This window comes from Chenopodium quinoa, unplaced genomic scaffold (assembly GCF_001683475.1).
Source record: "Chenopodium quinoa cultivar QQ74 unplaced genomic scaffold, ASM168347v1, whole genome shotgun sequence".
NCBI lineage: Eukaryota > Viridiplantae > Streptophyta > Magnoliopsida > Caryophyllales > Amaranthaceae > Chenopodium > Chenopodium quinoa.
Window position 1 is genome coordinate 1,112,481 of NW_018743863.1, and position 72,089 is coordinate 1,184,569.

The window sequence follows — 72,089 nt, forward strand, 5'->3', positions numbered from 1 at the left end:
TGAGGTGGATGATAATGAGGTGGAAGAGTTCCCTCCATTTCAGCAGCAACAACAGCAGCAACAACAACAACAAATCAACATGGAAGACAAAGACAACAACAACAACAATAAAAATGAAATCAACAACAATTTGACTACCATCAAGATGTGGCGGCGATGCGGGCCCAAATGGAGAGCATGCAACTCGGCATGCTATGTATGATGGCCTCCCAACAACACCATTTTTTCCAAACCAATGCCCTATATGATGCTAGCGTACGTAGAGGGGATGTCACTCCCCCGGTTAACTACCCTTATGTGCCGCCCTAACAAGGGCCCGTGCCATCTTGGGGGGGTGACAACCAACCTACGTACCCTTACTGGCAGAGTCCCTTGGACCCCAATGTGCCAAGGCTTGACTTTCTCGATGAGTCCGGTCATTATGACTACCGGGTTTTGGGTGGGAGTGATTACCGGGGTGACCCTAACTCATCCTTCGTTGATCCCTCTTACCCCTCGCCTCTAGCTCAACCCGAGCCATTTGACCAGTTATCCGCATCCTAACTAGACCTTTTCAAGGGTCATTATGGGTGGCCTCCCGGTTACACCGAAGGTTGGGATCCCCATGGCCCCCCCGGGCTTTTCATACAATAGTTGGAATGCGGATGACGGTGGTGCCGGCTCTAGTGGCTAATAGTCTCTCCCTTTGGTCTGTTTGTTTCTCCCTCCTTTTTTGGTCCCGCTTTTTCGTTCCATTTGCATGTGAAGCATCGGGGACGATGCTCTTATCTAGTCTTGGGGGGTGTTTGAGTCAAAAGGGAGTGTTTTTGGGTAAGTGTGGGGGAAGGCACCAAGGACTCATGGAAATGATGAGGGGAATTTGGGTTTGGGTCTTGTTGTTGGGTGTTGTTGATAAGCTTTTTGGTAGCATTGTTTTCGCTTGTTGTTGGTAAATGATGTCTTGATGATGATGATTCGAGAATAAGTTGGGTTTGGGTAGTTGGTTATGCCTAAGAATTTGAGTTGATAGATCTTTCTCTCTTTTTTCTTTCTAACTTTTTTTCTTTGTATAGTGTTTGCTTTGCCTCTATCTCTCTCTTTTGTAGCTTTAAAGAAAATTGGAAGCAACTTTTGGAGCCATGTAAATCGTAAGGTTGCTTTGTTATTATTCAAGAGACAAATGGGTGAGATCCTTCCTTTACTCTCTCCTTTCTTTATTTTGCCGTGATTAGTTTTGGACTAGTATAGGAAGAAGTTGAATGGTTCGAGGTTGTTTGCATTTGGTTCTAAGTGGGATCGTTGGTGTTGATAGCGAACAACCATTGTATGTCGATTGGGATCGATTTGGATTTATATGCCTCATTTGCGAACCTTTATGATTTCTTCCTCCTTCTCTTGTTTAGTTTTCATTTTTGTGTGACAAACATAATTATGGCAAGATGATATGAATGTGTTTTGGAATTTACCTGTACATTTGGACTCTATTTCCTTACTGATGGGCCTTAGAATGCTTGTTTCTTCTTACCTTTATGATGAGATGCACGGTTTGAGATTGCCTTTAGTTGAATTAGAAGAATCTTAGCTAAGGTAGCAAGGCTAAGAACTTGTGAGGACTTTTGAACCCTTATTTCATGGGAAGTGGTAAGATGGAGTTGCTCCTTGTAGTGGATTTGAAACCCTTTAGTTGGCATTTGCTTACCTTTTTCATCCCTTGTGAGGTTTATTTTTTTCAAGCCTTCATCAATTTGTTGTGCGGCATTTTAGGATCCTCTGCTAAGCGTGTCTTAATACTTGTGTTGATTTCTAGCTCCCGAGATCGTGACCTAGAACTTTTAGGGGAGGAAAAGGGCACCTTTTCTCATTTTCATTTATATTTTCTTTTGTTTAATTATAAATTTTATTTTCTATTTTGCATTAACCTACTTGCTAGCCAATTTGAGCCTAATATTTCCCATTCTTGACATAACCACATTACAAGCCTAACGACCTATGTTTTCCCAACCCTTTTAGTTAGTGAAGAATTTGGTATGTGAGGATAATGTAGTGAGCATAGTGAATATGAGCAAGAATTATGTTGAGAATTGGTTTTAAGCGAAGAGTTGAAAGTTGAGCTTAAATATGAACATGCAAGATAAGTTTGAGAAGAAAGATGCAATGTAAGAGGATCAAATGAATTTTCAATAAAAATAAAAAAAAATAAAAAAAATAAAAAAAAATAAAAACTATGAAGTCCCTTCCCCTTGAATAAGGGTGGTAATGTAATGAAAACTAAATGATGGTTGTTTGTTTGAGTTATGGTCGTTTCTTGAGTTTTGTTTATGAGAGTTGGTCATTCTTTTACTTCACTTAGGATTTGCCACCACTATTTCAAATGATATCCCTACCATTACCTTTAGCCAAGTCATTACAACCCTAGTAAAGACCCTTAGACTTTAGAGGGGTGTGGTCAACAACCGGTGGAGGGAGATGGTTTTCAACCCTATGGAGAGAGCGTGCATAGTTGAGATGTCGGGATGACTTTATATCTCCTCAAAAAGAATCTTTTTCCGGTTCCTTCGCGGAATCATGAGGAGCCAACTAGTGGGATGATTTAAAGCTAGTAGGGAGAACGCGGACTGGTTTAGAGGGGACTAGGGGGGAGAATGAATCATTAGCTCTCTATGCTTGGCTTAGGCTTGACTATTGCAACCATTGGCATCTTTGGGAGTGTTTACATCATGTAATTGAGAAAGACTAGTATTCTTTGGTGCTTGTTTACCCTTTCGAGTCTGAATAGAGCACATGTCCACCCTAAAGCTTGATTTACTTTTCTAAGCCTTGCCATGTTGTGTTTGTCTTTGTAGTGTTCACTTTGTCATTCTTTTCTTAATTTTTCGTGAGGGACAAGCAAGAGGCAAGTGTGGGGGATTTTTATAAGTGACGTTTATGCCACCATTTCACCCTTTTTCACTAGTGAATTCCCCTTATTTGTCACTTGTTTTTACCTATTCTTACCGTTTTTACCTTTATTCTTGTTACTTTCGCTCTTTCTCGTGTTTTTCCTATTCTTTTGCATTTTACCCTTTATTTGTTCGCTTTGATAGCTCCTAGGACTCGTGAGCGGAATTGGAATCTCTAAGCGGAGTCAAAGTTGCTAGAGTTGCTTGTTCCAAGGAAAGAAGATGCAAAAGGGGAGAGGGTGCCTTGCCACAGCAAGTCGCGGGCGCGGGGGTTACAACCACGAGCGCGGACAGGAATGCAATCTCCATGAGCACGGGTGCTATTTTCGCGGGCACGGACAGAGACCTTAAGCAAAACACCCAGTTTTTGGAGATCGCTGAGAGAGGGACATGAGAGGGCGCGTCCCTAGTAGCCGCAGGCGCAGCATCTAAAGGCGCGGGCGCGGGGAGTTGGGTTTTTCCAACTACGTACCCACAACAGAGAGGGCGCGACAACCTTGCTAAAGAGGCCTCTCCCTCACCCATTTCCTTTGTTTTATCAATAAGCTATATATAGTCTTTAGCTTGAATTTCATGACAACTTCTTTTGTACTTTCATTTACTATTTCATTGAAAAACATTGTAGAGAGAGAACATCAAGATTTTATAGAGAGAAAGTAGCTTAACCTTCAAGTTTCCATTGTTGTAATCAAGATATTTTCAAGTTTTCTTCAAGCTTTCAACTTTCAATACAACTAGTCCATGTTTTCTTAATCCTTCAAGTTTAATAATAATAAACTCTTTATCCCAATCTTTTATTTGATTTTATTTCTCTTAATAGTGTTTTTATCCATTAAGATTCTTGCTTTTACTTATTTTATTGCCTTTTCTTTGGTTTTGAATCATGTTTAGTTTTGTTGGGATTGAATACATGCTTAGTGTAGTTAAAATGGCTATTTTCCTTTCTTTAGCTTAGATTTCTAGCTAGGGAAGGGGGTGAAAATCATGATTGATTGAGTTTACATTGATGATTGATTGGGTTATGCCTTGAGTTGATGATTTTGTGCTTATTATGCTTAGAGCTAGTGTTGTGAACCTCAATCCCCAATATTTGAGTTCTAGATTAGATGCATGAGAATGAATCATTATAAGTAGAGTTTATACTCCTTGGCATGAATCCATGATGATTATCGTTCTTGTCTTAGTAGATCATGATTGGAACCCCCACTCCCTAGTGTTATTGATCATATTTTCATTAATATCTTATCTTTCATCTCTATTTTAGTGACTCTAGGTTAACTCTTTTATTTGCTTGTTTTAATCACTACTTAGTAGATAGTTTAATCTTGGATATTATCAAATACAAACCAATATACCCCTTGTCACTTGCAATAGATTCCTTATTTCACCTTGATTGTGCAATATCCCGTTTCTCTGTGGTTCGACCCTAGCTTACCACTATCTAGTGAAAAATCAATAGAGTTAGGTTAGGAATATAAATTGTTTATTTGATCTAGGGTAGTAGACCAACGACCTATTGTCCTCCGAACAATTGCTTACCCTAAAATATTAGGTATTAAGACAAGCCAAAGCATGCTTAATCACTTTTTGATTATTGGGATCTTGGAATCCTTTTATTCTCACCTAAGAGGGACTAATATTAATGCGTGGATAAAATGCTCAATAAAATTAAAAATTTTCATAAAGCTTTAAATTTAAAACTTATTGGTTTATGAATGGTTTTTCATTTCAAATTCTTTTAATTGTAGAAACATGTCTGTAAGTAACTCAAACAACATTTGTATGTGCCCAAAACTCCCCGACAAGTTAGCTTTTAGCCTTAACTTGGTCAACTTCAAGGAATGGGAAGAGGAACTAAGGAAAACTCTTCAGAATTGTTCCTTAGAGGACACTCTTTATACTCTCATTCCAAGCTTCTTCTCTAAGGGAATCATAAGTGATGAGGTTCATGATAAATGGTCTTAAGATTGCAAGAAAGTCACACATCTAATGGCTAATTCCATCCTGGAAGATTGGAAGGAAATGCTCTCCGTCTATTTTCCGGACATGTTCCTCAAAGAACTTGAGGATGTTGTCAATGTAAGAGTCACCAAGAGTGACAATGGCAACTATGATGGACTCGTGTTTGATTTGACTAGGTCACTCTCAAACATGAAGATAAAGACACCGGATGTGGGTTGTCTTGCTAAGGAAAGGCGTCGGCTTTGGTCATGGGTCTACAATACCATATTGAGACCCGGTATGCCCCTCCGACCTCATGTGCTTGGAATGACTAGGCTCTTCAAGCACATGCAGTGTCTCAGAATCTCATTGGAGAATGAGATGGCGGGACATATCTTGCATGCTTCACTCTACTCGGGCTATATCATAGTTGCCATTGTCACTCTTAAAGAGCGTGTCTCAGAATCTCATTGGAGAATGAGATGGCGGGACATATCTTGCATGCTTCACTCTACTCTACTCGGACATATCTTGCATGCTTCACTCTACTCGGGCTATGATATGTCCTTTCTCAGAATCTTGCATGCTTCACTCTACTCTAATCGGAGATACCTTGCATGCTTCACTCTACTCTACTCGGGCTATATCATAGTTGCCATTGTAACTCATAAAGAGCGTGTCTCCTTTCTCGCAGCTATATGCACTTCACTCTACTGGCGAGAAAGGAGACACGCTCTTTAAGAGAGGTGGTGCAATTGCTTAGCCGAGCCACCTCCTATGGAGCAACCGAAAGGCCCTTGAGAGCAAAGAAGAAGGAGTTTAAGAACAAGGCGAAGATGTAATGCTTCTATTATGGTGGGCAAGGCCATTACAAGAGGGAATGCAAGCTCTTCCAAAAAAATAAGGAGGAGAGGAATGTGACATCTGCCTCAGGTATCTTCATTAACACTTGTGTATAAAGCTATCCCTAGGTATTGGATACCATGTGTAACTCACTTTATGTTTCCTTTTCAGGAACCAAGTGAGAAGGGCTTCACAGGTGGATGTGCAACAACAAGCGAACGAGAAAGATGGTCTTTTGATCGTGCTTGTAGGCACATTTATTTTGTCTATGTCTTGTAATTAAACAATGGTTGTTTCTCATGTTTTTGAACATACTTTTGATCTATTGTGTTGGAAACCAGGTTACTTTGATCACTAGACTTAATCAATGGTTGGTTTTGAAATGTCTTATTTATATGTTCTATAAAATTGCATGTTTTACATATGTTTAGACAAATTAATGATACCGCCAAAAAGAGCTAAGACCATTGAGTCGAATCAAACCTACTTGTGGCATTGTTGTCTTGGCCACATTAACATCTAACGCATCAAGAATTTTTGTTGCTCGTGATGGTGTCTTTTTGGAGAAGGATCACCTCTCCAAAATAACAAGTAGGAGGAAAATCGATCTCGACGAAGTTCGAGAGGACGAGCAACAATGTCAACCTGACAAAACTGACAATCTAGATACTTTGGAAGCATCTAAGAAGATTGGTCAAAATCAAACAGACAATGTAAATGCTCAACCGATTACCCTACGTAGGTCGCAATGGCAAAGATCTCAACCAGACAGATACCTCGGTATCATCTTAACCGATGATCAGGACATCCTAGTCATGGATGGTGATGAGCCGGCGACATACAAGCAAGCTATGACGAGCCCCAACTCTGCAAAATGGCAAGACGCCATGAAATCCGAGATGGACTCCATGTCTGAAAATCAAGTTTGGGACTTGGGGAATTTCCCCGAGGGTTATACACCCATCGCAGCCTAGGCGTTGGGGGGCCATTGCCTTGATCCCCAAGGCCATGAATTGGTCCCAACACACCATGCCCAAAACCGGGTCAAGGCGGGCTAGTTGGCTGCCAGCTAGCATCGCCTTGCTGCCCAGCACCCAGCCAGCCAGCTAATGCATGCTGCTGCTGTGCTGTGCTGGTGCTACGTGCTGGCACTGGGCGTTGCTAGCACCTAGTTCTGGTACTGGCCCCCAGAAGCCATGCACACCTCCTTGCACGCAATTGCTAGCACAGCCAGCATGTGTGCTGCTAACGAGCCACGCATGCTGGCCCCCTTCCCTCGCACCATCCACGTAACACGCACCATGCACCACGCAACGCTCGCATTAGCCAGTGCCCAGCGTTGTTTGTGCTTGGTGCGAGGCACGCACACACGCACACGCACATGCATGCGTGGTGGTGCTGCCTAGCAACCTATTATCCCCATTGCACGCACACACGCACCAGCCCACACGCATCAATGCGGCTGCTGTGCGAGGCTGCGAGGCACACATGCACACACACGCACGCCCTTGCTCACTTGGCTTTCTCTATAATTGTGCCATGTGTCGATTTGTGATTGAATTGATTAATTATTTAATTTTGGAATTAAATAATTATCATTTTTCCAACTCTCCCACATTGATGGGAGATTAGAAATCAAGGGATCATTTCCCTATAAATACCAAGCTTGGGTATTGGGAAATGAACAACCTTGAGTGGAATTAAATAGGCATTTCTAAGAAAAGAGTAAACCTTTGATTCGTAAAACTCACAGTTATTTTCTCCGGGTCTTGACTTACCTTCAAGACTTAGGACGTTGGGACGAGTCGAGGGTACGATCCGTCGGAGATCTCGTCTTTTCGGGATTTTGAAGTAAGAGCTCTTTGGGAGCGAAGCACGCGTCAAAGGTATAATTCTTGTTCTTAATCTTGTTTGATTAAGTTTATTATCCTTGTTAATTGCTTTAATTAAGGGGCGGGTCTTGGTGGGTTTCCTTCCGCGTAGTGTCGGATCACTACGAAACCCTACACAAACCAGTGGTCAAGGCGTGCCGTCTAGGCCGAGCATGTATGCGGGCTTACATGCCTAGTTGACCTCACGCTAGCACCAGCACACATCAATGCATGGCTGGGTTGGTAGGCTATACAGCAAGCAAGCAGCAGCCTGCCAGCGTGCGAGAGCTAGCAGCAAGGTCGCGCTAGTAAGAGCAGCACCTAGCGCTAGCCGCATATGCTGGCGAGGCTTTTAGCGCGGGCTGGTGTGGGAAGGCCTAGCTGGGCAGGTTCAGCCGAGGGACCAGGTGCTAGCATGGCTGCCTTGGTGCCCAAGGTGGGCTGCTAGCTGGCCGCCTCCTATTGCACCAATTTTGTAAGGGGCTGCTAGCATTGGGATTTGTTTCCGCGCGGTGTCGGACATTGCAAAACCCAATAACTGTATAGGAGCCTTTATGCTATTTTTAATGGATTTAAATTATTTAAGGTGATTTTAATGGATTTAAATTTCTTGTTTAGCATCCTAATCAGATTAGGAGCTCGTTTTTAATTAGATTAAAATCGTATTTATGCTATTTTTGGCCTACGAACCCCAATTTCAACTCAAAAATAGTGAATTTTGGGTAAAATCAATGTTATAAATCATTCTTTACCCACAAAGTGTTTAAAAATGACCTTTCAGAAGCCAAAATCCACCCAGAAAGTGGTTTTTGAGGGGTTTTTTCGTTTGGAACAAAAACTTTTATATCTTTAAACCTGATAGGCGTTAGAACGGTCGCACATTCCACACTCAATCAAATAAATTTATAAATCCTAAAACTAACCCCTAAACAAGTCTAGTGGTAAGTTCGGAGTCGAACCACAAGGAACGGTAATGTTGGATTGTTCTCGATCTAATGCTTAAGCTACGCCGAAATCGGTTTATGGATAGTGGACACTACAACTACACTAAAACACATATAAAGAACAAGGTATGATAAAGTCTACTAGGGGAAAAGATCCACTTAGAACAATTAATAAGCTAATGAGAATCCATTTGATAATCAATCATGCAAAGAAAGAATTATAATGAGAATTAACTACACTCAAAAGTAATCTCTCAAATTCCTAGCCTAGATCCCTCATTGACTAGGTGCATAGAAGAAAATTACCCAAAATGCAATCAAATATATCAATTCTAATTCACAATCCCTTGTCAAACTAAAACCAATATGCAATTAAGTGTGCTATCATGGGAGATCAATCCAATCTAAAACAAACAACATGCCAACATCAATTCAATCAATTTAATCACACAATTATCATCAAATTTATCTCAAATAACTCAAACAATCATTACAAAGTCTCACTCAACACCTAGTAGAAGGGAAACTACTCAAGCATAATGAAAGCAACTAAATAAAGCAATAAGAGAAGAGAAAGTAAGAAATGCTCATTGATATAAGGTGGAGATCTTCAAATTCCTCATTTGATTATCCAAAATCCATGAAAACCATTGTGCTCCTCACTTTCTCTCTCTAAAATTTTGAGAGTTTCTCTCTCTAAAACCTAAAACTAACCTAAAAACTATTCTAAAACTGAAAAAAAAAATCCTTTTCTTTAATGAGCAAAAAAACCTATTTATACCCCTTACAAAATTGCTTAGGAAGCTCCGCAAAAAGTCAGCTGAAACGGGAAAAGGTCTGACCGAACTCTGGGTAGGTTCGGTCGGACTCAGGGTAGGTTCGGCCGAACTCAAGGTAGGTTCGGTCGAACCTCCCTGATCCATGTTTGGTCGAACTTTCCTGGTTCGACCCCTCCTGTAAACATGCTGAAAACTTGGTTGAAACTGCCTTGGAGGTTCGGTCGAACTTTTCAAAAGATTGACCACACCTTGGTTCGACCGAACCTCTTAGAGGTTCGGCCACACCTCCTCTTGAACTTCCTCTTCTTGCTTCCTCTTCTTCCCTTTTGCTCCTCTTGTCTTTGTCCATGCCTCCGTACTTGGCCAAGGGGCCTCCTACCGTGCTTAGGACCGTCATGGAACCTGCAAAAGATAGCAAAGATCACGAGAGCATGGGGATGATAAAATTATGCATTAAGATTATCAAAACAAGCGCAAATAAGCATACTTTTCATACATAAAAGAAAAGGAAGCCATAAGAGGAGAAAAGAGGTAGAAAACCTAAGAAAATCAGGAGAAAAGAGACCAATACACTACCCCTAAGGGTAACATAAATGTCACTCATCAAACACCCCCAAGCTTAACTTTTGCTCATCCTCGAGCAAAACAAAACAAACACAACAGAAAACGATGTATATTTTTTTTTTTTAAAAAAAACAATAAAATAAAATAAAACTAGAAGAGAAAGAATATACACTAACTCACTTTCGTAGGAATCACGAATGCATTTAGCGCATGCATCAAGCACTTTAAACCCCATAGATCGCTCTAGAGGACGAGTATGCTCTCGTAAGGGTATCCTAAGAGTTTAACCCATAACTCTTGACAAAAATCAAGGCAAGGCAAAAAAACAATAAAATAAAATAAATCGAAGTAAGAGAAAAGTTACAAGCGTTCTAGAGTGGACTTTTATGATGGAACAAACACTAATGAATGTCAATCTTTCTAAAATAATAAAGGTATGCACGTTCTAAGATGTCCAAGGTTGATTGAAACATAACATATGCTAAGCATAGAGAACTAAAGGAAACACATTCCACCTTTTGTTCCAACCAATCAAACCACGTTCTCTCTACTAGTTTCAAATCCACTTTCAAGTTAGCTTCTCATGATTCCACGAAGAAACCGGAAAATAAATAAGAAATTAAAAACATTGAGAAGGTTACCCGACATCTTGGCTATGGAAACTCGCTCTATAGGCTTGATTCCTATTTCCCGCCATCATTGAATTACTTAACCCTCTAGGATCAAAAGGACTTTCAAGGTATTAACATATAAGCTAGGAGAGTAAAGGTGTGGAGAACTCTTGAAATTGGTGGTAAACCTATGTGAAGCATGGGTGGAACTTCTTCCACAAGATCTAAACGATTCCAAAACAAAAGTGCCAAGTATGCTTACTAAATAACTTTCCCCCAAGCTTATTTAACACAAAATAACAAAAACAGGGAGAACAACAATAACAAAACCCTTTTTTTTTTTTGTGCTTTACATTCTTCTTTACTTTTTTTTTTTCAATAATTCCTTTTTCCAAGCTTTTTTTTTTTTTTTTTAAATGTCCTTGCCTCTTTTAACTTTGGACGGTTTTTTCTCAAAATGTATTTGGTTTTATGCAAAAAAATTATATACAACACATACTTGCTTTGCAAATGAACTTATAATTCTAAACTTGCACCATAAACAATAAAACAAGCTCCAAAACAAAATTGCTTCACAAACTAAAGGTAGGATTTAAAGTGAAACCAAGGCTGGAAGGCTTGTATTAAGGTTAGAGAAAAGAATGTATATGGCTCAAAAGGGCTAGCAAGAGGGGCAAATATAAACTAAACTCAAAAATAGAAAATCTATCCTATAAAAAGAGAAATTCCTTTGTCATCCCCTAAAGTGGCACGGTCGCGATCTTGGGAGCTAAAAGTCAAGTTCTAGATACGAGAATGAAATAGCCAAGGATCCAAATATGCCGCTCAACAAAGTATGATGAAGGCTTGAACAATTTACCTCACTAGGGATAGCAATAACTAACTCTTGATTTCATATCCACCATAGAGAGCAACTCCATCTTACCACAAGCAAGTGAACTAGGGCTTCATGGTCTCAAAGTTCTTAACAACTACCTTAGCATATCATATCCTAGAGTCAACCTAACACATTCTCAAACCGTGCATACCTTTATAATTTAGGAATAAGGACATTCAAGAATACAAGTCCAAGCGTATTATGTCAAAAGTAAGAACAAAACAAAACACATTGCAAATTTGCCTTGATAGAAACAAAATCTTTTTGGAATTTTCAAAATAAAGAAAATGGAAATGCATATACAAATGTGCATGGCATATATGAATCAAAATTCCACCAAACATGATAGAATACCCTCCCCCAAGCTTGAATGAGGCAACATGCTCAAACTTTAAACCAAAGAATCCATGGGAGGAGAAAAGAAAGAAAGTCATCCAACCAACCAACATATGTCCAACAAGTCACAAATCATTAGAGGAAGAGCAAGGAAGGATATTACCGGATATTAAGTGCCCAATTAATCCTTCTTGAAGCCGACTACCTCTAAAATTGAATCTTGTTTTCCATGTGCTAGCAAAAGTGGAGTCAAACTTCCTTGATTCTTGATCCAAACCAATGCATAAGAGTATATTAAGTTATGTACCTAGCACCAAGCACACAAACATTTCCATGAGGCCAAAAACTATTCTAAAAATAAAAGAAAATGAAAGCAATAAAACACGGGTTACTTCCCGAGAAAGGCTTGCTTAAGGTCCAAGCTTGACCGCTCTAGTAAATAATATTGCAACGATCGCAAGAGCTTGTCAAATGCACTACTACACATCTCATAAGATAACAAGTAAGCAAATGATATAAGAAGGGCATGCACCAAGATTAGTTCACGCAAAAGAATGTGAAGAGGGAGTTTCCAAGAAGAAGAAGAATCAAAAGAAAATTCAAGAAAATAAGAAGAAGAATAGAAAGGAAAACTCTCTTCACAAAAATCTTTTTGTGTGGCAAAATCACCCTTTTCCTAAATTGAAGACGAATGAGGGACATAAAAATCTTCATAGGCAAGGGGGTCCCCAATAGGCTCATTAACAAAGGAAGGAAGGGATATAGGAGTGTAGGGGATATGGTTGAAATTCCTTGAAAAAGGGACATGAGAGAAGGGGATAAGAGCAATGGTCTTACAAATGGTCTCTTCTTCACCACCATTCCTCAAATCACCAATTTGAGCATGAAAATCAATCATAGAATCCTCAAAAGAAGAACACTCATGATCATGATCTCCCTCAAACATCCAACTTCCAAGAGAAACTACATAATCCCCTTCACTACAATCATGAACAACAACTCCCTTAACTTCCTTAAAGCCTAAAATCTCAAAGCCATGCATGAATGGATGCAAATTCATTTCAAAATGTTCTCTCTCCCATGAAGCATTCTTAATGAACTCACTCAAAAGGCTATGGATTTTCATTTGACACTCAATAAACACATTAGACATAACCTTAAATGAATCCAAATACTCATGGATAAAAGGATCACAATCATGCACTTGAGACTCATCAAGATGGGAAAAAGGGTTAGGATTTTCAAAATCAACACTCTCTTCATTCTCAACTCCTTCACCATCACTCATATGCTCACCAATGGGATCCTCACACTCTCTTGGTTGCTCAAAATCATCATCATCATCCTCAACACACACATTAAATTGGGATTTTTCACAAACAAGCATCAAGGGTGACAATTGGCTTTCTAACTCTTCTTTTCTTCTCCTTCCCTCCTCAAGACGCTCCTCATTCTTTTTCATTATCTCTAATTGACCTCTCATAGAATTAAGAATCATTTCCTTACTAGGCCCAAGCTCATTATCAAGCTCAATGCACCTAATTTGAGATTCAAAAGTAGCAATAAGGGATTCAAAAGTTGTTGAAGGTTGAGGCTCAACAAGAGAAGAAGAAGTACAACCAAGATTGGAAAAATCAACATTAAGATCATGAGCATATACATCACATTGGGGAGTGGGGGCACAATCAAACACATGAGATTCATCATTAAGGGAACGAAGCACATCACAAGGAGGCATGGTAAATAATGAAGAATATTGAAACACACCATTAGCATCAACTTGAGCATGTACCTCATCATCATGAACAAAAGAGGAAATAGAGTTGAAATCATGTGTTTTAGGTTCACTTAATGGATCATGTAACAAAACATGGGAATTCATGCTAATAATAGAAGTATCAACACATTGCATATCAATAATAGAATCATGATTACCCTTATTATAGACATCCCAAGCAAACCAAACATAAAAATCCCAAGCATCATCAATTGATAATGCTCTAAATTCACCATTATGCATGCATTCAACTTCATCCCTAGTTTTCTCATTCAAACCAAAATAACAAATCTCACAAGCCTCCCAAAGACTACAACAATCAAAATCCAAATATCCCACAAGTCTATTGAAATATTCACAAAAAGGCTCATTGTCATATTGACGAAACGATTTACTTGCCATTTTTTTTACAAAAACAAGCAAAAATTAAAAAAAAAATAAAATAAAAAGAAAAGTATACACAAAGACCTAGACTCAAGCAATCAAAAACAATCAAGCATTGACACCGTTCCCCGGCGACGGCGCCATTTTGATGGGCGTTAGAACGGTCGCACATTCCACACTCAATCAAATAAATTTATAAATCCTAAAACTAACCCCTAAACAAGCCTAGTGGTAAGTTCGGAGTCGAACCACAAGGAACGGTAATGTTGGATTGTTCTCGATCTAATGCTTAAGCTACGCCGAAATCGGTTTATGGATAGTGGACACTACAACTACACTAAAACACATATAAAGAACAAGGTATGATAAAGTCTACTAGGGGAAAAGATCCACTTAGAACAATTAATAAGCTAATGAGAATCCATTTGATAATCAATCATGCAAAGAAAGAATTATAATGAGAATTAACTACACTCAAAAGTAATCTCTCAAATTCCTAGCCTAGATCCCTCATTGACTAGGTGCATAGAAGAAAATTACCCAAAATGCAATCAAATATATCAATTCTAATTCACAATCCCTTGTCAAACTAAAACCAATATGCAATTAAGTGTGCTATCATGGGAGATCAATCCAATCTAAAACAAACAACATGCCAACATCAATTCAATCAATTTAATCACACAATTATCATCAAATTTATCTCAAATAACTCAAACAATCATTACAAAGTCTCACTCAACACCTAGTAGAAGGGAAACTACTCAAGCATAATGAAAGCAACTAAATAAAGCAATAAGAGAAGAGAAAGTAAGAAATGCTCATTGATATAAGGTGGAGATCTTCAAATTCCTCATTTGATTATCCAAAATCCATGAAAACCATTGTACTCCTCACTTTCTCTCTCTAAAATTTTGAGAGTTTCTCTCTCTAAAACCTAAAACTAACCTAAAAACTATTCTAAAACTGAAAAAAAAAATCCTTTTCTTTAATGAGCAAAAAAACCTATTTATACCCCTTACAAAATTGCTTAGGAAGCTCCGCAAAAAGTCAGCTGAAAGGGGAAAAGGTCTGACCGAACTCTGGGTAGGTTCGGTCGGACTCAGGGTAGGTTCGGCCGAACTCAAGGTAGGTTCGGTCGAACCTCCCTGATCAATGTTTGGTCGAACTTTCCTGGTTCGACCCCTCCTGTAAACATGCTGAAAACTTGGTTGAAACTGCCTTGGAGGTTCGGTCGAACTTTTCAAAAGTTTGACCACACCTTGGTTCGACCGAACCTCTTAGAGGTTCGGCCACACCTCCTCTTGAACTTCCTCTTCTTGCTTCCTCTTCTTCCCTTTTTCTCCTCTTGTCTTGTTCCATGCCTCCATACTTGGCCAAGGGGCCTCCTACCGTGCTTAGGACCGTCATGGAACCTGCAAAAGATAGCAAAGATCACGAGAGCATGGGGATGATAAAATTATGCATTAAGATTATCAAAACAAGCGCAAATAAGCATACTTTTCATCCATAAAAGAAAAGGAAGCCATAAGAGGAGAAAAGAGGTAGAAAACCTAAGAAAAACAGGAGAAAAGAGACCAATACACTACCCCTAAGGGTAACATAAATGTCACTCATCAATAGTACCCGCAAATGACCCAATTAAAACCTTGATTAATTATGGCATGCAATTGTTGGATCATGTGTTTGATTGTACCATTAATCTTCTGCAATTTTACACCTTATTAAGCATGTTTATAAAGTCGCGGGCGCGGGGGTTACAACCACGAGCGGGGACAGGAATGCAATCTCCATGAGCACGGGTGCTATTTTCGCGGGCACGGACAGAGACCTTAAGCAAAACACCCAGTTTTTGGAGATCGCTGAGAGAGGGACATGAGAGGGCGCGTCCCTAGTAGCCGCAGGCGCAGCATCTAAAGGCGCGGGCGCGGGGAGTTGGGTTTTTCCAACTACGTACCCACAACAGAGAGGGCGCGACAACCTTGCTAAAGAGGCCTCTCCCTCACCCATTTCCTTTGTTTTATCAATAAGCTATATATAGTCTTTAGCTTGAATTTCATGACAACTTCTTTTGTACTTTCATTTACTATTTCATTGAAAAACATTGTAGAGAGAGAACATCAAGATTTTATAGAGAGAAAGTAGCTTAACCTTCAAGTTTCCATTGTTGTAATCAAGATATTTTCAAGTTTTCTTCAAGCTTTCAACTTTCAATACAACTAGTCCATGTTTTCTTAATCCTTCAAGTTTAATAATAATAAACTCTTTATCCCAATATTTTATTTGATTTTATTTCTCTTAATAGTGTTTTTATCCATTAATATTCTTGCTTTTACTTATTTTATTGCCTTTTCTTTGGTTTTGAATCATGTTTAGTTTTGTTGGGATTGAATACATGCTTAGTGTAGTTAAAATGGCTATTTTCCTTTCTTTAGCTTAGATTTCTAGCTAGGGAAGGGGGTGAAAATCATGATTGATTGAGTTTACATTGATGATTGATTGGGTTATGCCTTGAGTTGATGATTTTGTGCTTATTATGCTTAGAGCTAGTGTTGTGAACCTCAATCCCCAATATTTGAGTTCTAGATTAGATGCATGAGAATGAATCATTATAAGTAGAGTTTATACTCCTTGGCATGAATCCATGATGATTATCATTCTTGTCTTAGTAGATCATGATTGGAACCCCCACTCCCTAGTGTTATTGATCATATTTTCATTAATATCTTATCTTTCATCTCTATTTTAGTGACTCTAGGTTAACTCTTTTATTTGCTTGTTTTAATCACTACTTAGTAGATAGTTTAATCTTGGATATTATCAAATACAAACCAATATACCCCTTGTCACTTGCAATAGATTCCTTATTTCACCTTGATTGTGCAATATCCCGTTTCTCTGTGGTTCGACCCTAGCTTACCACTATCTAGTGAAAAATCAATAGAGTTAGGTTAGGAATATAAATTGTTTATTTGATCTAGGGTAGTAGACCAACGACCTATTGTCCTCCGAACAATTGCTTACCCTAAAATATTAGGTATTAAGACAAGCCAAAGCATGCTTAATCACTTTTTGATTATTGGGATCTTGGAATCCTTTTATTCTCACCTAAGAGGGACTAATATTAATGCGTGGATAAAATGCTCAATAAAATTAAAAATTTTCATAAAGCTTTAAATTTAAAACTTATTGGTTTATGAATGGTTTTTCATTTCAAATTCTTTTAATTGTAGAAACATGTCTGTAAGTAACTCAAACAACATTTGTATGTGCCCAAAACTCCCCGACAAGTTAGCTTTTAGCCTTAACTTGGTCAACTTCAAGGAATGGGAAGAGGAACTAAGGAAAACTCTTCAGAATTGTTCCTTAGAGGACACTCTTTATACTCTCATTCCAAGCTTCTTCTCTAAGGGAATCATAAGTGATGAGGTTCATGATAAATGGTCTTAAGATTGCAAGAAAGTCACACATCTAATGGCTAATTCCATCCTGGAAGATTGGAAGGAAATGCTCTCCGTCTATTTTCCGGACATGTTCCTCAAAGAACTTGAGGATGTTGTCAATGTAAGAGTCACCAAGAGTGACAATGGCAACTATGATGGACTCGTGTTTGATTTGACTAGGTCACTCTCAAACATGAAGATAAAGCCACCGGATGTGGGTTGTCTTGCTAAGGAAAGGCGTCGGCTTTGGTCATGGGTCTACAATACCATATTGAGACCCGGTATGCCCCTCCGACCTCATGTGCTTGGAATGACTAGGCTCTTCAAGCACATGCAGTGTCTCAGAATCTCATTGGAGAATGAGATGGCGGGACATATCTTGCATGCTTCACTCTACTCGGGCTATATCATAGTTGCCATTGTCACTCTTAAAGAGCGTGTCTCAGAATCTCATTGGAGAATGAGATGGCGGGACATATCTTGCATGCTTCACTCTACTCTACTCAGACATATCTTGCATGCTTCACTCTACTCGGGCTATGATATGTCCTTTCTCAGAATCTTGCATGCTTCACTCTACTCTACTCGGACATATCTTGCATGCTTCACTCTACTCTACTCGGGCTATATCATAGTTGCCATTGTAACTCTTAAAGAGCGTGTCTCCTTTCTCGCAGCTATATGCACTTCACTCTACTGGCGAGAAAGGAGACACGCTCTTTAAGAGAGGTGGTGCAATTGCTTAGCCGAGCACCCTCCTATGGAGCAACCGAAAGGCCCTTGAGAGCAAAGAAGAAGGAGTTTAAGAACAAGGCGAAGATGTAATGCTTCTATTATGGTGGGCAAGGCCATTACAAGAGGGAATTCAAGCTCTTCCAAAAAAATAAGGAGGGGAGGAATGTGACATCTGCCTCAGGTATCTTCATTAACACTTGTGTATAAAGCTATTCATAGGTATTGGATACCATGTATAACTCACTTTATGTTTCCTTTTCAGGAACCAAGTGAGAAGGGCTTCACAGGTTGATGTGCAACAACAAGCGAACGAGAAAGATGGTCTTTTGATCGTGCTTGTAGGCACATTTATTTTGTCTATGTCTTGTAATTAAACAATGGTTGTTTCTCATGCTTTTGAACATACTTTTGATCTATTGTGTTGGAAACCAGGTTACTTTGATCACTAGACTTAATCAATGGTTGGTTTTGAAATGTCTTGTTTATATGTTCTATAAAATTGCATGTTTTACATATGTTTAGACAAATTAATGATACCGCCAAAAAGAGCTAAGACCATTGAGTCGAATCAAACCTACTTGTGGCATTGTTGTCTTGGCCACATTAACATCTAACGCATCAACAATTTTTGTTGCTCGTGATGGTGTCTTTTTGGAGAAGGATCACCTCTCCAAAATAACAAGTGGGAGGAAAATCGATCTCGACGAAGTTCGAGAGGACGAGCAACAATGTCAACCTGACAAAACTGACAATCTAGATACTTTGGAAGCATCTAAGAAGATTGGTCAAAATCAAACAGACAATGTAAATGCTCAACCGATTACCCTACGTAGGTCGCAATGGCAAAGATCTCAACCAGACAGATACCTCGGTATCATCTTAACCGATGATCAGGACATCCTAGTCATGGATGGTGATGAGCCGGCGACATACAAGCAAGCTATGACGAGCCCCAACTCTGCAAAATGGCAAGAGGCCATGAAATCCGAGATGAACACCATGTCTGAAAATCAAGTCTGGGACTTGGGGAATTTGCCCGAGGGTTATACACCCATCGCAACCTAGGCGTTTGGGGGACCATTTCCTTGATCCCCAAGGCCATGAATTGGTCCCAACACACCATGCCAAAAACCGGGTCAAGGTGGGCTAGCTGGCTGCCAGCTAGCATCGCCTTGCTGCCCAGCACCCAGCCAGCCAGCTAATGCATGTTGCTGCTGTGCTGTGCTGGTGCTACGTGCTGGCACTGGGCGTTGCTAGCACCTAGTGCTGGTACTGGCCCCCAGAAGCCATGCACACCTCCTTGCACGCAATTGCTAGCACAACCAGCATGTGTGCTTCTAACGAGCCACGCATGCTGGCCCCCTTCCCTCGCACCATCCACGTAACACGCACCATGCACCATGCAACGCTCGCATTAGCCAGTGCCCAGCGTTGCTTTTGCTTGGTGCGAGGCACGCACACACGCACACGCACATGCATGCGTGGTGTTGCTGCCTAGCAACCTAGCATCCCCATTGCACGCACACACACACCAGCCCACACGCATCAATGCGGCTGCTGTGCGAGGCTGCGAGGCACACATGCACACACACGCACGCCCTTGCTCACTTGGCTTTCTCTATAATTGTGCCATGTGTCGATTTGTGATTGAATTGATTAATTATTTAATTTTGGAATTAAATAATTATCATTTTTCCAACTCTCCCACATTGATGGGAGATTAGAAATCAAGGGATCATTTCCCTATAAATACCAAGCTTGGGTATTGGGAAATGAACAACCTTGAGTGGAATTAAATAGGCATTTCTAAGAAAAGAGTAAACCTTTGATTTGTAAAACTCACAGTTATTTTCTCCGGGTCTTGACTTACCTTCAAGACTTAGGACGTTGGGTCGAGTTGAGGGTACGATCCGTCGGAGATCTCGTCTTTTCGGGATTTTGAAGTAAGAGCTCTTTGGGAGCGAAGCACGCGTCAAAGGTATAATTCTTGTTCTTAATCTTGTTTGATTAAGTTTATTATCCTTGTTAATTGCTTTAATTAAGGGGCGGGTCTTGGTGGGTTTCCTTCTGCGTAGTGTCGGATCACTACGAAACCCTACACAAACCAGTGGGAAAGGCGTGTCGTCTAGGCCGAGCATGTATGCGGGCTTACATGCCTAGTTGACCTCACGCTAGCACCAGCACGCATCAATGCATGGCTGGGTTGGTAGGCTATACAGCAAGCAAGCAGCAGCCTGCCAGCGTGCGAGAGCTAGCAGCAAGGTCGCGCTAGTAAGAGCAGCACCTAGCGCTAGCAGCCCGCAGATGCTGGCGAGGCTTTTAGCGCGGGCTGGTGTGGGAAGGCCTAGCTGGGCAGGTTCAGCCGAGGGACTAGGTGCTAGCATGGCTGCCTTGGTGCCCAAGGTGGGCTGCTAGCTGGCCGCCTCCTATTGCACTAAGTTTGTAAGGGGCTGCTAGCATTGGGTTTTGTTTCTGCGCGGTGTCAGACATTGCAAAACCCAATAACTGTATAGGAGCCTTTATGCTATTTTTAATGGATTTAAATTATTTAAGGTGATTTTAATGGATTTAAATTTCTTGTTTAGCATCCTAATCAGATTAGAAGCTCGTTTTCAATTAGATTAAAATCGTATTTATGCTATTTTTGGCCTACGAACCCCAATTTCAACTCAAAAATAGTGAATTTTGGGTAAAATCAATGTTATAAATCATTCTTTACCCACAAAGTGTTTAAAAATGACCTTTCAGAAGCCAAAATCCACCCAGAAAGTGGTTTTCGAGGGGTTTTTTCGTTTGGAACAAAAACTTTTATATCTTTAAACCTTGATTAATTATGGCATGCAATTGTTGGATCATGTGTTTGATTGTACCATTAATCTTCTGCAATTTTACACCTTATTAAGCATGTTTATAAAGTTATATTGGTTTCTTAATTTGGTGAGCTCTTAATTTCACATAAACTTGAAATTTCTAATTCTTGCAAATAAATTGCTTGTAGTGTGAAAGTTTATGGTGAAGATGATTTTAGAAGCCCTTTAAATTTTCAAGATTCAATATTCAATGGTTTAAATGGCTGAATCTTAACTTGCTAAAATCCATAATGAACTAATTTTTGGTTTTAATCATTTTGGAAGTTGGAATATTATTGTTCTTCATATTGGAAGGTTACAATATTTAATTGTGCATAAGTAAGTGTTGGATAAATTATTTCACTGGATGATTGATTATTTATTCAATTATTTTGTCAAATCTCATTATTAATTTGTGTTGTTTAAATTAATTGTGAGAATAGCCCTTAATTTTTGTAGCATAAAGTTGAGCCAAAAAAAATTTAAAGAATGGTTCTTGAATTAAATTTGGTTTGTGCACTAAAATTGAATTTAATTAAGTTGGACTTGTTTTATTTTCAATATTGCAAAATATTAGTTCTAAAATAAAATTAGAATTAATTTTTATGTCACACAAAACTCGAAATAAAATCCGAAGCACAACAAGCGCAAAATCGAAGCCGATGCTTTGAGCACCTAGGCTCAGCTAGCAGGACGGCTTGCGGCAGCCCACATGTTGTTGCCAAGCCAAGGCATGTGTGTTGGATTTTGTAGCGTCTACAGTTACACGGAAGAGAAACATTCCCAAGACCCGCTCACTAATTAAAGCAACTAAATATTTAATCACATAATTAACAACATAAGAGAGAGAAAGAGAAAAGACATTCATACCCTTGGCGCATGCTTCGCTCGATTCACGAGCTCTTACTTCAAAGCTCGAGCCTCGCGAGTGCGACGGCCTCCTACGACTCGCACCCTCGACCCGACCCGAACGGTCTTAGTCCCGAAGGTTAGTCGGGACTTGACCAATAAAAACTAGAGTATTTAGAACTTAAGGTTTTATCACATTACTAAGGAGATGCCTTTTTAGTTCCACTCAAGTGTTCTTCCCAAAACCCAAAACATGGGTATTTTTAGGGAATGGAGACTTGATGTCCATTCTCCCATCAATGTGGGAGATTTTCATTTTCCTATATTTTATTTTAATCAAAAACAAAATAAAATGTAATTCAATCAACAAGCTACAAGTGGCACAAGGAGGGAGAGAGAGTAGGTGAGGACCACCAAAGGGGGGACCAACTCACCTTGCTCCCCAAGCCAAGCACCAACCACCTATGGTCCCCTCTTTAACCTTAAGCTGGCCTAAGGACAGCTAGCAGCTAGCCAGCCTTGGCATCCAAGGTAGCCCAGCTGGCGCCTAGTGCCTTGGCTGTGCTAGCAGGCCAACAAGCACACGCATGTGCATAGCCAGCAAGTCACGGATGCTATGCGAGCTGCAGCTATTGCCTAGCGGTATGTTGGGCGCTGCCTAGCAAGTGCTGCTAGTACTAGACGCTGCACACCTCGCAAGCACGCATAGCCAACACTTGCATACTCAGCACGCTGCTAGCATGTGCGATGCTTTGTGCCAGCGATGGGCTGGCTGCTTAGCCTAGCTTGCTTGTGATTCTTGCGGCCTGTTCTTGGTCATGCCTAAAATGATGCGATGGCTAGCGCTACTATGCTAGCACGCCCAGCCATGCACAGCCACATCACACACACGCATCTTGCGATGCTTATGCCATGCGATATGCGTGTGCTAGGGGATGCTAGGCACCCATGATACGCATGGGTTGGTGACCTCGCCTAGCCTAACACTCGCATGGCTAGGCCAATGCAAGGATACAGCTTAGCTCGAACTTTTCTTTTGCTTGATTCCACGTCTCGTCGAATTCTAAATTCGATCGACTTGCGACGCTCGATCTCGACGCTCTTAGCTCGATATCAGACGTCTTTGTTCGTAATAATTTAATGACTCATCTAATCCTTCGGATTGATTCGTCGATTCGGATCTGTTATTCGATTGCGGTGCGAACCGAAGGGTTCAGTCAAGATTAAGCCGTAATATCAATGATGCATTAATATTACTGATCGGAAGCGCCCTTCACCTAGGCATTCCGATCACTTGAGCTCACTGAAGAATTGGATTTCTTATAATTCTAAACCCTCTATCGGAATAATACACTTGTTGGAAGTACATTATTCCTTTTAATCTCCCACTTGTCCTTCCGGGCAAGTGTGCATTTAGTGTATAGCCCTTTTCCTATGTCGCTTAACGTCTCTTCATGAACTATAAGGTAAGATTCTTCGTCATCTTTATTACGTCCAGAAGTGTTTTTCGATTCCCAAGTTTGATTTTAATAACAAGATGATTTCTAAAATCCATCTAAGCACGGCCATGCATTTTCATAGTCTCGCTCTTCTAGAGGCCTTGTAATCAACAAAGACATGTTCCCTATTGTTAATAGGGGGACATTCCCAGTCTAGTAGTGTAAGCTTGCCTTACTAAGAGGTCCTAATTGCCATAGTGTTGTCATTATAATCATCATTTACGGCAGACGTTTGACAACATAAAAATGACTAGTACTCTAATAAGAGAAATTGCAATACTCAAGGTCGAGGAAAAAGGTTCCGATAGCTATAATGAGAAATATACTTATGAAGATTTTATATCTCTTAAAGTATTCTTATAGGTCGATCCGGTAAAGTTCCAAACTAGTACCTTTGCAAATGATTTATGACAATCATGTCCTCGTAGCACATGAAACGGTGCTATAAATCCTACTACACACTAATCTCAAGTGGTCATCAATCGTCCATCGTTTAAATGTTCTTGATTAGGGATAATTTTCGATTAAAATATTCAATGTTCACTTAACATGTGTTTCTTTATCCAAGACATGGTCTTGATACCCTGTTTGGAATATTCTCAGTAATCGAAGGGACTCATTATTTAATTCTAAACCATAATTAAATAGAAATGGAGTAATAATAAATTTGCTGAAAATTTAATTGCTCCAAAACTGAATGGTTCAACATAGTGTTTTACATTAAGACATCAAGTTTAATTAAACACATACACAGGGAATTAAAAACCAATCTCCAATATGCTTGATTCCCATTGCCTCAACGTGCTTGTTGTGCTTCACTTAAGGAAAACGTTTACATGGATTGGATACATTGTCGTCCGTTCCAATCTTACAAATTCTGATTTCACCCTCGGACTTCCATTCCCTTATCATGTGAAATCGCCGCTTGACATGTTTGACCTTTTGGTGTTCCCTTGGCTCCCTAGCCGGAGCAATAGCTCTATTGTTATCACAATAGAGGTCTATTGGACCCTTGATGGAGGGTACAACACCAAGTTCACTAATGAACTTGCGAATCCAAACTTCCTCCTTAGCTGCTTCCCCAAAGCTGCCAATTATTCGGCTTCAGTTGTAGAATCTGCAGTGGTGCTTTGCTTAGCACTCTTCTAACAAAACGCTCCTCCATTTAGGCAGAAGATGTATCCTGACTGCGACTTAGAGTCGTCTCTGCCAGTCTGGAAGCCCGCGTTAGTATAACCTTCAACAACCAAATCATTACAGCAACCATATACCAGAAACTTATCCTTATTCCTTTTCAGGTACTTTAGGATATTCTTGGCCGCAATCCTATTCGCCTCTCCTGGGTCTGACTGGTATTGGCTCGTAGCACTCAAGGCATACGATAAATCTAGCCTAGTACATATCATGGCATACATGATCGATCCAATAAGTGAAGCATATGGAATCTGACTTATCCTCTCTCGCTCATCAGGTGTCTGTGGACACTACTTCTTGCTGAGAGTTATGCCATGGGACATAGGTAGGTGCCCTCTCTTGGCCCCTTCCATGTTGAATCATGCCAGAACCTTATTAATATAAGTACTTTGGCTCAATCCAATCATCCTTTTGGATCTATCCCTATAGATCTTGATGCCCAATATGTATTGTGCCTCTCCCAAGTCCTTCATTAAAATGCACTTACCAAGCCAGCCTTTTACGGACTTTAACCGTTTAGTTCTGTTCCCAATGAGCAATATGTCATCGACATATAAGACTAGGAATGCGATATCACTCCCACTGACCTTCTTGTAAACACAAAACTCATCTAGATTCTTGATAAATGGACTTCTTAAGCTTACATACCTTCCCAGCATTGCTTGGATCAACAAAACCTTCCAGCTGTGTCATATACACAATTTTTTCCAAAATCCCAATAAGGAAGGCGGTTTTGAAATCCATTTGCCATATTTCATAATCATAGTATGTAGCAATCTCTAGGATAATCCGGATGGACTTAAGCATTGCGACTGGCGAAAAGGTTTCATCATAATCAACTTTGTGAATTTGCCTATAACCTTTTTCCACAAGTCTAGCTTTGTATATCTATACATTTCCATCTTTGTCTTTTTTCAACTTGAAATTCCATTTCCAACCAATAGGTTTGTAACCTTCAGGAAAATTAACCAATTCTCAGACTTGATTTACAAACATGGAGTCCATCTCGTATTTCATGGCGTCTTTCCATTTTGCAGAGTCGGGGCTCGTCAGAGCTTGTTTGTAAGTCACTGTCTCATCTCCATCCATATCTAGGATGTCATGATTTTCGGTTAAGAAAATACCAAGGTATATGTCTGGTTGAGATCTTGGCTGTTGCGACCTACGCAGGGTAATAGGTTGAGTATTTTCATTGTCAATTTGTCTCTGACCAATGTCATAAGCTGCTTCTAAAGCACTTTGATTGTCAATTTTGTCAAGTTGACTTCGTTGCTCGACCTGTCAAACTTCGTCGAGTTCGATTTTCCTCCCAGTTTTCGTTTTGGAAAGGTGTTCCTTCTCCAAAAAGACACCATCTCCCACATTTGTTCTCGGATTTGTTGAAGTAATACCCCTGGTTTCTTTTGGGTAGCCCATAAAGAAACACTTATCAGATTTTGAGTGAAGTTTGTTAAAAATTAATCTCTTGACATATGCTTCGCAACCCCAAATCTTAAGAAAAGACAATTGTGGAGGTTTCTTTATCCATAATTCATATGGAGTCTTTTCGACAGCTTTTGACGGAGCACGGTTCATTGTTAGTGCCGCCGTTAGAACTGCGTGTCCCCAGAAAGAGATAAGAAGCTCACTAAGACCCATCATTGATCGAACCATGTATAACAGGGTTCGATTCCTCCGTTCGGACACTCCGTTCCATTGTGGAGTTCCGGGAGGTGTCAACTGTGAAAGAATACCATTTTCTTTCAAGTGATTTTCGAATTCATGGCTCAAATACTCGCTGCCTCAATCCGATCAAAGTGCTTTGATTTTCTTGCCAAGCTGATATTCACCTTCACTCTGATACTCTTTGAATTTCTCAAAAGATTCAGATTTGTTCGACATAAGGTACACATATCCATATCTACTATAGTCGTCCGAGAAGGTAATGAAATATCGACAACCATTTCTTGTAGGTGAACTCATTGTTCCACATACATCTGTATGTATTAGACCTAATAAGTCACTAGCCCTTTCTCCCAACTTGGAGAATGTCTACTTTATCATCTTGCCTAACAGACATTCTTCACAATTTTTAAACGACTCCAAGTCGAATGAATCAAGAATACCTTCATGAAGAAGACTTTGTTCTCGGATTTATTGTAGAAGTAATATCCTTTGGTTTCTTTGACATATGCTTTGCATCCCCAAATCTTGAGAAAAGACAACCTAGGAGGTTTCATAGTCCATAATTCATATGGAGTCATTTCAACAGCTTTTGACGAAGCTCTATTCAGTGTTAGTGCTGTTGTTTGTAGCGCATGTCCCCAGAAAGAGATAGGGAGTTCACTAAGACCCATCATTGATCGAACCATGTCTAATAAGGTTCGATTTCTCCGTTCGGACACTCCGTTCCATTGAGGAGTTCCGGGAGGTGTCAACTCTGAAAGAATGCCATTTTCTTTCAAGTGATCGTCGAATTCATGGATCAAATATTCGCCATCTCGATCCAATTAAAGTGCTTTAATTTTCTTGCCAAGTTGATTTTCAACTTCTTTCTGGAATTCTTTGAATTTCTCAAAGGATTCAGATTTATTTGACACTAAGTAGACATAGTCATATCTACTGTAATCGTCGGTGAAAGTGATGAAATATCGGTAACCTTGCCTTACGGGTGTGCTCATTGGTCCACATACATCCGTGTGTATTAGACCTAATAAGTCACTTGCCCTTTCTCCCAACTTGGAGAATGGCTGTTTTATCATCTTACCTAATAAGAATCCTTCGCAATTTTCAAACGACTCTAAGTCGAATGAGTCAAGAACACCTTCTTTGAAGAAGTTTCTTGATGCGTTTGATGTTAATATGGCCAAGACGACAATGTCACAAGCAAGTTTGATTCGACTCGGTGGTCTTAGCTAGTGGTATCAACTTTTGTCTAATCATATGTAACACATGCAATTTAATTGAACATAAATTTGTAAGAAACACTTGAAACAACTATTGTTAAAGTCTTACATTCAAGATTCCTAGGTGTCCAACACCATGGATCATAATATTTTCAAAGCATGATGAAAACTACAAATAGTTTAATTACATGTCATAGACAAAATAGTGCATGCAAGCACGACCGAAAATACCATCTTCGTCGTCTTCTTTCTCTTGCACCAATACTTGATAAGCTTCTCACTTGGTCCCTGAAAAGGCAACATTAAGTGAGTCATACTTGGTATCTAATACCTATGATAAGCTTAATTTACAAGTGTTTAGGAAGATACCTGAGGTAGATGGAGTGATCCCCTCTTCCTTGACGAGCATACATTCCCTCTTGTAGTGGCCTTGCATGCCACAATGGAAGCATCTCATCTTTGCCTTGACCTTCTTGAACTACTTCTTCTTAGCTCTCAAGGGCCTTTTGGTCATTCCATAGGCAGTGGCTTGGCTAAGTAGTTGCACCACTTCCTTGAGGGAGTGTGTCTCCTTTCCCGCAGCGATATGCACTCTAAGTGCATCATAGCCCGAGTGGAGTGAAGCAAGCAAGATATGCCCCGCCATCTTATCTTCCAATGGAATTCCGAGAAGCTGCATGTGTTTGAAGAGTCGAGTCATTCCAAGCACATGAGGTCGGAGGGGCATGTCGGGTCTCAATTTAGCATTGTAGACCTTGGTCCAAAGCCGTCGCCTTTCCTTAGCAAGACATCCCACGTTTGGTGGATTCATCCTCATGTTTGAGAGTGACCTAGTCAATTCAAACACGAGTCCATCAAAGTTGCCATTGTCACTCTTGGTGACTCTTACATTGACAACGTCCTCAAGTGCTTTGAGGAACATGTCCGGAAGGTAGGAGGAAAGAGTTTCCTTCCAATCTTCCGGGATGGAATTTGCCATGAGTCGTGAGACTCTTTTGCAATTGGAAGACCATTCTTCATGAGCCTCGTCAGTCATGATCCCTTTGGCAAAGAAGCTTGGAATGGGAGTATCAAGGGTATACTCCAAGGAACAATTTCGGAGAGTTCTCCTGAGTTCCTCCTCCCATTCCTTAAAGTTGACCAAGTTTAAGGGAAAGGCTAACTTTTCGAGGAGTTCCGGGCACATTTGGTTGTTGTTTGAGTTACTTGCAGACATTGTTCTACAATTGAAAGAATTTGAAATGAAAAACCATTCATACATCAATAAGTTGAAATTTAAAGCGTTCATGCATATATTTAATCTTATTGAGCATTTTATCCACGCATTTAGAATTGTCCCTTATGGGCGAGAATAAAATGATTCCGAGATCCCAAAGATCAAGAAATGGTTAAGCATGCTTTGGCTTGTCTTAATCATTAAATATCTTAAGGTAAGCAATCCAATTGCTAATAGCTCCAAGCTACTCTCGGTTTGATAAAATGTCGCATCTAATGCATTCTTGACATTTTATCTCTTTTGCCACGACATCTAAGGACTCCTTACTGATATCATTGAGCTTAACCAAGACAACTTGTATACCTAATATACCTTACGTTCCTAGGGAAGTAGTGATGCCTCGCTTTGGCGTAATCCATCACGTACGCGCATTAGTTCAGTAAGTGTTGTTCTTGGAACGACAAATTTTAGCTCAATATTATTAAGGGACCTAGGGTTTCTATGTTGGTTGATTTAAGTGAACTTAACTAATCGTTGCAACACAATAGAAATCCCAGACATGCATCTAGCAATCATATATAATAACAATATATAAGGCATAAAATAGATGCATTTGGCAACTAGCATGACCCCTTGAAATCTTCAATTTCCATGGGTCTTCATCTTGGCTCGTCTTCGTCGAAACGTCGTCTTGAGACATCTTGGCCAAAATGAAATAAAAGAAGCTAGCTAGAACGACTAAGATTAATCTAATACTAAAAAAATACTTAACGGATCGCAGACCGTATTTAGATTTACAAAAATACATAACGGAACGCAGTCCGTATTTTCTATCCTAGTCGGGCCCAACTAGTTGCCATTTTTCAAAGAACCTGTTTTGAAAACAATTCTTCCATTCACCCATTCACTATTTGTGAATGGCCCATGCAATTTTACGAAATACATAATTACACACGCAAAACTAGTAACTAACTTAGGTGGTTAATCCAATTAAAGCGCCTAATTAAAACTAGTTAAAGTGGTTTAATCCATTATTTCTAAACGCAAAATGCTAACGCATTTGATTAAGCTCCCATTAAATTTTGCATCCGTACTTAATTAATCCGATTAATTAAGTCGGTATAACCCATAATTTGTCAAAATTTTGCAAAATCGAAAATCGAGGTTTTTAGCCTCATTAAGATAATTAATTAAAATTATTAAAATGGGATTATCGTAAAATTATAGCTCAAACTTAAGCAAAATACCCCACACAAAACTTAGGTGGATGGCCCACCATGGCTGCTAGGCAGCCCATGGCATGCTGCGCTTGCTGTGCTGTGTGCCAGCATCCACGCCCAGCATGGCATGCTGCGCCAGCCAGCACTAGCAGCTCGCTACACATGCTGCGCATGCTAGCCTGCTAGCTGGTGCCTGGCAGCGTCTGGCAAGCTGGCTGGGGCTTGCTGCCTCGCTGCCCAGCAGCACGCACAAGCAATTCCAGCAGCCTTGCCATGCACCTAGCACTACGGTAGCACACCTCTCCCACTGCCACACTGCCACGCACCAACGATGCACATCCATATGCGCACAACAGACAGCCTACATGTGGGCTGCTAGGCAGCCAGGCTTACCTTGGTGACGCTTGCGGTTTTGCATCGTCTTGCGTGCATTTTACTCGGAATTTTAATTCCGATTTGTGTGTGACAATAATTAATTCCAAATTACATTTTAGAATTAATTTCGAGGGACAATAAAATAAAATTAAGTCTAACTTAAACAAATTTATTTTATTGGTGCACAAGCCTAAATATATTCAAAATTTCAATTTTGAACAAAAATAAGTCAAACTTTATGCTTAAAATAAAATGAGCTATGTCCAAAATTAATCTTGCCAATATGCAAACTAACAATGGATTTGACAAATGGGAGTTGAAAAATAAATTAACCATCCAATGATACAAATTTTCCAACTTGCATACTTGTGTAAAATACCAAGATTACATCTTCCAATATGAAGATTAATCAAATTATACTCACAAGTAATTGAACTTAATGGATTTTAATCAACCAAAACATGAAAAAATATAAACTTTGTTCAACATGGAATTTAGGGGTAGGGTTCCAATCATTTAAACCTTTAAAGATTAGAACTTTAACATTATTTGGGAACTTAAAATACAAAATCACAACAAGTTTTCACTTAAGCACTAATAAACACTCCATTATTATGCTCAAGGATATTTTAAAACTAGTAGATTAGTGATGCAAATGTGCATTTAATCTAACCTTGTAATGCTTGCATTAATCAAGGCTTAAGAAGAATTAAAATTTTCGTTAAAAAACGAAAAACCCCAGAAAAATTGGGTTTCTGGTTCGAATTTGGCTTCTGGAATACCCTAAAAGGATTGAAACATTTCCAAAATGTCGATTCCACCCAAAAATCACTATTTTTGAGCCAAAATCTGGGTTCGACAGCCAAATCGAAAATAAAATCAAGTTTTAAAAAATAATTAAAACGAGCATCTAATCTAATTAGATGAACATGAACCAGAAAATTAAATTCTTTTAAAACACCTTAATTAAAAAATAATTGCAAAAATTAAAAGGAGCGTGGCTCTGATACCGCTGTAGGGTTTCGAAGTGGCCCGACACAACGCGGAAGGAAACCCACCAAGACCCGCCCCTTAATTAAAGCAATTAACAAGCATAATAAACTTAATCAAACAAGATTAATAACAAGAATTATACCTTTGACGCGTGCTTCGCTCCCAAAGAGCTCTTACGTCAAAATCCCGAAAAGACGAGATCTCCGACGGATCGTACCCTCGACCCGACCCGAGCGTCCTAAGTCTTGAAGGTTAGTCAAGACCCGGACAAAATAACTATGAGTTTTACGAATCAAAGGTTTACTCTTTTCATAGTGTTGCCTTTTTAATTCCACTCAAGGTTGTTCATTTCCCAATACCCAAGCTTGGTATTTATAGGGAAATGATCCCTTGATTTCCAATCTCCCATCAATGTGGGAGAGTTGGTAACATGATAATTATTTAATTCCAAAATTAAATAATTAATCAATTCAATCACAAATCGACACATGGCACAATTATAGAGAAAGCCAAGTGAGGACCAAGGCTTGGGGGGACCATTGCCTTGATCCCCAAGGCCATGAATTGGTCCCCACACACCATGCCCAAAATCGGGTCAAGGTGGGCTAGCTCGCGGCTAGCTAGCGTGCCAGCTAGGGCTGCCAGCTAGAATCGCCTTGCTGCCCAGCACCCAGCCAGCCAGCTAGTGCATGCTGCAGCTTGGTTGTGCTGGTGCTACGTGCTGGCGTTGGGCGTTGCTAGCACCTAGTGCTGGCACAGGCCCCCAGCAGCCACGCACACCTCTTTGCGCGCTATTGCTAGCACAGCCAGCATGCGTGCTGCTAGCGAGCCACGCATGCTGGCCCCCTTCCCTCGCACTATCCACGCAACACGCACCATGCACCACGCAACGCTCGCATTAGCCAGTGCCCAGCACTGCTTGTGCTTGGTGCGAGGCACGCACACACGCACACGCACATGCATGCGTGGTGTTGCTGCCTAGCAACCTAGCATCCCCATTGCACGCACACACGCACCAGCCCACACGCATCAATGCGGCTGCTGTGCGAGGCTACGAGGCACACATGCACACACACGCACGCCCTTGGCATTGCGATGGTGTTGTGCGTGGTGCCATGCCTTGCGATGGTGTCTTCCCTGGGCTGTGTGCTGCGATAGCCTGCCACATGCACCCAAGCACCCAAGCTAGCACGCTGCTAGCTGCGATGGGCTGCCTGGTGCTTGTGGGGCTTGCGATAGCTGCCATGCCCACCCAGGCACCCATGCTAGCATGCTGCTAGCTTGTGATGGGCTGCCAGGGCACGCCTAGGCTTGCGATGAGCTAGCCTAGCTACGGCTACGCTCATACTTGTTGCTTGTGATTTTGCGACGTTCGGTCTCGACGCCCTAGGCGCGATTTCCGACGTCTGTATTCGTAAAACTCTGTCGACTCATTAAATCTTTTCGGATTAATTCTTCGTCTCAGATCGGTGATTCGATTGGATTCGACCCGAAGGGTTCAGTTAAGATCAAGCTATAATATCAATTCTACCTCGATATTACTGATCGGAAGCGGCCTCCACCTAGGCATATCGATCACTTGAACTTACTGAAGAATTAGCTCCGTAATAATTCTGAACCCTCTATCGGAAGAATACACTTGTTGGAAGGACACCATTCCTTTCATTTTGCTCGGCCAGCTCGCCTAGCTATGCGTACGATGCATGTTGAGCTTGTAGCAAAGCGTTACCTTGCGGCAACCTAGCCCTGGATTTGCTAGGCCATATCAAGGCTAGGATTTTCACGCGCGTTGACTTGTTGTTTGGCTTATTTTTCCGTCTTGCGATTCCTAAATTCGTCTGGACTCGACGCTCTAAGCTCGGAATCCGACGACTTAGTTCGTAAAATCTCTATTGACTCATTTACTCCTTCGCATTAATTCGTCACTTTGATTCGGTTACGCGATTAGGGGTAACCCGAGGGATTCAGTCAAGAGCAAGCTACAATATTAATTATACATTAATATTTCTGATCGGAAGCGACCTTTAGGTAGGCATTCCGATCACTTGACCTCACTGAATAATTAGCTATCCTAATTAATTCCGAACCCTCTATCGGAATAATACACTTGTACGAAGGACACTATTCCTTTCACGGCCGTCGCTAGCGAGGGTGGAGAAGGCTGCGCATCACCAGCCGAGGATGGGGGATGCTTGGCGCCGGCAAGGGGAGGGGTTGGGCTTTTTTAAAACTATTTTTGTAATAATTTAATTATTAAAAAATTTAAAAACTAACTTAAAACCTCTAACTATAGTTAGAAATTTTATTAAAATTAATAATTAATGTTATAAGTAATTTATTAAACTGATACTTCTTCTGTTCCACAAATATTGCAAAAAGGATGAAATTACGCATCCCAAAGCACATTTTGCATGTTAAATATCTACAATTATATATGAGTAAAAATTATAAAAAGTTGATATTGTGAAAATATTATACGAGACGAATCTTATAAGACCCCACATGTCTATATTTTACTTTACGTATAAATCATAGTTTGCGGTCAAACAAGCCATGATGTATAGTGTAAAAATTCAGTTGTTGCAATATTACTAGAACGGATGAAGTATAATGTTACCAATGATAATGAAAATTTCAAAAATTTTAAAAAAAGAGAAAAATAACTTTAGGTGTTACCAAAGAGAAATTCCCAATAAAAAATCCTAATAACCAATCACAATGCAACATGTTTTTAACTTAGCCTATTAAACAAGTTATCGATTTTAAAATATATTTTGAGCAAGTATACGTTAAATGTCGTTTTATATTGGAATAATTTCAAGGTTGTTTTATTTTTGGAAGGCCGGCCAAAGCTCGTATTATTTCTGACAAATTTTCTTTTATTTTTAAATTAAATGTAGTCTTAAATTAATAATAAATACTATATGTATGTTTTTTTTTAAATTGAATGTGTGAAAGGAATGGTGTCCTTCCAGCAAATGTATTATTCCGATATAGGGTTCGAAATTATAAGAAAGCTAATTCTGTAGTAAGGTCAAGTGATCGAAATTCCTAGGTGGAGGCCGCTTCCGATCAGTAATATTAATGCATAATTAATATTACGGCTTAATCTTGACTGAACCCTTCGAGTCGAGCCCCAATCGAATAACCGATCCGAATTGACGAATCAATCTGAAGGATTAGATGAGTCATTAGAGTATTACGAACAAAGGCATCGGATATCGAGCTTAGAGCTTCGAGATCGAGCGTCGCAAGTCTAGTCGAATTTAGAATTTGACGAGACTTAAAATCAAGCAAGCGACAAGTTTGAGCCTAGCCCTAGCCTTGCATTGGCCTAGCCATGCAAGTCCTAGGCTAGGCGAAGTCACCAACCCATGCGCATCATGGGTGCCTAGCATCCCTTAGCACACGCACATCGCATGGCACAAGCATCGCAAGATGCGTGCATGCGTGTTGTGTGGCTGTGCATGCATGGCTAGGCGTGCTACCATAGTAGCGCTAGCCATCGCATCATGCTAGGCATGGGCTAGCACATCCCCCAAGCATCGCACATGCTAGCAGCGTGCTAGGCCTTGCGTGTTGGCTAGCGTGCTAGGGCTTGGCGCATAGCCCATCGCAGCCTCGCACCAAGCAGCAGCATCGCATAGCAGCGTGCTAGGCATGCTGGGCTATGCGTGCGTGCTTACATAGCAGTGCCTAGCAGCAGCACAGCAGCATCACATGCGTGCTGGCTAGTTGCGCATGTGCTGCGGGCTGGCTGGCGATGTGCTGGCTTGCTTGCTATGCTAGTGCTAGGCACAAGCTGGCAGCCAAGGCAGGCTGCCAGCCAGCCAAGTGGTGGAGTGGTCCAGTTTTGTGTGCGGACCGGTTTCAAGGCCTTGCTTGATGAGCAAGGTTATGGTCCCCCCCCCTGAAATGGTCCTCACTTAATTCTTCCTCTCCCATTGCCACTTGTAGCTTGTTAATTGATTTAGTATTTTTTTTTATTAAAATAAAATAGGGGAAAATGCAAATCTCCCACATTGATTGAGAATGAGAAATCAAGGTTCATTTCCCTATAAATACCTAAGTTATGGGGATTTTGGAGAACACTTGAGTGCAACTAAAATGGCATATCCTTAGTAAAGTGAGAAAACCTTAAGTTCGTTGTACACTAGTTTTTATTGGTCAAGTCTCGACTAACCTTCGGGACTAGGACCGTTCGGATCGGGTCGAGGGTGCGAGCCGTAGGAGGCCGTTGCACTTGCGAGGCTCGGGCTCTAAAGTAAGAGTTGGTGAATCGAGCGAAGCACTCGTCAAGGGTAAGAATGTCTTTTCTCTTTCTCTCTTTTATATTGTTAATTATGTGATTAAATATTTAGTTGCTTTAATTAGTGAGCGGGTCTTGGGCGGGTTTCTCTTCCGCGCAGCGTTAGATGCTACGAAACCCAACAATGTGGTGGTAAATTAATACTTCCTCCATTCTAGTAATATTGCAACAATTGGATTTTTACATTATTCATCACGTTTGTTTGACCAAATATTATGATTTATACGTAAAGTAAAATATAGTCATGTGGGGTCTTGTTAGATTCGTCTCGTAAAATAGTTTCACAATATCAACTTTTTATAATTTTTACTCTTATATAATTATAGACATTTAGCATATAAAATGTGTTTCAGGATACGTAATTTCATCCTTGTTGCAATATTTGTGGAACAGAGGAAGTAATAAATAGTGAAATTATTGTGCATGACACGAAACCTAACCTAGAATATGAGAATTTGTAACATTACCCTGTTATTATCTCTACCATGGACCGCCTCCCAAGGCATCAAAGAGAAGTGGGGTTGGACCATTGGATGTACGAAGGTCTACGACTATACCCTTGCATTAACAGATGGTATTTATTAATAATTTTGATCTAATTTGATTATCACAATTAATACCGCTAATTCCCTATTAGTCACTGTGAGTAACAAGTTTGTTACTGACAGTGGCATTTCGGAAATTAAGTGGAAGTTTTCCACTTCCTGAGTTGCTGAGTTGGATTCGTCTATATGTCAAACTTGCTGAGTGTACCTGGAGTATTGTTCAGTGGGGACATCCTTCTATCAATCTGTTGGAGATGGCGTTAAATTCTTGACATTTTGGCGGAAAAATATTCACAGCTTCCATACCGAGAAGCTTGTTCAAGAAAAATAGCAGGTAATTTTCTATTCTTCACACATCGCCGAATTGTACAGCTTCCAGACCCAATTGAAAAACACACGGACATCTTTGAAATACGAGGTATTTTTCTGATCTATTAAATCGTCGCATGTTGTAGTCGTGAGTTTTGTTCTGTTGTTGTCATGCGCCCACAATTCATGAAATTGAATTCATAATTTCGAGCGAAATCGGAATAATTTAGAAAGTAATAGGAATGTAAGGACTTTTTCCTTTGTTAAAATGGGGTTGAGGTTGCCGGAAATGGCCGGAGGATTTTGTTTATAATGCAATTTTTAACTTTTTGAAAAATAAGTGTTGTCTTTGTATGTTTTTTAAAAAATCCCTGTGTTGATTTGTGAGGTTATGTGAAAATTGGTTGTGTTGGTTGTTCAATTTGATGGTTGATTTGTGTCGGTTGGTTGTATTTCTGTGTTGGGTTGAATTTGTGTTGTGAAAACGTTTTTGGTTGATTTGTATTGAATTTTATATTATAATAATGTTGGTGTTCTGTATTAGTTTGTATCGTAGTAATTATGTTGGTGTTCTTTATTTGAAGGGTGAATTGTTTGTGTTGGAGAAGATTTATATTATGGAAATGGAAACAGAAAGCATAACAAGGGGCAGTGAGGTTGGTGTTGGTGATTGTGGCAGTGGAGTTAAGTTTCGGAGTAACGTCCATATGGAGGAGGGTATAGAAGACGTAGATGATGCAGGTAGTTGTGCACTTGACATGGATGTTAGGTATTTATCCCCGTGGAAACAATTCATATGATTCACACTGTGGTTGGTAGCAACGAAATAGCTGTAGTTGTTGAGGAGCCTAAGGAAGGGATGGTTTTCCAGTCTTGGCAAGACGTTGAAGCCTACTATAAGGACTATGCTGAGCAGATGGGGTTTGGAGTGACAAGGGCCCAAGGTGTAAATTCTAAGATGGGGGACAAAAAAAAAATCAAAGTCACGTGGAAGTGTGAGTGTTGGGGAAAACCTGACATGAGGGCTAGGAGGGAAGCGAAGAAGAGGGCAAAGGCAATGGGTCTTGGAGGTTCAAATGGTTTAATTGACGGGGTGGTATGTGAGGATGAATTAAGTGGTATGAAGAGGACTTCAAAAAAGTGCGAATGTCAGACTCGTGTTTATGCTAAAGTTAACGAAGATAGCTTGTGGGAGTTGAAGAGCGTGGAACTAAAGCATAATCACGGGATTGATCCGGCAAATTCTAAGCTTGTGAAGGAGTACCGCATGAAGCAAATGACCTCCGGATTTAAGAAGAGGCTGATAGATTTCTATGAGCAAGGTGTACCAATTTCTCAAATACACGGTTTCATGGCGACCGAACGAAAGGGTAACATGACTCTCACAGTAAAAGATTCACAACATGAGGTGTACAAGGCTAGACGATTGAAGATGGTTGGAAGGAACTCAGTGGTAATGATGGAGTACTTTGAAAAAATGCAAACCGAGAACCAAAATTTTTTCCATGCTCAACGCTTGGATGAAGAAGGGAGGCTTAAAGATGTGTTGTGGGTGGATGCAAGAAGTAGGGTAGCTTTTGAGGACTTTGGTGATGCGGTTTGCTTCGACACAACATACCTAACGAATGAGTACGAGCTCCTGTTTGCAAATTTTGTTGGTGTGAACCACCATGGGCAATCGTTGTTGTTGGGATGTGCCCTTGTTTCACATGAAGACTGTGATACGTTTGCGTGGATATTTCGACAGTGGTTAGCTTGCATGAACAATCGGGCTCCTAAAGCCATATTGACCGACCAAGCGGCAGCTATGCGGAGGCCCTTTGCTGAAGTCATGTCGAACACGGTGCATCGTTGGTGCATATGGCATATCATGAACAAGATCCCTGAGAAACTTGGCAAGTGTGTACGGTATGTTGTGAAATTCCTCCTCCCGGCTTTACAATTTTCAAGGTCTTAGATATTAGTTTCAAAGGCGTAATATTCTGATTCCCTTATTAAAGACAAGCTAACCTGTTGTTGTTGTTCTGCTTCTATCATTTTTGTTTAGTTACCAAGAGTTCGTCAACCCCCTCAAAGAGCTAGTGTATGAGAGCTTTGACCCCGAGGAGTTCCAAACCCGATGGGCAGAGTTTATTGCTTAGTATAAGTTGGAGGACAATGAATGGCTACACAACCTACACAAAGAGAGTCATATGTGGGTGCCTGCGTACGTGAAGGAGTTTTTTTGGGCCGGTAAGAAGACCACACGAAGGGTGGAGAGCATCAATCGGTTTTTTTACGGCTATGTGAACCGCAAAACAAAACTTCACGAGTTTTCTCAAAAGTATTGCATGGTATTGGATCAATGCTTTCGAGATGAAGTGAGTGCAGATGCGCGTTGCTCGAAGTATCTTAGGAGGTTGGTTAGTGGATTCAAAGTCGAAAAAATATTCCAAAAGTTATACACGGACAACAAGTTTCAAGAAGTTCAAAAGGAGTGTATGAGAATGATGTATTGCAATGTCCAAGGAGAGAAGGTTTTGTGTGAAAACCTTATTCAGTATTCGGTGGTCGATCGTGTATGGAGAGTACCTCCCGGTGCGAGTTACGATGTCATTACAAACAGGCGAAGAACCTACAATGTTACTTTCTGTCCAATGACAAAGGAGGTGCAGTGTGACTGTAGGAAGTTTGGGACAAGTGGCATACTTTGCATACACTATATTAGGATTTTGGATGAAAACTTTGTTGAAGATCTACCAGAGAAGTACGTTATAGACCGTTGGAGGAAGGACATACCCCGGAAGCACACTAGGGTGAATGTGGCCTACCATGACTCGGGGGACACGGTCAATGTGAAGAGATTTAACAAAATGATGCAAAAACTCGAGCCCTTATGTGAAACCGCTGCCATGGTGGACGATCAAACGGTCCATATGGTAATTGAAACACTATCGAAGCTTCAATTAGCTGTTAATGAGCATAAGGACAAGAAGAGTAAGGAAATTGTTCCTGTAGTTAGTACATTGTCATCAGCCACTGAAGGCAGAACGTTTTCCTCAGTTAGGAATCCTGCTCCTGATGCTACTGTCGTAGGCTCCTGTCCAGTTGCCATGAACCTTGTTATCAAAGACCCTATATTTAAGAATAGCAAAAGGGGCAGGCCTAAGGGTTCAAGGCACAAAACGTTAGCTGAAACTGGCTACAAGAAAACCAAAAAGAATAAGAAGCCTACCTGGTAAGATTTATGCTTTCTTCAATATTTAAAGGGTCTGACTGCTTATCCTGTAATTATTTTCTGACTAATGTTATATCTATATCTATATCATACAGGAGCATGCAGGAAATGGTGTTGAGGAGGATGCTGGAAATGGTGGTGAGGAGGAGGATGCAGCAACAAATGGTGTTAGGCAGGATGCAGGTGTTGAGGAGGAGGAAATGGTGTTGCATGATCTGTTGTTTAGGAGGATGCAGGAAAAGGCAGGAATGGCAGAACCTGGTAAGACAAAGGGGAAGACAACAAATGCAGGAAATGGTGTTGAGGAGGATGTTGGAAATGGTGGTGAAGAGGAGGATGCAGGCAGCAGCAAATGGTGTTGGGCAGGATGCAGGTGTTGAGGAGGAGGAAATGGTGTTGTAGGATCTGGTGTTTAGGAGGAGGATGCAGGAAAAGGCTGGAATGGCAAAACCCGGTATGTCAAAGGGGAAGACAACAAAGGGGAAGCGGAAAGCAAATACGTCTTCTCGGAAGCTACCTGTAAGTTTCAATACTAAATTTATGTCATTCTACCTCAGTGATTATTTATATGACATTGAACACATCGCACCTGTCACAGGTGAAGCAGAAACGTCTTGATGAACTAATGGCCACTTCGTGACCATTTGAGTTGCGTCGTTAAATTAATATACTCGATTCTAAGCATGATTAAATAGGAAGAAAATGTAGCTTGTTATTACGGGAGCATATGAAGAACCGTTTATTGTTTGAGCATATGAAGAAACATATTACAGGGTTTATTGTTTGTTTGAGCATATGAAGAAACAGATTACGGGAGCATATTCTTTTCAACAGTTTGTAAAACTGTTAAGTATTTGAAACATGTAAGAAAAATCATCACATGTATCTTTGAGATCATTTTCAAGGCAACAAATATATATACAAACAAAGGTTCAAGGTCTTGAGATCATTTTCAAGTCGAAGTAAATTGATTCACTTTTTAAAAAACGAGACTTTAAATGCTTTGAGTATATCTGATTTTCATGTTTTTAAATGTAAAGATGTAAAAACAAAAGCAGTAAAAACAAAAGCAAAATAAGGAATAACATAGTACGCCTCAAAATTCAGGATACTATCTAGTGTAGAAAACACAAACTGATCAAGTTCAAACAGCACAAACCATAGTCCTACAAAGACACATACACCAAGTCTGTTAATACACGTTATTGTACATAATACGATCATCATTGGAGGAATGGAATGTAAATGACAATATTCCAATTGTTTTTCAGGCCACAAACACCAACACATCACAGTTTTCACGATGTTTTCCTAGGACTTGGAATCGCATCTCCTAGAAATTCTTTCAATTCGTTCACTTCACACTACACGTCGTCCAAGAGCAGATTTGCCCGAGCAATATGAATCTTCCCCTATAAATGTAAGAACAGAACAAACACTTTAGCCAACCATTCTAGAGATCTTCACACAAAAAACAGATGTATACACCACCTACCACACTAAACCTCGTGGTAAATCTTTTGGCAAAGAACTTAATACACGCCATCATAAGAACACCGCAGTATGAGCTGCATATTGGAGGACAACAATCAATACGAAAGCTGAAGATACGTTCTCCTGACCTTAAAGGTAGGCTGATAGTTATTGGCACGGTAAGCAAAGAAGGAAACACAAGTTCTTACTTATCCTTTAGCTCTAAGATCTCAACAGTGCATCTGCTCTAAGAATCTAGCTGACCAACCTTCCATGCTGGGTCACAGAGTTGGAAAAGGACGTCGATGCCACTAAGTTGTATCTTGACAAACTCATTACACATTACCAAATGGTCCCAATAAATACCATGTTTGTTTAGAATGAAAGTCATTAGTTTTAGTACCAGAAGATCAATCTCTTTAGCATGTGTGACGAACGGGTCAGGGTACATGGAATCTATCATCCACAACTGTTGAGCCTTCATGTGTAATACTAAGCACCACCAGTGCGACTCATTAGGGGAATCCTGAGGAACTTCGAGGACTGGGACAAACACCTAGTTAATTGATAATGTCAATGCCATAAGCACAATTTAGCGCATATGCAAGAAAAAACACATTTAAACCTATATTATTGAACTATGTGAGTAAGTTGCTGAGCGCTCGAATATCTGACAGGCTAAAGTTCAGGAGAAATTTGGCATACTTGTTACAAATATGTTCTTCTTTTCCTTTGTTTAACAACAGTCGATTCTATGATCTAGACAATAAAAACAACAAGCATGACCATCATCAAATGTGCACGTAAATATGACACCCGAAAGGTGAAATGAACCCCGAACCACTTACTGAAAAGCTTGGGTCAAGCAAAATACACTTGCTTCTGTTCCAAAAGTCTTTGGTGGCCCATTGCTTAGTGTATAGCACACTGGCCATTCTAACGTAATTAGTGGAATTCCGCGATTTATTGTGCACCACTTCATAGCAATCCCTCTGGTTGGCTTCCATGTGATCACACTTTATCATCACCATACCAGGGCTATGTGGTGAACCATCATCATAACACCAAGTATACATATAAACATATTAGAATTTACAATTAAAACAAAAATTTTGCAAAAGGCATGCACAATAAAAAGACCTTAGACACTCAAGTACACTTTTCTAAATTACCTAAGTGGATCCTTCAGGTCCTTCCACCGCTTTATGAACTGCAGCAGACGTGACTCCACCGCTGTATGGCAACAGGTGTTTGACACATTGGTGAACATGGCTGACAAGGCTGCCTCGGTAGGTTTCATCACCCTCTTATCAGCAGACTCATCTTCCTCATCAGATGAAGATGACTTTTCCAAACTGCACCTACCATCAACCAAGACAGTCGTTCCCCTCATCCCAAGCAAGCCCACAATTATTTCAGGTCTAGGCTCTACGTTCCCATCTTCCACTTCATGATCAGAAAAACAGCCATTTAACTCTGTGAGAACACCCTCATCAGCCCCAACAACCTTGGATTCATCCCCAACCACCTTGGCCACACCCCCAGCCTTTGCAAACAGTGGATCAACCGATATATTTTGAACCACACGGTCCAGGTTATCGTCACCGGAAACAGCATGAGCGTGATGGCCTTCCCTACCAACTACGTTTGCACTTTCTTCCAGTTTTGTCTTCCCCAACAAACATCTGGCCAAACCCTTTTCTTCATGCGCAACACCATCCTTCTCCGTTTGCCTAACCCTCTCGATTGCCCCCCCCCCCCTACTCACTCTCTGGGCATTAGCTACATCAACACACTTCGACATTAGCTTATGCACTGATTTCATAACGTCAGCTAATTTAAAATCTATCAGAGCCACCAACTTCGAAGTAATTCTATCCAACACCTTTAGGAAAGCATAAACACAAACTGTTAACAACTGCCATAGCACATGTAACTTATTTTTTATACATTACAGAGCTACATATGAAAGTATCATTGCCTAGGATTATACCTGCTGCGTAATATTTTCTGCGTCTATCAGAGCCACCAACTTCAGAGTAATTCTATCCAACACCTTCAGGAAAGCATAAACACAAACTATTAACAACTGCCATAGCACATGTCACTTATTTTTTACACATTACAGAGCTACGTATGAAAGTATCATTGACTTGGATTATACCTGCTGCGTAATATTTTCTGCGTCTACCTCCCGCGTAGTTCGTTGCACATCTACACTTTCCACCTTTTGGTTTTGACCCTCCCGAGGACTCAACGGATGCGGCTCCCCACACGCTACATTCAGCGAATGAAAAGGAAGAAAACATAACATCTTCAGCAAGGATGTATTCCAATCAAAAGAAAGTCAAACTAATATTAACCCGCAATTTCTCGAAATCCCCATTTTTTTTTTGTCATCGCCAACCGCCTCATTGATCTTTTCTTCGCACCATGCCTCCAGTCTTGGTCTCACACCCCACCTCATTGGTACGCGACAGAGGTGATCTAGATAAAAATTCTACAAAAAAAGGACACGATAGAAAATTAGATAAGATTACTAAAAAAGCTTTTAGATCTAGAGTGGCAAATACCAACAATTTACTGACCAACAAAAAAAGGATACAACCCTCGCAACCTGCTACACATCAATCATGAACAAATTTCCTTTGGAAACCCCTGGCTAATACAACCATCCAGTTAAGTGATTCGAAAATTAGAACGTTCGGATATTTACAATGGCCGTAGAGCACGGTTGGAAACTATTTAACGGCAGTGAGCGGGTTCAATACCATTTTTTCCCATGACACCTACATGTATGAATAGTAGAGTTCTCTTTAGTGACTATATATCGCATTCCTGGAATTCTGTCTTTGACTCCAAGTAGGTTGTTAAACAGTTTTACCAATCAAACGTGTCAAGTTTCAAGTACACCGTGTCTTATGATCATGGGTACCACTAAGACGACTCTAGTACCACTAATGGCAGGATGGTACAAAACCTCTTATACAATAAACCACTAGAAAAATAAATGGATTATACCTCTTCAAGGTGGTACAAATACCTGCGTCGTGGGAGGACATTCACATTTTCCAAGACTCTTTTGCTCACTATAAGAATTCACTTGTCTAAGTTTTCTTGAAGGTTTTGAAGAAGAAGGAAGTTTTGAAGTACAATCTATGAACTATGGGAAGGCATTAAGTCATTAATCATTTCAATAATCGAGGTAATAATGAAGGCGTTTCATTTAAGGAATCCTCTCCTTTTTCCAATCCTATCAAATGTTAACAAATGTTTCTAGTAGTTTTGTGTAACCTCTGGACGTGCTTCAATGATGTTTGCAAATCATTGTTCTAATTCATACATCAAGGATCATAATGGAAATCGTAAATAAACATTCATTGTTCAAATTCATTCATGAAGGATCAAAATGAAATTCGTATTTAAATAGTACATCAAGGATCATAATGAAAAACATAATTAAACAACCATTGTTTTAATTCAAACGTCAAGGAGGACCAGCTTGTGTGTGACACAGCAGGTAGGGTGGGTAACATAGCTGAAGCTACAAGTGTTCAACTTCTGAGGAGAGAATTCAATGAGTTTATGCACAAAACAGATGAATTTGCTGACTTTGTTCATTTTGTGGTTAAAATTGGTGTTGTTATGTATTTAATGTTATTATTAGTAGCTTTGAAATAATGTGATACAGCTATAATCTGCTATTTCATATGAACAACACTAAGTTTGTTCTGTTGTTGGTAATGTAGCTGCTGAAATTCTTATTTAAATTAGAACAATTGTTGTATTGTTATTCAATACACAAAAACTGTCCAACGAAAACTGCATTTTTAAGCTTAAGCTTGGAAGACCAATTTGATTTTCATTAGCATAATTCAAAATGCTCCAATTAAACCTAGATTACCAAAAGCTACTGACCAACACAAGGTTTCAATAGACATAAACGAGCATAAACCCCCTACAGACATAAACAACATAATTTAGTTGATTTTCGTTCACAGACAAATACACCTAAGGCTTCCACATGCCCTATTTGTTTGTGAAACAAAATATTTCATCGCCATTCCTCATGGTCTCACCCCTAACATCCATTAATGGCGAGAGCTCTTTGTTCTCGTGAATCATAAGGATTTTATTTGGACACACGTTCACCTCCTCACTCTAAGCTCGAAACAGGTCGTCCAGCGAATCAACCAGCTTGACTTATACCTTCTTCTTCACTGCACGTGTTCGAGTCTCTCGGAGATAGACTAGCTTCTTACGAACATCCATGTTAGCCTCAGGTTCCTACATGTAAACAAAATTAAGGTGGCCAATGTAACTAAGTTTAAACACGAATGGAAAAACACTAAAGAATAATTTCAGCAACTAAAACATATTTTAATTAACGGGTAAAATTAGGCGTTGTAAAACACAAATAAATCGAAATGGACAACTATAATTCTCCGAAACAGGCCACTGTATTTATTCCATTATACAAATTTGTCAAATTAAATTCAACGACAGTAATCACTAAAATTACAAGATGGGAAACTGTAAATTGATGAATTAACATGAAGAACTTAACGAAAATCATAAGGCCAATTTAACTAAAATTTAACATATTTTCATTGACATTATTTTTGGATGACCTAATTTCAACACGAATGAAACAACACTAATGTTTAATTTCACCAACTACAATTTATTATAATTAACGACGTTAAAAACTGGAATTTTATGCATTAACATGAAGAATTTAGCCAACATAACATATTATGTAATAGCGAAAATAACACAAAAACATTACAGTTGAACGACCTTAAATCTTGACTTCGTTATACAAAACGGAGGGAAAAAATTCCGGAACTGGCGTCAAACAACATAATTTGGCGTTAATTACCAATAATTTAAATGCAATTAACAAATACAAATTCTACATATTTAACAAATATAATTAAATTAAACGTAATTTAAGAACTAGAACTAAAATTTATTTATTAACTACAGTTAGTCCAAATTAACAACTACAATTTAACCAAATTTTCAACTTCATTATAACCACATAAAGAACCTCAATTTAACGACATTTACAGAAAATGACTTAAAACTTGGACTGTATATTACGAAAGGAAAAGAACTGAACCTGGCTCCGAACCCACAGGATATCCCCATTCACAATCCTACCCACCATTAGACTGCTATTCCTCGAAACGATGCCGCGAGCGTTCATGATAGTAATATCATCCGCGTGACATTCTACCCTCCTGTCATAGTCATAGTAAATTTGCTGGAATGTTTCATTGATCTTAAGGTCATACTGGGGACCGGGATCGTCGTCAGTTAGGCTCCGAACCCTGAATGAGATCTTTGGAAATAAGTTGTCGGGATTTGGATGCCCAACCCTTGCTTGCTTAGCTACAGCCCCTCGTTTGGCAGCAGGCTGAACAGGACCTGGCATAGCAATGGCAGGTGACAGGACAACCACAACATCAACCTCATCATCTTCTATCCGAACGGGGTCGTCTCCTCGAATGTCAATCACTTGCTGAACAACAACACCTTTACAAGCAAGGCCCTTATTTTCCTCAACATCAACGACTTCCTTGTGCTCCTCAGGAGCAAAATCCTTATACTCCTCAACGGCATCATGCTTCTCCTCACCATTCATTTTCTCGGTTTTCTGGGTTGCCTCAGAAACAACATCTTTAGAAACAACCTTGGGTAGTTTAGGAGGACGTCCTCTTTGTGTCGTTAGGTCAAGTATAGGATCGTCGATGATCGAAGTAACATTTGACTGGCACACTCCACGACGTCTTTTTGGTCCGGGGAACCTCACGCCACATGCTAACTCCTCTAATAGGCTACGACGTTCATCGTCTTCCTTTTCCTCAACGGTGGAGCGGATTTGGAAAGGATCGGACCACGGTGGAGGTTTAGGTTTGAAGGGGTGTAGGAACCCATTTGGATTGAATATCTGTGTGTGGGTGAGACAGATGAACAAGTGCTTTGCCAATTCTGGTTTTCTGATAAGAATACAGTCGTTGTGGGTGTGATATTTATTTAATATGCTCATTTCACCTATTAGACACCTGTATTGGAATACGGTTCGATGTAGATCGGTCGCGATTTGAAAGGGTTTTTTTGCCGGTTTAAACGATTTCATGTGACAAACGGTGCGGTAATTTAATTTTACTTCCGGTTTCCATTTCTTTACTGTTGTATATTTATTTAATATGTTCATTTGACCTATTAGACCCCTACATTAGAATATGGTTTGATGCAGATCGGTCGCGGTTTGAAACGGTTTTTTTTCCAGATTAAACGAATTCATGTGAGAAATGGTGCGGTAATTTAATTTTACTTCCTGTTTCATTTCTTTACTATTGTCATGTTTAGCGCAACATTGTGCAATTTTAGTGCTATATGATATTTAGGACTCGTTTATCATTATGTATTTGCGTTACCAACATTATTTGTCTAGATCAAAAATTTGAGTCGTAACCTTGTGATTAGCTAATTATATAACATTCATTGCTCAAAGTATAATGGTGTACACCCGTCAAGAGCTTCTATTTTAGTAGTCCATCTATCTTGTGTTGACAATAAATTACCGATAATCTTTAAAACATCATTTATTCATGATTTGCCTACCTAAATTCGTCTAACTGTAATAAATTAGGCTAAACTGACAATTGCTCATATTGTTTATCCTAACAAAGAGTTCTTTTAAACTTGTTCAAATGCTGGAATATAGTCTACCACACTATATTAATCTGCCTAATACACTATTAATCTGTCTACTACACTATTAATCTGTTACGCAATTATGATGCAACTGAATACCCTATTATCACACTCCTTTTTTGTAAGTTATTTTGTTTAAAACTACTTACAAAATAAAGGAAACTTGCAAAACACACACACAAAAAAAAAAAAATTATTGCTGACGACGTATAAATTCACCAAACCTATTAAGCTCATGAATTTTAGCTGTTGGTGTTAGGTTGTTGGTATTACATCAATCAACTAGCCAGTAACCACAAGATATTAACCATTGGACAAAAATAAATTTTTAGCAATTCAGAAAAAGGGGAAACAAGTTTCCACAAAAATGCTACAAGTGTAACCATTGGTCAAATAAGTTTCCAACGAAGGGGTAAAAATGGGACCACCCAATACAGATTCAACCCCTAGAACTGAATATTGTGTTGATTAATAAAAGAACAAATCAAAATCAAACCCTCGAAACCCTACCATACCCTCCAAACCCTACACCCTAAACTCTTTAAACCCTAATTGCTAAACCCTTAAATATGATCAAGCGTTGTTGGATCAAATTCTTATGCAACTGTAGTAATGTAACTAATTTTTGGAAATTGTTATCTTCTTTCTATTCCAAATTATACATTTACTAATTGACATGACTTTGCTTAAATAATAGCTTTTCAGTTGATTGAAAACGGATATGTAGTTCGTGAAGTAGCGAACCGTTCATGTATGACTATCTACTTCAGCATCAAAAACCAAAATGTTCCATCAGTATATTTGAAAGTATGAGTGCGGTAAAAGGACGGGTACAAGGTTTCACCATGGGAATTCACCTTAATTTACGTGACACTTTTTTTGACAATGACAAAGCAATGCCAATGACACACATCCTCGTGATTCAAATAATGTTGACAATGACAACTCAATGCCAAAGTGTCTGAGATATTTGAAAGCATGTCAGTGAGTATACCGCATAATGGCATTACAGTGTTGGAGGACGTACTCTACGAAAATGATCATGATGGCACTACAGTGTCGGAGGACGTACTCTACAAAAATGAGCAGTGAACTGTCAAATAAATGGCACTACAAATTTCTATGAGAATGATCATAATGGCACTACAGTGTCGAAGGACGTACTCTACGAAAATGAGTAGTGAACCGTCCAAAAAATGGCTTCGATTCTCGTCAAAAAAATGGCTTCGATTCTCATGACTTGAAGTAGATTAGGAACATAAACCCTAATAACATTCACGGTACTGCCTTGATGTTGTGCAAGTAGCTCGGATGTTCCACAAGATAAAACACTCTCTATGAATAAAGAAATATTATGCCGATGGCTTTGCACTAAACCACCGAGCAAAGAAACACCAAACTATATGGAAAGTGTTGGAATTGTGTGTTTTTAGGGATGATTGAAAATAGTTTTCCTGTCTACCTTGAAGCTCCAAAGAATGTTGTGTAGTCTAGCCATATTAAAACGTGTCAAGCAATATTACCGCACAATTACCTCAGTTGACGGTATAAATAATTTATGGGGTTCAAAGTGGTTTCAATGCTAAGTTATTGAAGGAGCGATCGCTTCGGATATAAGTATTCTCAAGGGCTACAGACTATCAGTGTCAAGTGGTTTCAAAGGTTTGCCTATTAGTGTCAAGGCTTTGAGATGTACTTCAAGTCTCAACAGAATATAATTTACGAAGTAAAACAGAAATTAAAGCAGATTATAAAAAGTTAATATATGCATTAAAAAAACAATCAAGACTGAAGCCATAAAAGAACGCAGTGAAGGCGTAGTCGATAATAGTTATGGCATAACCTAAACAGATTGTTAGGCAATACAGAAAAATAGTTCTGGTGAAAGGCAGCTACAGCTACAGTTACAATTAAACAAAGACACAGAGCTTCAAAGGGAATTTGATCCCTGTTGCATGAATAAGTGGCAACCAGCTAAACTTCATAACAACAAACATTCTACAGTTGCTTTCAAATTTTTTAATAGCCAACAAATGCGTCCATAGAAAAATTGTTACAGTTGGTTATGCAAAACACTACAATAGGTAAACTAAACTTCATAACAACAAACATTCTACACTTGCTTTTAAATTTATTGGGTACTAATGAAGTATAGCTGGTACTAAACCCCTTACAAAAAGAACCACTATAAAAGGAAATGGATGATTGTTGTTCAGGGTGGTAAAAAAACCTGACTAGGAGGACGTTGGCAACTAGTCAAGTTACTAATAACTAATTACTAGAGTTGACCTTGTTCACTAAGTCATAGTATATTAGTATGTTATTGATTTGTAAATCACAACCTTTGTATACTTACGGTGACAATAGAACACTGTTGGAACTATTCAACGACAGTGTGCGGGTTCACTACGTTTTTCTCCCGTACAACTTACATGTATCAATACTAGAGTTGTTTTTAGTGACTAAATCGCAGTCCTTGAATTCGTTCTTTGAATCATTCGTTTGTTGCTTCGACCGATCAGCTCCCTAGTCGTTCTGGATTGTTAAACGACATTACTAATCCAATGTGGCAAGGTCATAGTATACCTTGTCATATGATCAAGGGTACCATACCTTGTCATCTGTACAAGGGTACCACTAAGGCAACTAGGGTACCACCTAAGTAAAGGTGGTACTAAACCCCTTACAAATAGAACCATTGGAAAATGAAATGGATGATTCTTGTTCAGGATGGTACAAAAACCTGCCTATGAGGACATTGGAAACTAGTCAAGTTACTAATAACTAATTACTAGAGTTGACCTCGTTAACTAAGTCATAGTATACTAGTATGTTAATGATTTGTAAATCACAACCTTTGTATGTTACTAATAACCTGTGTAGGAATGCCACAGTCTACTCATATGAGGACAATTTTACCTCACATACTTTTGCATCACTATTATCCTTCGTAATTTAACCCAATCATAATCCCTCAATGATTTTTTAAGCACAAAATGTAAAGGGTGAACTTAAATAATTCACCACCGTAACTGAAGGTGAAAATTTAAACAATACGTACATTGGTACATTTATTTCTCTAAAGGAGGCAAATGGTTTTACTGAATACGTAAGTCAAATGTACCACCGGAAGTCCGAAACATAGTGACTACCTAGGTACAATTTCCAAGACGTTGTGCTTTATTTGACAAGAAAATACACTAGGGAATTGACGCATGAGTTTAAAAGAATTTGAAACGATTTCATCACAAATAAATTCACTTTCTATCCATACTCTGCATCCATTGCCTTCCATTTCTCATCTACATCACCTTCCCCGGTTACAAGCAACTATAATGGATGGAACTTCCGTTGTGAAATACTGTAGCTCACGTCACCAACCCTTACCCCACCCACGATAACCGGTATTGTATTTTCAAAAAAACGAGAGGGGGGTTTCTGAAATAAACCTGAATTTAGTTAAGTATTTCGGGGACGGCAATGCCTTTTATATTGGAATATACCAGCCTGTGCAGTCCATAAGAGCACATCTCCTCCAGTCAATGTGCTGCCAAACTGATGGCATGTTGTTACAAGATGGGAGGCCGATGTCGGGGCACCTTCCTCTTTTAGAGGACTTGGTGGGTTGCTGTGACGAGGGAGCTTGTGTCATGCTGTACTGGCTCATAGACAGGTTCTATTCCTCGCCGTCCCCTCTCACAGTACCACCTGATATAGAGGAAGCAATTGACTTGAATCCCAATCTTTGTACCGACTCCTTAGTTACTTACAGTTTCCCCATGATGTGGCGCACAATATTTTTTACCTCTTTCACGGATTCCCTCCACCTCATGACGGTCGATACTAGTAACACCCACCTGAGTTTCCAGGTTGAAGGTTGTACCTGTAATCCCAGTCTTAACCATCGCTTGCCCATTCTTAAACGGTACAACCGTGTTACCTATAAAGGAGAGCATCTTTCCTCAGCCACCGAAGAGTATGGCGTACTCGCTCGGGGGTCGCACATTTTAATTTGGAATGCCCGAGGGTGCACAAGGCCCTCCTTCACGGAAAACTTTGCAACCCTGCACAATAAATTTAACCCGATGTTGTTCATCATTTTGGAAGCTTGTGTAGGTAAACATGAGGCGAAAAATCTCGTTGTTCGTAGCCTTCTTGGTTATTATGAAGCACAGATATGTGGTCCGCAGTCAATGCCTGGTGGAGTTATGATGTGTTGGCAACAACATATGCTAAGGGCCAATTTCGTCCACATATCGAGCAAGCCGATTAGGGTGGCTGTTGATGCTTTTTTCTAGGTAATTTGTTTTATTTATAATATTGTTTGGAGTGTAAGTTAGTGGAAGTTAAATTATTTAAGTAACTAATTGTTGTTTCCAATTACAGGCTCCACCACCACCACCACCACGACCATCATGGCCTCCGACACAAGTTCAATTTAACAATGACCCATTCAGCTCGGACGAGGAGGCAGAGCCAGGTAGTTACTACTTCAATTATGGTTTGGCTTTCAATGGCTCCATCCACCACCTGGGATTTGGAAAGACCTATGAAGAACCGGGGATCAAACACTTCAAAATGCTTTGTGTCTTTGTTGAACTAGTACTGTAGTTGACTTGCTTTTAATTCTGTTTTAATTGACTTTGCCTTTTATTTCTGTAGAAGTAAAATTTTATTCTGTCCAAGTTGCAATATTGAGGCTTGAAGTACATCTTAAAGCCTTGACTCTAATAATTGGATCAGTTTATTCCGCCTTTGAAACTAATTGCAAGGCCGTTGAGAATTATAATTTCCGAAAAGTTATAACCTTCAATCACTTAGCATTGATACCAATTTCAACACTAGAAATTATTATGATTAACTTCAAAATTGTCATGATTAACTTAGATCTTGACCTAATCAACGTTAACTTAGCATTAGAATATTACTCAACCAACAACAGAATTAGTCAAGCAACTCCGCTTCAGTTGGCTAAAGCAGTCTGTCGTTGATGGTTGAACAAAAATTTAAATCAAGAAAAATTGTCATTATCATCCTTTTCCAGCTCACGAATGGCAGGTTGCACCTCCGGTTTACCTACGACATCAGCAATATGGGGTAAGTGAGCAGGGAAAATCTCACCAGCCTCGTTGACCATCATCAACCTGTCTAAATTATAAAATTTCGGGGTAATATCGTATCGGAGGAGGCCCTAGTGCCTCATAGTGAGATACATAATTGTATCTCACAATGACAAATTTGTAAATAAAATAGACATAGTTATTGAACTTCATTTCTTGTAAAGGGTTCGTTTGTAAAGGGTTCGTGTTGTACTTGAAAAAGTGTTTGGTAAAAAATAAATATTTCATCAAATAAGTTTATAGGGGTCAAACAAGTCTTGACAAACGAAGCCAATTTTATGACGGTTCTCTGCTCACTGTTAACTTACGTACTCCGTCACTGTAGCGCCATTATTATCATTGGCAGAGAAAACTGTACAACAGCAGTTCGAATGACTTGCTTGCAAATATCTCAGACACTTTGGCATTGAGTTATCATTGTCAACAATATTTGAATCACTAGGAAGTGTGTCATTGTCATTGCATTGTCATTGTCAAAAAAGTGTCACTTGAATTAAGGTGAATTACCATGGTGAATCCATGTCCTTTACCACACTCATAGTTTCAAATATCTCATACACCCATTCGTAAATCGTATCTGCAATGTTGGTTATGCAATGCAATTGTGAAGGAATAATAATTCTTCGCCGGAGCATAGAAGAATTCAACAATTCACCTTGTATATATATTCAGGGTTATAAATTTGCGTTTATGAGGTTTATAAATAACTGGCACTAGAATATGATGGTAATTTGAGTCGGATAAAAAAATGTACAAGTATAGTTAAAGTTGGTATTTATTTTTTTAAGAAAATATGTAAGTTAATATGTAACGGTTGTTATTCGATCGTAGCCCGAAACCTTATGTTGAAATTGGAACAGAACCCGAACCGTAAATTCATTGAAACCAATACTCAATCAGAAGAAAAATTTTAAAGGAGAAACTCCCGCAACCATACTCAAGAGTTAAGACCATATTATTGTCGAAAACCCCAACCCCACTTCCGACGTGCGAAAACCTCCATCACTCCCTTGATTGCGTTATCGCAATTAGAGGAGAGAGAAAGGGAGCGGGCTGCGGTGATTTCGAGGGTTTACAGGTGGTTTCGGGGGATGGGGGAGGTGATTTCAAGGGTTTACAGGTGGTTTCGGGTGGGGATGGGATGGTTTTAGGGACGTGGGCTTTGGTTGTGGGTGGTTTCGGGTTTTATGGGTGACGGTTCTGGCACAAGGGTTTGGCTATGGCTGGTTTAGGGGGTGAGGGGAGATAGAGGGGCCGGTTTTGCGGGGTTAGTGCGGTTTTTGGGGTTGGGGCTAGGAAGGCAGTGGTTTAGGGTTGGCTGTGGAGGAAAGGGCCACCGCCAATGGTTGTGGGCTGGTGGCGGCTGGTTTTGTTTTTTTTTTTGTTTTTTGTTAATTGATTTTTTTTTTATTTTTTGGACCAATAACAGCTTGACACGTGTCAAGTGACCTAGAAAATTAGGTCATTGACTTTCGTTGACCGGTTTGGGTATGAAGAATGATAGACCATATCAAAGTTGGGATTATTGAGGAATAATCCAAAGTTGGGATTAATAAAAATAAATTGGTGGAAGTTGGGATTAAAAAATGCTATTACTCCTTTATTAAAATCATTTGTAACAAACAATTTTTCTTATATTATGGATCCTTTAAGCAATGAAAATGTACCACACTAGTGCACTGTGAAAAAATTAAAAGTATATTCCGATCTAGTAGATTAGATAAATCTAACCACGTTAGATGACGACGAGGGAAAGTAACTTACAGCGGTGCTTAGTTCAACTATGAGCGAGTCAACAATTTTCTAATACCGTTACATGATTTTTAATTGGACAATATAAACAACTACTAGATCAATGACTGGAGCATCATAACTTTGATCAACTTGCACAATGTAATCATCCAAAGGAGCAATGAATGGCACAATACGATCATTGCGAGAAGAACAGTAACATTTGGTTTTCGATGCTGAAGTAGATAGTAATACATGAACGATTCACTACTTCAACTACCACATACCCGACTTCAATCAACTAAAAAGCTATTATTTAAGCGAAATAATGTCAATTATTAAATGTATAATTTAGAATATAAGGCGGACTACAATTTCTATAAAGTAGTTACATTACTAGATTTGCATAAAAATTTAATCCTGCAGCGTTTGATCATATGTAAGGGTTTAGCCATTAGGGTTTGAAGGGTTTAGGGTTTAGGGTTTGGAGGGTTTGTAGGGTTTTATTTCCGATTTGTTCAGTACGATGGGGTTGAATCTGTGTTGGCTGGTCCCACTTTTACTCCTTCGTTATTTTAATTTACGTAATGGTTGCACTTGTACCATTTTTGGGGAATCCTTTTTCCCATTTTTCTGAGTCACTAAAAAGTTCTATTTGTGCAAAGGTTGATAGTGTATGGGTAATAGCTAGTTGATTGATGTTACACCAACAACCTAACACCATCAGCTAAAAATCATGAGCTAGTTGATTGAATGTTTAATTACGACTTTCATTATGATCCTTGATGTAATGTTTAATTGGGATTTTCATTATGATCTTTTTTGTTTGAATTTGAACAATGAAAGGTTTAATTTGATTTTTATTATGATCCAGGTTGTATGAATTAGAACGATGATTTGCAAACATCATCGAGGTACTTCCGGGGGTTACACATAACTACCACACCCATATTGATATAATTAGAAATTGGTAAGGTTTCCCAATTCAAAAAAAAAAAATAAAATAAATAAATAAATAAATAAATAAACAATAGTTAAATTGTATAATTAAAATTCTTAATTGAAACGCCATCATTACTTCCCCTCGAGAATTGGAACCATTAATTCCATAGTTTATCACCGTATTCATTTTACTTCCATACTTCGTTCGAAGAGTAAAACACCTGTTCATTCCCCTTCAAAATCGTCTAAAAGACCTCAAAAAAACCACACCAAGTGAATTCTGCTCCAAGGTATGTTCCTATTTCTTAATAGCCGTTTACTGGTTTGGGACTCTTTAATTATGTTTCCTGCTTTTTCTCTGTAATAATGTGTTATTTGTTTTTTATACTTCGTGGTTTTATTGGTAGTTTCCTTTTTGTTGGTTTTTTTGATATCGTTCTGCATTTGGTACCACTTTAGTTACGATTATACAAAATTGATCAAGGCGGTACAAGAATTGGATGATTAAATTGTACCACTTTTCTCACGGTAGTACAGAAACCTATGTTTTGTAACACTTTAGAAACATGGGTTTAACCTTTCAATTTTGTCTTTGGCTGTCAAACAAGCGGAGAAGGAAGGGATTGAATTATTTGTTTTCCCGTTTTGCCCAAATTTGAAACTAATTATTTCGGGTTTATGAATTTTTGAAATTTATGTGGGGGGTTTTTTGTACCACTGTAGTAATGATGCAGCGACATTGTTCAGGGTGGTACATGATATTGATGATGAAATTGTACTACTTTAATCACAGTGGTACAGAAACCCGCTGCTTTGTACCACTTTAGAAACATAGATTTACCCTTTCAATTTTGTCTTTGCCTGTCAAAGAAGTGGAGGGGGAAAGGACTGAAATATTTTTTTTTTCCTTTCTGCCCAATTTTTAAACCATTAATTTCGGGTTTATGATTTTAGTAAATTTATTTGGGCAATTTTTGTACCACTAAAGTCACAATGATATGAAATTGTTCATAGTGGTACAATAAATGGATGAGATTATTGTACCACTTTAGTCATGATGGTATAAAAACCCCCTATTTTGTACCAATTTAGAAACATGGATTTACCCTTTCAATTTTGTCTCTGGTTGTCAAAGAAGCTACCATGGCTGACTGGGACGTGACTGAGGTAAAAGGGCATCTTGAAAAGTTGTACTTAGAGTTGGACGAAATCAATGCAGAGGAGAAGATAAAGATAGAAGAAGTAGCTAAGATTAGAGCATTACATACGGCAAAGCTAGAAGAAGCAAGGGTTTTGTCGGCCCGTTTGCACCAGCTATGGGAACAGCGAATTGCACGCCTTCATAGGGAAATTCACGCAATCCGTTCAATTCCAGGTTGTGCCGGAAATGACACGGCTATTGGAAATGACCAACCTGTTGAGAGGATTATCGAGGAGGATAGGGGTGGTGCTGTGGGTGTTTGTGGTGCTGATGATGGTAATGGTGATGAGGAGATTGAGGACCAGAATCAAGAGGGGAATTCTGATGATGAGGATGAAGATGATGAGGACGACGACGATGAAGATAATGAGGATGACGAAGATCTAGAAGATAAAGATGAAGATGATGAATATGGGGATGAGGATGGGGGTGCAGCTGCTGAAGATGATGAAGAAGATGATTCTGAAACTGGTCATAGAGGGCGCTGGTCTTCTAGCTCTCATGATGGTGGAGGTGAGTATCCCGCTTATGGTGACGACAGCGGCTCAGCCGATTCAGATGCTTACAGCCAGCCTAGTCCTACCAGGTTTTATGATCCTTGGGATTAGCTTGGTTTGTTTATGTTTAGTTATGTAATCTACACAATATGTTTAATTTTAAGGTAAAGGTTAAGTTTAGTGGGTGATTAGGGGGAGTTTGAAGACAATTTTCATGATGTAGGATAATTGGGTGATTTTTTGGTTGTTTTTTTTTTGTGTTAGCGTTTTGTTTGGCGCTTTGGTATTTTAGGAGTATTTGGATCCACAATTTATGTTAATTTTGTTGATTAGATCGTGGAAGATATTACATTGAACGTAAGTAAAGACACAAAGTGTTTTCAGACCCAAGGCTTTGGCAGAATTTTCAAAGATACCTACATATTGAAGATATTACATTGAAAGTGAATTAAGACACTAACTGATTTCAGACCCAAGGCTTTGGCAGAATCTTCAAAGATACCTACCTATTGACACTGGACTACAGTGGTACCTAAGTTGTCTTAGTGGTACCCTAAATTACAAATCACTAAGATTCTAGTGTACTATGACGAATTAGTTGTTAGTAACTTAACTAGTAATAAGTTATTAGTAACTTGACTAGTTAGGTGATGTAAACGTTCTCCTACGACGCAAAACGTTCTCCTACGCCGTAGGTATTTGTACCACCCTGGTTATTAATAATCCATTTCCTTTTTTAGTGGTTAATTCTGTAAGTGTCTTTGAACCACCTCGACTTCAGTGGTACCTAAGTTGTCTTAGTGGTACCCTGGATCAAATAACAAGGCTTACCTAAAACTTAACACGTTTGATTGGTAAAATGGTTTAACATTCTACATTGATTCTAAGACAGAATTGAAGGAATAAGATTTAGTCACTAAGAGAACTCTACTGTTGGTACATGTAGGTGTAACGGTAAAAAAATGGGACTGAACCCGCTCGTTACCGTTGAAAGCTCCCAACAACAGTGCTATACGGTGATCGTAAATATCCGAACGTCCTGAATTACAAATCTTACAAATCACCCAAGTGTACTTTGTAAATATCCGGATGTCCTGAATTACAAATCACCCATGTGTACCATGACGACTTAGTTATTAGAAACTTGACTAGTAATTAGTTATTATTAACTTGACTAGTTGGGTGATGTAAACGTTCTCCTACGCCGCAGGTATTTGTACCACCCTGGTTATTAATAATCCATTTCCTTTTTTAGTGGTTCATTCTGTAAGTGTCTTTGAACCACCTCGACTTCAGTGGTACCTAAGTTGTCTTAGTGGTACCCTGGATCAAATAACAAGGCGTACCTAAAACTTAACACGTTTGATTGGTAAAATGGTTTAACATTCTACATTGATTCTAAGACAGAATTGAAGGAATAAGATTTAGTCACTAAGAGAACTCTACTGTTGGTACATGTAGGTGTAACGGTAAAAAATGGGACTGAACCCGCTAGTTACCGTTGAAAGCTCCCAACAACAGTGCTATACGGTGATCGTAAATATCCGAACGTCCTGAATTACAAATCTTACAAATCACCCAAGTGTACTTTGTAAATATCCGGATGTCCTGAATTACAAATCATTACAAATCACCCATGTGTACCATGATGACTTAGTTATTAGAAACTTGACTAGTAATTAGTTATTATTAACTTGACTAGTTGGGTGATGTAAACGTTCTCCTACGCCGCAGGTATTTGTACCACCCAAGTTATTAATAATCCATTTCCTTTTATAGTGGTTCATTCTCTACGTGGATTTGTACCACCTTGAATACAGTGGTATCTATGTTGTATTAGTGGTACCCTAGATCAAATAACAAGGCGTACCTCAAATTTAACACGTTTTATTGGTAAAATGGTTTAACAACCTACATCGATTCAAAGACGGAATTGAAGGAATAAGATTTAGTCACTAAGAGAACTCTACTGTTGGTACATGTAGGTGTTACTGCATAAAATGGGACTAAACTTGCTCACTGTCGTTGAAAGTTCCCAACAACAGTGCTATATGGTGATTGTAAATATCCAAACGTCCTGAATTACAAATAATTACAAATCACCCAAGTGTATTTCGTAAATATCCGGACGTCTTGAATTACAAATCATTACAAATCACCTAAGTGTACCATGACGACTTAGTTATTAGAAACTCGACTAGTAATTAGTTATTAGTAACTTGCCTAGTTGGGTGATGTAAACGTTCTCCTACGATGCAGGTATTTGTACCACCCTGGTTATTAATAATCCATTTCCTTTTATAGTGGTTCATTCTATAAGCGGATTTGTACCACCTTAAATACAGTGGTATCTATGTTGTCTTAGTGGTACCCTGGATCAAATAACAAGGCGTACCTCAAACTTGACATGTTTGATTGGTAAAATGGTTTAACAACCTACAACAATTCAAAGACATAATTGAAGGAATAAGATTTAGTCACTAAGAGAACTCTACTGTTAATACATGTAGGTGTTACGGCATAAAATGGGACTGAACCCGCTCACTGTCGTTGAAAGTTCCCAACAACAGTGCTATATGGTGATTGTAAATATCCAAACGTCCTGAATTACAAATCATTACAAATCACCCAAGTGTATTTCGTAAATATTCGGACGTCCTGAATTACAAATCATTACAAATCACCTAAGTGTACCATGTCGTTTTAGTTATTAGAAACTCGACTAGTAATTAGTTATTAGTAACTTGACTAGTTGGGTGATGTAAACGTTCTCCTACGATGCAGGTATTTGTACCACCCTGGTTATTAATAATCCATTTCCTTTTATAGTGGTTCATTCTATAAGCGGATTTGTACTACCTTAAATACAGTGGTATCTATGTTGTCTTAGTGGTACCCTGGATTAAATAACAAGGCGTACCTCAAACTTGACACGTTTGATTGGTAAAATGGTTTAACAACCTACAACAATTCAAAGACATAATTGAAGGAATAAGATTTAGTCACTAAGAGAACTCTACTGTTAATACATGTAGGTGTTACGGCATAATATGGGACTGAACCCGCTCACTGTCGTTGAAAGTTCCCAACAACAGTGCTATATGGTGATTGTAAATATCCAAACGTCCTGAATTACAAATCATTACAAATCACCCAAGTGTATTTCGTAAATATCCGGACGTCCTGAATTACAAATCATTACAAATCACCTAAGTGTACCATGACGTTTTAGTTATTAGAAACTCGACTAGTAATTAGTTATTAGTAACTTGACTAGTTGGGTGATGTAAACGTTCTCCTATGATGCAGGTATTTGTACCACCCTGGTTATTAATAATCCATTTCCTTTTATAGTGGTTCATTCTATAAGCGGATTTGTACCACCTTAAATACAGTGGTATCTATGTTGTCTTAGTGGTACCCTGGATCAAATAACAAGGCGTACCTCAAACTTGACATGTTTGATTGGTAAAATGGTTTAACAACCTACAACAATTCAAAGACATAATTGAAGGAATAAGATTTAGTCACTAAGAGAACTCTACTGTTAATACATGTAGGTGTTACGGCATAAAATGGGACTGAACCCGCTCACTGCCGTTGAAGAGTTCCCAATAGTGCTCTACGTTCATCGTAAATATCTAGACGTCTTGAATTACAAATCACTAAGGTTCAAGTGTACTATGACGACTTATTTATTAGTAACATTTATTAGTATTCATTGTCATTTGTACCGTCCTAAAGAGGTATAACCCATTTCTTTTTCCAGTGGTTCATTGTCATATGATTAGAGTTTAAATGAAGCGATTTTGTTGGAAAATTCGGGTGACAAGAAATTTAGTTAACTAATTGTAATACGTTTCATTACTCGAATGTATCACCAGAATCATTTGATTATTTCTGTTAATGATTCGAGCTAAAATGATTTTTTGGGGTACAAGCACAAAACGAATTTGTATTCGCAAATGATGAGACCATTTTCCCCATTATCAATATCTTCCCACAGGGAAAAAGAAGAAAAAGAAATAGTAAAATCTCATAATTTGCGATCTATTCATTGAATATTTCTATTTTTATAGGACAAATTATTCAATTTAAATTATGTGTTAGATATATTAATAACTTACCCTGTCCATCTAGAAATCTTGGTATAGTGGTACATTTATTGGCAGTTTTATTGCGTAAGATATGTACCATTAATTAATAAATGCATGCGTAACTTCTAATTTCTGTCGTATAACTTGATAATAGTGGTAAAAAACTGCGACGGATAGCGAAAGAAAAAGCAGTCCTTCAACAAATTGACCTCCGTTGGATTAAAACACGAATGTCGTGGCCACACCGACAAGCGGCGGAGAAGTTCTTCATGAAGTGCGTGGAGAATGAAGATCCTGAAGCTCTACTTGAGTTTGAATTTGTACGTCTTCTTTCTCATTTATTGTGAATTTTATTCATTAGAATTTATGTTGTAGACTTCTATCGCTGTTTTAGCATTTCTCTTTACTGTAGCGACAATACTTCAACACCCTGGTGGTAGACGAAGGTTTGACGATGTTGGAAAGAGCAACGGAGTTGCAGAATTCAGTGGCAACATATGTAGTAAGCCTCATATACATATACACCGGAGAAGAAGAAAGGGGTGTTAAGCTTTTGGAGAACACTATCAACATCATCGGATATGCAAGGATAGTCCAGTGCAGAAGGAAGTTACGTGAGATGGCGATTTCAAATTAGATGCACAATCACATGATTGTACATTATATGCCACAGCAAAAAATATTCTTCAAACAAAAACTACATTAGGGAAGTTTTCTGCAAACAAACTGCACGAGAGGAACTTAAACCCATGGGATCCTCTTTACGACGAGGATGCGGAAAGTACAATATCTTGTATGACTTGTAAATGCATTAGGGAAATAAGCGTATTTTATGAAATACTACGTGGTCTACTCATATGATCTGTATTAATGACATTTCTTTTTCAAACTTGTAGATTATGATTTGTTAACTTTGTGTTCAGGTTACACATAATGCTATGTTTCGCAGTTCGGAACAACGCGCACAAATAGAGTGTAGTTTACCATATAGTTGTATTGATCAAACAAACCTATTAGTGTATATAATGTGCAAATGCTCAGGACACATAAACAGATCCAATATTGAATTGAAAACATCTGCTCTCTCTCACCCGGCATATGATGAAAATGTACACTGTAACCACCTCAATTATCAATACATGAAACTAAGATTCCAATGATACAATTCATGACCAAAAGCTATACCACTGAAACATGTTCAAACAACAAATAACCATCTCTTTTACCCCCTAAAAAATTTCGTATGTTCGTGTCTAAAGTGGAAAAATCACCCAAATAAATTTCTAAAGTACAAATACTAGAAAAACATAGTTTCAAACTTGGGCAAGTAGGAAAAAAAAATTCAGTTCCTCCCCCCTCCACTTCTTTCACAAGCAAAGACGAAATTGAAAAGGGTAACACCATGTTTCGAGAGTGGTACAAAACAGGAGGGTTTTGTACCACCGTGTCAAAAGTGGTACAACTTTGTATATATCTCTTATACCACCCTGAACAATTTCGTATGTTCGTGACTAAAGTGGTACAAAAATCATTCAAATGTATAGGTATACATAATGTTTTAGGTAATCATAATGTTTTAAGACAAATATGGAGATTAATTGTAATTGGTTATTTTAAAAATATGATTTAAAAAGATATTTTAAAAGATATTTACTGAATATTCACCAAATATGTTGTTCCAATATTTATTTACTGAGGATGTATATCAAGGACGTGACATAAGGTTCAAGGCCTTGACATACTGTGCAGCGTGCCCCTTAGTCACTCACAATAAATAATAAGATATGTAGATTGTGCTTTTACTCCCTCTACGAAGACTATTTTGCATCCCCAACTCCAGTCGAATAAAATTGAATCGTTCTTCACTTCAAGGCTTAGTGAAAATATCAGCTAATTGATAAGTAGTAAAGATAAAATAAATAGAAACATCACCTTTTTCAACATGATCTCTTATAAAATGATGTCGTGCATCAATATGCTTAGTACGAGAGTGCTGCACAGGATTTTTAGTTATTGAAATAGCACATGATTTGTGAACTAATGCGATTAGTTTACTGCTAATAATAATTCGGTCCTAATCTTAAACAAACTTTATAAACACAGCAAGAAGCATGCAATTCTTAGGCAAAGCCCTTAATAACTATTACATCCTAATGTCCACAGAATAGCTTATATGCAAAATGCATTCTCTGAACATAGTCCGACCAATGTACCATACTACTACACTTCTAATATTGTTTTTAAAACAAACAACTAGATAAATATAATACAACCAAAAAGAGCTAAGTGGGGTGAGGGATAGCACTGAGATCAGCAATAGTGGAGAAATTATTAATTAATGGGGTTGCAGAGCTTTCGTAAGCTCTTTTGGTGTTTCTTTCCCACTAAATGCATCTTAAGACAATCATTGCTTGTGCACCCGATCTTGCAAACATCACACCATGGTTCTTCAACTTTTTTTTTTTTTTGAAAGGTTGTGTTGTTCATTGTTACTCACTAAAACTGGTGTTTTAGCAGCATCATTGGTTGGAGTGAATAAGGGAATCGGGTTTTGGAGCTTTCGTAAGCTCTTCTGGTGTTTCTTTCCCCCCAAATGCATTTTAAGACAATCATTGCTTGTGCAGGTGATTTTACAAACATCACAACAAGGTTCACCGATTTTTCTTATCTCTGAAAGGTTGTGCTATACAATCCCATTATCAGGAAAAATTCCGGAATATTGGGGAAAATAAATCAGAAATAAACAAAAGATAGTACTTCGAAATTCACAAACATTAATGTTAATCGAATTATTACAATAAATTTATAGTATAGATATACATATTTTTTTTTATAAAAAAAAGAAGGAAATGTTGATAATATTACAGTACAATTCTGAAAAATGAATTAACTAAAATGGATTAAAAATTGAAGGTGACAATGCTTGATTATTAGGTTCAGACATTTTTGTTTTTGGTAATTCCGAATTTAAATGGGGAAAAAAATTTGGGAGATTAAGTAGAGAGGAATGATGAAGAAATTATATGTCCTCCAACACTTTATGACCATTTCATTGCGAAATAGCGAAGTAGCACATCGGTGCAAATATTACGCTTGTTTCCCATGAACTCTGGCAGTGTAAGGTGATTGTCAACTTGTCAAAAATATTCGCGTTTCAGAAAGTGGGTCATTGTCATTGTGTTGTCATTGTCAAGTATCATTTTAGCCAAATCTTCACGATTTTGAATCGTCCTTTTACCACACCCATATTTTCAAACATGACACACACCCACTTGTAAATCGTATCTATAGTGTTGGTAATGCAATTGTGGTAAGTGAACGACTATAATTGATGGAACTCAAACACGTACCTTAAAATGACTGTTTTTTTTAATGTTAAAAAAAAACTAAGATCACAAATGGATGAGTAAAGATCACGAACATAGATCACTTAAGAAAAAGAGAGAGACCACTTAAGAAAGATCGTTTTTAATTTTTCATCCCCAATTCAACTCAATCCAGGCATGGCCTAAAATTCTGAAGAAAACACAATTAGCTTTTGAAAATAATTAATTAAACAAAGATCACTTAAGAAAGACCAATTTATAAAATTAGAGCAATTATTTAAATTACTAACTGAATTTAAAGTAATGACATCCCTTATAGTGTTATCTAAAACACTAAAGTATCCTTGTATTACTTTTTGTAAAAAAGTTATAAACGTCATACAATAAACTTCATATTACCGCTAATAAACACAAAGCACGCTACGTAGGTGACACAACAAAACCGTTAACAAACATCACTCGTGTAATGCAACGTTGTACCTTAAAAAGCAAATGTTGTACCTTCAGGGTACAAGACTGTTGTCATTATGGGTTCGTTAGGGTACTTCACTGCTGTGAGGAGGGGGGGGGGGCAACAAATTCTTGTGGTTTTTTTGTTTTTTTTTTTTGCAATTGTACAAGGTGAAATTAGATGCAGTTAGCGGAATTTCAAGAAACAATTTCTTACCAACTAATAGGATCTCATGCATATAAATTACACGAATCACATAAAGTAGTATATCATACCCTCGATGCGTGATTTCCACAAAGTAAGAGGGCACTTCTTTCTTAAATTAGAGATCTTTAGAACGTCAAGTGTCATTCCTCTAATATTGGTCCATGAGCAATGATTGGATCTCCACGTATGCTCTTGTAAAATGATTAATGGAGGTTATTTCAGAGAGAAGTTTTTGTGATTAGTGAAAAAACGTATGATTCTCATTAAATTGATTAAACAAAGAAGTGATCAAGTTTCATCAACTTAATTACATATTAATCACAATATATTGTCTGCAATTGCTTACGTATTACCCACTTGTCTTTTCTATGTAGTAATGATGGATTACTTGTGGTTTTTCAAAAATGTGGCAATTTCTCTTACTAACATTGCTTTCTTTATTGTGTTTAACAAAATTTTCAATTCTCATCAGACCTTTTTTTTAAAATACCCCTTTAGTTGTATTTTCAGTTCTCCGTTTCCTCTGTCATTTTTTTATGCAGCTTAGGGTTTAGGGTTAATCCAAATTATTAGAAATATTTTCCTCTTATTCCTATCCTACGAACATAGAAACCATGCCGAACAACAGGGAAGTCAGTGAGTTGCAAGCGCAGCTTGAAGTGGTGTACACTGAATTGGCTGAAATTCGTGCCTAGTGGAAGGTCAAGGGAGAATAATTGGCTACAATTAGAGTGGCACATACGGCAAAGCTACAGGAAATGAAGGTTTTGTCGGCCTAGTTGAAGCGGCTTCGAGACTAGCGCATTGCAGAGCTTCGTAGGAATGTTAGTGTTCGAGGAGGTCATGTAAAACATAGGGATGAAGGTGGTGTTGGAGGAGGTCCTAGAGAACGGAATGAGGTTGGTGGTGTTGATGATGAGATGGAATGCATAATTAATTATAAGAACCACCACACATATTCTTTGGTATTGTTTTAAACTTGCGTATGTGTGTTTGTCTTTGTATTCGTGGAATAATTATATGTGTGTGCCTAATTTTGTTCTTGTCCTGTTTTCCTTATGCATAGCCTCTTCCTAGACGTTGGAAGTCTTTTGCTTCTATTTTTTTCGGGTCCTGTTCGTGTTCAACGTGGTCTTGGAGGGCCATCGCGGCATGTGGAATTTCTCGGTGCTAATCTTAGTCACGCTCGTGGTCTGTTCATGTATTCTGGTTGGGAGAAGTTTGTGGCTGACAATGATGTTGAGCATGGTGATACTCTCAGTGTCCGTTACGTTGGTCAGGGGGTTTTCCATGTTACTGTGTTAACAGATGTTGATGATGGTGATGTTGGTAACTAAGAAATCAATTGTCTGTTGAAACCTTGTGTTGGTTTATGTCTGTAGTAGCTTTTAATTGTGTTGGTCAATAGGGGGTTTATGTCTGTAGTAGCTTTGACTATGTTGTTTATGTCTGTAGGGGGTTTATGCTTGTTTATGTCTATTGAAACCTTGTGTTGGTCAGTAGCTTTTGGTAATGGAGTTTTAATTGGAGCATTTTTAATTATGCTAATGACAATCAAATTGGTCTTCCAAGCTTAAAAATGCAGTTTCTGTTTTTTGTGTATTGAATAACAATACAACAATTGTTCTACTTTAAATAAGAATTTTAGCAGCTATATTACCAAAAACAGAACATACTTAGCTTTATAAATATGAAATAGCTGATTACAGATGCATCACATTATTTCAAAGCTACCAATAATAACACCAAATACATAACACCAATTTTAACCACAAAATGAACAAAGTCAGCAAATTCATCTGTTTTGTGCATAAACTCATTGAATTCTCTCCTGAGAAGTTGAACACTTGTAGCTTCAGGTGTGTTACCCACCCTACCTGCTGTGTCACACACATACTGGTCCTTCTTAACCCACATGAAAAATTCATAGAACTTACACTTGTAGTAGGGCCTTCCTAGGTTTGAAACAGAGCTTGAGAATCGTATATCAACAGCTCTTGAAGGGTCACAGTTGCAGTTTACTAGTTTTAACCACAAACCACTTCCACTCCTGTTGGTTGAAGAACCCATGCCAGAAGAAGACATTGACAAGAGAAAATCAAAAAAGGGTAACGGGAAATTTGAGAAGAACAACAATAAAGCTTCAAATGAGTGGCTGGGGTAGTTTAAATAGAAAGAAGGACGTTGAAATTTTTTTTTTATGATTTTCAAAAAGAAATTAAGAGTCCTTGATTTTCAAAATGTATTTATTTCTCTTCTTGAGTAGTCTGGTCACGTGTTAATCGTCATCTCTCTCCGCCTTTTAGTTTCTCTTTCTCTTCCCTTATTCAAAACCTTGATTCTCTCCTCTTCCCTATTTCACGTCGTTTTGTAAGGACCTTTTTGGAATTCCATCCTTTTCCGAATTCCTACCTTTATTACACTTGAGCCCGTTTCACTTTCTCTCTCATCCTTCACTTCTCTTCTTCCAATTTTTCTGATTTTTTTCATCTCTCTAAACTTTTTGGAAAAAACATCGTAATTCTGTGGTTCGGCTTCAATGGCGCCCAAAAGAAAGACCAGTGCTTCGAAACCTTCGTCTTCAAAAGCTGCTCGAACCGCTTCTTCCTCTAAGAACAAGGTTACCGAGATCTCGTCTTCCGAGGCTTCATCCCCATTGGAGTTCTCCTTAGATTCCTTAGTTCCACGGTCTCCAGTTCACAAATGTCCAACTGAACCCGAGGTAAATTCTTCCCTTCCTTCATCGTGGTTTAGAAATAACCAAACATTGGGTCAGTGGAAAGATGGGTATCATTCTCGCCGACTCTGTTTTTCTGCAATTATGAATACCGACCTAATTGATTCTACTAACCTCAATTGTTATAAGGTCTTTAGAGAGTCTTCTTTATTTAAAATTTCATCGCTTTTTGACATTGCATACCCGCGTATTACTCGTCTTTTTTTCATAAACATGGTTATTACCAAGAATCGTGGGAGGGAGACTAATCTTAAAACCCTTGTCAAAGGGAAAGAAATAATCCTAAATCCGTCTACAGTGGCCCAAATTTACAGACTACCCCTGATTTATGGACAGACTCTCATCCCCCTCGTCAGGAATGTGTTTTTAAGGCAAGAGAATAATATTTGCTTCCAGACCTTCCACAATCAAGGCAATTAACTCATTTCTCTCTAAAACTTGAACCAAAAATTATCTTTACATATCTTGTTCGATGCATTGTTCCCCGCACAACTTCCAGGGAACTCGTCACAGATCAAACCCTTGAAATAATATTCCTGCTTCTTAATGGTTACGCCCTCGATTTACCTAACATAATCTTGGACCACATGGTTCACTGCTATTCTTCGTCACGCCGCCATACTCCACTTCCTTACGCCAATCTGCTTCCCAAAATATTTGAGTTCTTTGATATCGATTTAGGGAATGAGGAAGCCAAAAGAAACCGAACCCCTAACATTGGTATGGATTCTTTTAACAAAATCGGGATTTTCTGTCTTCCTAATGGTACATGGAAGCTCTGATCTGAGCTATCCTCTGATGAAATGTCTGCCTTGCCACCATCTCTGTCCAAAGGGAAAGAGAAAGCCCTGTTAACCCTCCTTTGTCTTCCTCTCGTCTTGATGCCCTCGAATCTCGTCTTGATGGCCTCGACTCTCGTCTTCATGCCCTCGAATTCGGTCAAGACGAAAATCGTCGTGATATGATGCTTGAAATTCAAGACCACGGAAAAAAGATGGAACAGACTCATGAACGTTTGGCAATTGTTAATGCCAAGGTCAATCAAATGTTCTATCTCAATGCCCTAACCTACACAGCCACTAGTAGCATAATGCCCTTACATGAAGATGCTGCTCAGCAGGCGCGAGATAAGTCTGCCAATGTTCAATTGAATTATGTACGTAGTGTAAAGGACATGTAGGGTTTCATAGTGACCCACACTACGCGGAATGAAACCCACCAAGACCCGCCCCCATAATAAATGCAATTAACAAGAAAAACATAATTTAAAGCATAAGAAAGGATAAAAGATTATACCTTCGACGCGTGCTTCGCTAAACTATGAGCTCTTACTTGAACCCGGATAGTGCGAGGTCTCCGACGGGATTGTACCCTCGAACCCGAACCGATCGTCTTAAGCCTCGAAGGTTAGTCAAGGCCCGGACAAAATAAACTAGAGTTTTACGAATTTCAAGGTATGCTCAACAATGGAGTTTCCTTTACTTTTCAACTCGAGTGAGTTCTTTCCCAAATACCCATGCCTTGGTATTTATAAGGAAATGAACCCTTGATTTTCATTCCCCAACCAATGTGGGAGAATGAGTAATTTTGATAATTAATTTAATTCCAAATTAAATTAATAATCAAATCAATCACAATGTAACAATTGTCAAGGGGAGAAAGAGAGTTAAGTGAGGACCAAGAGAAGGTGGGGGGGCCATTGCCTTGCTCCCCAAGGCTTTGCCCAAGCCTTGGTCCCCACCCCTCACAAAACCGGCACAAGGGGCTGCTGGGCTGGCAGCCAGCTACCACGCCAGCTAGCAGTGCCAGCAAGCCCAACCAGCTAGCACCAGCCCAGCCAGCACAAGCATGATGCGTGTGGCTGTGCTGGGCAGTGCCTACGCTACTGCTAGCAACCTGCTGGCTCCTACCTCTCTCGCCATGGCACACGCACAGGCAAGGCCCTCGCACTCCCAGTACGCGTGCTACTAGCGAGCCGCGTATGCTGGGCATCGCCTCACCAGCCACACGCACAAGCATGCGATGCTTGGTGTTGTGCCAGTGATGCTGCAATGGCATGCATGCACACGCACTGAGTGAGGCTAGTGTTGTTGCTGCTATTATGCGAGACACACACGCACATGCACACACACGCAAGTGCCCAACACTGCGATGGATGTGCTTGTTGCGTGTGGCCTGCGATGGCGCCTAGGCACCCAAGCACACTCGTTGCGGTGCTGCTGTGCCATGCAAAGGCACGCACACACTCACATGGTGCTGCAATGGTGCGCCTAGCACGCATGCCTTGCCTAGCACACCATGGTGCGCGTAGCACACTCATGGTGCGCCTAGGCTTGTGATGAGTTAGCCTGGTCTAGCACTTCACATGACTAGGCCAATGTGATGCTACGGCTATGCTCGTACTTGTTGCTTGTGATTTTGCGATGCTCGGTCTCGACGCCCTAGGCTCGATATCCGACATCTGTGTCCGTAAAACTCCGACGACTCATTAAATCCTTTGCATTAATTCGTCGTCTCGGATCGGTTGTTTGACTGGGTTCGACCCGAAGGGCTCAGTTAAGATTAAGCTGTAATATTAATTATACCCTAATATTACTAATCGGAAGCGGCCTCCACCTAGGCATTTTGATCACTTGACCTTACTGAAGAATTAGCTCTATAATAATTCTGAACCCTCTATCAGAATAATACACTTGTTGGAAGGACACCATTCCTTCTAATCTCCCACTTGTCCTTCCGGACAAGTGTGCACACAGTGTAAAGCCCATTTTCTATGTCGCTTAATGTCTCTTCGTGAACTATAAGGTAAGATTCATCGTCATCCTTATTACGTTCAGAAGTGTTTCTCGATCTCCGAGTTCGACTGTCAATAAGTAGATGATTTCTAAAATCCATCTGAGCACGGCCATGCATTTTCACAGTCTTGCTCTTCGAGCGGCCTTGTAAACAACAAAGGCATGTTCCCTATTGTTAATAGAGGGACATTCCCAGTCTTGTATTGTAAGTTTCTCTTACTAAGAGGACCTAATCTCCTGAGTGTTCCCATTATGATCCCTAGTTAGGCAGACGTTAGGCAACATCATAGAGACTAGTACTCAAACAAGAAAAATTCACAATACTCATGATCGAGGAAACGAGTTCCGATAGCTATAATGAGAAATGTACTTATGACAATTTTGAATCTCTTAAAGTACTCTCATAGGTTGATCCAGTGCAGTTCCAAACTAGCATCTGTGCAAATGATTTATGACCATCATGTGCTTGCAACACAATAAACGGTGCTGTAAATCATACTACACACTAATCTCTGGTGGTCATCAATCGTCCATCATTTAGATGACCTCGATTAGGGATAATTTTCGATTTAAATATTCAATGTTCACTTAACAGGTGTTTCTTTATTCAAGACATGGTCTTGATACCCTGTTTTGAATATTTCCATAAATCGAATGGACTCATTATTTAATTCTAAACGACAATTAAATAGCAATGGAGAGAAAAATAATTTTGCATAAAATTAATTACTCCATAAATGAATGGTTTCAATATAGTGTCTTACATTAAAACTTCTAGTTTAATTAAAACACATGTACAGGGAATTTCAAAGCCAGTCTCCAACGTGCTTGATTCTCATTGCCTCAACGTGCTTGTTGTGTTTCACTTGAGGTAAAGGTTTAGTCAAAGGATCGACCACATTATCATCTGTGCCGATCTTGCAAATTCTGATTTCATCTTCGGATTTCCATTCCCTTATCATGTGAAATTGCCTTTGGACATGTTTGACCTTCTGCTGCTCTCTTGGCTCTTTAGCCTGAGCGATAGCTCCATTGTTGTCACAGTAGAGATCTATCGGACCCTTGATGGAGGGTACAACACCAAGCTCACTAATGAACTAGCGAATCCAAACAGCCTCCTTAGCGGCTTCTGAAGCTGCTAAGTACTCGGCTTCAGTTGTAGAATCTGCAGTGGTGCTCTGCTTGGCACTCTTCTAGCTAAACGCTCCTCCATTCAGACAGAATATGTATTTTGACTATGACTTGAAGTCGTCTATGTCAGTCTGGAAGCTAGCGTTGGTGTAACCTTCAACAACCAAGTCTT

The 72,089-nt window shown here is 39.2% G+C and overlaps 1 protein-coding gene across 1 annotated transcript; it reads left to right on the plus strand.

Annotated features, from left to right (window-relative positions):
- The first annotated feature begins 36,790 nt into the window (after positions 1-36,790).
- On the plus strand, positions 36,791-38,407 carry LOC110686528 (protein FAR-RED IMPAIRED RESPONSE 1-like). The gene is made up of 3 exons (XM_021863148.1): positions 36,791-37,035; positions 37,086-38,174; positions 38,314-38,407. The coding sequence occupies exons 1-3, from the start codon at positions 36,791-36,793 to the stop codon at positions 38,405-38,407; spliced, it is 1,428 nt and encodes a 475-aa protein (XP_021718840.1).
- The last annotated feature ends 33,682 nt before the right edge of the window (positions 38,408-72,089 follow it).

Excerpts from the sequence above, each read along its gene's own strand:
- LOC110686528 (XM_021863148.1), top strand. The coding sequence starts at position 36,791 with ATGTTGGTGTTCTGTATTAGTTTGTATCGTAGTAATTATGTTGGTGTT. Across the intron at positions 37,036-37,085 it reads GCACTTGACATGGATGTTAG|CAACGAAATAGCTGTAGTTG; the intron begins GTATTTATCCCC and ends TGTGGTTGGTAG. Across the intron at positions 38,175-38,313 it reads AAACTTGGCAAGTGTGTACG|TTACCAAGAGTTCGTCAACC; the intron begins GTATGTTGTGAA and ends ATTTTTGTTTAG.